Source organism: Chroicocephalus ridibundus, chromosome 5 (genome assembly GCF_963924245.1).
Source record: "Chroicocephalus ridibundus chromosome 5, bChrRid1.1, whole genome shotgun sequence".
NCBI classification, from domain to species: Eukaryota; Metazoa; Chordata; class Aves; order Charadriiformes; family Laridae; genus Chroicocephalus; species Chroicocephalus ridibundus.
Window position 1 is genome coordinate 43313792 of NC_086288.1, and position 60952 is coordinate 43374743.

Genomic DNA, 60952 nt, shown 5'->3' on the forward strand with positions numbered 1-60952 from the left:
CAAGATCCATTTTTATAGTTCCTTACCCACACCTTCTTACTAGAAGGAACTTCCTGAACCTCACAGCCCATCTACCTCTGAAACGCCTTTATGGCCACTTTATTCCTGACCAAAGCCTCCAAACTGATTTTGAGCACTGCAAAAAGACACTGCAAAAACCCAGTAAATGGCAATGAAAGGTGGGAGAAAGAGGTGTGTCATCTGGGACACAGTTTTCCCTTTGCTCCCATGAAAGAAGAAAGATAACTTCATTTTCTGGCCATCAGTCAGTGGCTGGAGTAGCTGGATAACAAGATCAGCGTTTCATCCTTTCTCTAGCCTCATCTCTATGGCATGGACATTACCCTCCTCCATTCCAAAGTGGGGCCAGACTCAGACAAGTATCTTATCCTCACATTCATCTTCAAAACGGGAGGATGCAATAACCTTGCCTGCAAGCAATAAACAGGTAGGTCAGTATGGTCTGTGAGATGTGTCTGTGCAAGAAAGAGACAAAGTTTCCTAGCATGAGCTAAAGAAAAAACCCACATTTTTACTCATTAGCACTCCTTGCTCTTTCAAAATTAGCAAGGAGCTCCACAGGAGCTCAAATACTTCTGATCCACTTCAGCAGATGGGAGATGAACAACATAGGCTTGGATACAGCACATGAAATTGGGTCCCCAACTGGGTAAGCGTGAAGGCTTTTTTCTTTTGGCAGCATCAGCTACCAAAGGGACCTGATGTTATCACACTGCCTTCTGCTTCACAGTTATGTCTTCAGTAGAAAAGGGATTTCAAGTGTTTCCCACTGTCTTGTAGCTAATTTTCATCCAAGCTTTCCTCTTTTTTAATCCTGCTCACTCAGCATTTCACAAGGACCAAGTTTCCACTAACTGGTCTTTACCCAGGAGCCAACTCCTTGGAGGCATGAGGAGATCAAAATAGAGATGAGATGTGCTACATGAGGCATAAGATATGCAACAAAGGAGAAATGCCTTGCTGAGTCAGGGCCTATGCAGCCTGCAAAATAAAATATGGAAAAAAGAAAGCTGATGTTTTTATATTTTTAGTAGAGTTCTTGTTTTCCTATTTTTAAAAGAGGCGGCTGTTTTCCTATTTTTAAAATAGGCTGGAGGAGCAAAATTAGAGGTTGTGTTCTAAATCTGAAGAGGAATTTTCTGATGGGTTGACCTACAGTAATCTGCAGTTTTGGTACAAAGAACTTTCAGCTACAGTAACCTCACCATGATTTAAAGCCATTCACTATTTGGTATTTGTATGAAATAAGCATAGGATTGCTGCAGAAAAATACAGTTTAGCTGTTAAGCTACATCAGGGACGGTCAATGCTTCAAGCCTCTGTCCACTCACAGCAGTGTGCAGGAAGGACGATCGTGCATTAAAATCATCACCTGCTATTTCAAGCAATTTGTATTCGGGTACAGCCTTGTCTCTGGACAAGATGTGAAGCACCCTACAACTTGCGGCATTACAAAAGTGCTTCAGCTGTGACTGAGCTCCTGAGAAAACCTGACCCAGCAGAGGAAGCTGAGCACGCTTTCTTCTCCTGCCTCACATTTCTGTTCCTTTATCATTAAAATGGAGGGGGAAAAAATTTCCTTCCTCCTCCTGACTTGTCTATTTTGATGGCATAGTCATTTTTTCCTACCAGTGTCACTAAATCTTCCGTCATCTTGTCTAAGGCAGCAGACAATGCTCTACTACAAATAACAGACGCCGACACTATAATGAATTTCAATCATGGCAGAGGATCTTGGATGTGAATAAGCAGTCTGGGACTTAGTTTTATGCCACAGGCAGAGGCAATAGCTGCATCACCACAGCATCTTCTCGTAACCTGATGGCACCTTGGGCTCTAATTAAGACTGAGACATTACTGCTATCCTGGGAGGAATTCAGAGCTTCAAACGAGACCTGACCCCTGCTCCAGTAAGCACTGGTTAAATCACTGCTTCCAGTTGCTTTTCTTTTCATTGCGAAGAGGATGAAGAGTTTGAGGGGCTCTGGAAAGGAGCAAGCCAGGCTCCACAGAGTGATAATCACTCCTTCAGGCTTAATTTACCCTACAAGGAGACAAAAGATTTGCAGTGGCCCAGGACCATTTGCATATGCTGCCAGCCCATTCTTCCTAAGCTCATGCTTCCTACTTTTTAAAAAAAGATTGGAGAATTTTTTTTTCTGGCCTGCATTACCAAACACATATCGACACCCAAAGAAAACAAGGTGAGCATCAGCCTTGGCTCAGGACAGATGGCAAACAGAAAGCAACTTCCTTACCTTCGTGTTTAGACAGAAAAAGGGACCTAAGGGAAATGGAAGAGGTACTCTGGGCTTTTTCTTTATCATGACATGACCTTGGCATGGACAGGCTGTGGCATTCGATAGCAAGATCTTTCCGTGCGTTTATCACTACATTTCACTGGGCCAGCCCTTCCTCCTTGTGTCCTTCCAACACTGCCACAGTAGATTACAATGAAATGAATGAAAATAACGCAGCAGGACATTGCTTCTCGGCTGTTCCCAGTGGCTGCTTTGAATGGAATATTTGAATGAAATTGGCAGCTTTTCTCCAGCCAGGTCTCAGGGGTAGCACCAAAACCCTGTTTCCGCCCCATGACAAAGAAGATGGCTGTAGGGATTTTCTCATAAACAAGGTTTTCTCTGTCAACCTCCTCCTTGGTCTGAGGTCACTGGGTACTTGATTTGCTTCTGGGCACCTCCACAGCACCGGAATACTTCAAGCTGGAGAGAAGTCACAGTGGGACAACATGGATGATTAAGTGGCTGGAAGGACTGACTTATGAGGAAAAAAAATGAAGGAGCTAAATATGTGTAGTTTGGCTGGAGGACAGCAAAGGAGGACAACTGTCTGCTGACTAGCTGAAAGGCATAAATGTCGAGGAGGGGGAGGAATTGTTTAGGTTAGCCCAACAGGGGAATAACCAGGAATCACAAGATGGGATTAAGAAATGGAAAATGAACTCTGAATATCAGGGGAAACATTCTTAGCAATGAGATCTAACCTACTGGATTGTGGAACATCCTCCTCAGGGACTGTGGTGGAAACCCTGCTCTTTAAGACATTTAAAAATGGACTAAAGCACGCTCCGTTGGGAATAATCCTTTGACTAGATCTGAGCAGGGTGTTCCCTGCAAGAAGCACATCATGTGATGCTGAGTACACATGCACCATGGGAAGGTGCTCAGAGAGCACAGGCAAGCCCTTTGCCCGAATCCGAGAACATCCAGGCATGGACTAGGCGTTAAAGTCTGCTCTTCATGGTTGGGAGTGGCCCCAGTGTGAGAGTCTGCAAGAGTTGCTCACCTTCATCTTTCTCTCCCAGGCATCTGAAAGTAAGGAAAAGTCAAGATATAAGGCTGGGCACCTTGTCTGGGGAACATTTTTAGGAGTTCACTCTAACAGGGCTTTTATATGCTGTGCCCAGAGTTTGGACACACACCTCTTCCAGATTCCTGACGAACTGGAAATAGCACCATAGATCTTCATTATCAGGGAGGCTCTAACATCTGTGATTCACAGCAGATTATCACACATGTTGGATTGGCATGAGCTTCAAACTGGCCATAAAAGTTATTTATGACTTAAAAGTCCATGCCAAGGAACTGTTACATCTCTGATCTCATTAGCAAAAAAAAAAAAAACAAAACAAAAAAAACCCCAAAAAACGCCAAACCACCAAACAACAAAAACAAACAAACAAACAAAAATCAAAAAAGGCAACAACAACAAACCCAAAAAAAAAGGACATAAAACAAAAATCAGAACTCCATTCAGAAGGAGCTGGAGTAAAATTGAAACGCACCAACACGATGCTAAATAATAGCAGCAATCTTAATCTTTACTAACCTGGAATAACCTCAGCTGTTCCAAAGGTTTAAACAGCCCAGAACACGTAAGACAGCACAGAGGCAGGGGTACTTAACACTAATGCAGACTGGTGCACTGAGCATGGAGCACAGAGGACCTTGAGAAGGTGACAAGTAGGATCCACGAAGTGGATAGCCATGTTACAGCAGCATTGTGCTTGAGTTCATAAACTTTTCCTCTTGTGCCACACTGATGTGAGTCTGAATCCAGTTCCAGTCCCAGTTTGGTCCACATTTGCTTGGGGATCTCTCTATGATCCCTCCTGGTGAGAGCAAAGCAGACTGGAGCTCATGGCTGTCATCTTCCTGCCAATAGAGAAGGGGAGAGAAGGTTGAGAACACGAGGTAAAGAGCAGTGGTTTCAGAGACATCTGAGGACATTTAGACATGTTTGTCATCTGCATAAAAATTAATATGAAAATGTGGTGGTTAATTAAGGCAGAGGTACTGGCACCAACAATGTAGTGCGATGCTTTTGTTGCCACTTGGCAGCAGACACAGAGAGCGTCTTTGCCCTCAATAGCAGCACCAGGTTTTGACAGATACAGAAAGGTAATTTTAGAATCACAGAAACATGGAATAATCTAGGTTGGAAGGGACCTCCAAAGGTCTCTAGTCCATACTCCTGCTCAAAGCAGCATCAGGTAGGAGATCCAACCAGGTTGCTTAGGGCTTTACCCAGTCTAATCTTGAAAACGTTCAATGGTGAACAAACCCCATTATGACCTCTCCCTACACAGCAAGTGGTCCAGCCCCCAACCATCTTGGTTGCCTCTGCTGAACTCACTTCAGTTTATGAATGTCTTTCCTGTACTGGAAGATCCCCTAAACTGGACACATTCTCTAGATGAAGTCTAACAAATGCTGATTAAAGGGGCAGGATTCACATCTATGAGGGCACACACCAGAGCAGGAAAATGAGGATCAGAATCCAAACAACTTCAAATATCCACCAAAAAAAAACCAAAAAACAAACCCACCCCAAAACAGAACTAGAAGAGATTTTGCTAGGTCATCTGGTCCATTCTTCTTCGCCCTCATACAATCAGTTCTACCAAAAGACATTAGTAATGTCACCCTTGCAAACACTCTCCTCCTGTCCAACCCAAATGTCTTGCTCCTGATTTAGATGAAAATGTGTTGTCTGTTCTCCTGCAGTGGACTCAAGGAACAGGTTCTTCTCTTCCTTTCCACAGTACCCTTTTACATACTTGCAGTCTCCCAGCAAATCTCTCTGCAGTCATCTCTCCTCTAGACTAAACAATCCCAATTCTTTCAGTCCTTCCTTGGAGGTCATGTTTTCTGGACCTCTGATCATTCTTGCTGCTCTCCTCTGGATCTTATCCAGTTGGCCTTCATCTCTCTGAAAATGCCTTGTACCGGACACATGGGCTCCAGCTGAAGCCTTTGGGGACTTCTCAGATCAGAGATCTCAGTTCAGCCCATCAGAGAGGAAGACTTAAGTTACTAAGTCTGGATATGGTTCCGAATCCACATTTCCTCCGTGCTTAGGATGGCTCTGCTGTTCCCACAAGGGACCATGTCTGGAATGCAAATATCTGAAACACTACAATATTTGAGAGTCAGTCCTTGACACTGAAGAAAGATGGAGTAGAAACTTCCTGAATACAGGTCCTCAAAGCACAGCACATCTGATGACTTTCCAGATCCATGTTGTGGTGCAGGACTTGTTGGGGTGGAAAGAAAAGAATACTACTGTACCCAGATATATCTCTTTCGTTCACAAATGGCTTAACACATGTCCTTTTCGCTGCCTAGCACTGCAGCTGCAGAAGCTGATCCGCATGCTAGATGAGAAAAGAAGTTAAAATAAAATCAATGCAACCAAAAAAAAATGTTTCTACTTCCCTTAATCAATAACAAGAATTGTTCTTTCAGAAAAGAAACTAATTCCCCAAAAGGAACCCATCTATTAAAGACAACAAAATTGCTCCAATTGACGCTAATTGATGATTAACCACATTAAAGCAATCTAGCCTGCCCTTCACAGAATCAATGAAATGCAAAAATGAACAAAGAGCTTAAAGGATGAAACATGAGATTTCTGTAATCCTTTCAGCTTCACTCACTGAAAGTGCTTAACAGGAGAAGAATTACACTCACATGCAGACACACACATTTTTTGCCTTGGCATTCTTTTTAGGCATATTTATTATTAGAGCAAAGTAAACAATTTGCTGCAAACAACAGTTTGATTTGTTTTGCTTTTCTCTCTCCACTTACAAATTATCTGGTCATGAAATGTACTCATTTGTTTTATTTGTAATTATTAATAGCTTCTAAATCCGTGTCTGGTTTCAACACTTCATTGTTGCAGCTGTACATATGTGCACTTCCAGCACTATTCCAGTATCCTTGGAGGGATGCACACTGAAAATGGAGGAATCTAGGGATAACCAGGATTGAAATGCAATTTTTGATGCATATATTTTCATTAACAAAACCCCCCACTCCACATGTCATTCCTTGGGCATGTTTTTGGTGAGCTGGTAAATGCTGCAGTAACTGATACAACATGTGACATGACTGTCACCCCACTCTAGCAGGTCCTGGAAGCATGGGCTGTAATCCTGGTACTCCTCACTGGGACAAAAGCTGCACTATCAAGGGTGATACTGATCTCACTAAGAGCTGGCTTGAGGCATCGCTACATGATGCTGCACGGACAAGCACTGCTTCCTTTTTGATTGAGGGGAAATAATCCTCTCCACTTCCTTCCCCTTCCCTTAGGCCACCTTCTGCTCATCTCTTTTGCATCCATTTCTGAGGACTCCTTGGGTGCAGAAAGCAATGAGTCCCCTCCTTACCCCAGCTGGGGCCTTCAAAGAGTGTTATGACACTGTAAGACAGTGCATAGCTGTCTGGCAGGAGCTGTTAATGAGCCATCTCATTTATCCAAGCATAGGTTAATCTCCGATTCCCACACATCTGGAATGAGACCTCGGTGCCGAGAGACCACATCTAGCCCATCTTTAAGAGTCTGCAGCAGGTCAATGTTTCCTGGCCCCGCTCTGCTGAAAAAAGGCCCTCCGCTCCTGTGCTCAGTAGCTGTCCTGCATTGGTAGAACTCACAGGAGCACTTACACCAGTTCTGACCATCCAGCCCAGCCTGGCCATGCCCTCTTCCCCTAAGGCAGGGTCAAGGCATCACACGTGCACTGCCATCCTCACCCCATATAACTTTCTCTCGAATTTACCACTTGCTTCCAAGGCATTCGCTGGGGGAAACGCAAGACTTTCATTTCCAGCTGGGATGATGCACAGAGCTCAAGGATCAAAGCCTGTGGCTAGCTGGCAAACGGGAAGTTGTCTAGCAAATGCTGCCCCATTAACATCTTAGACAAAGCCTAACCATCTTTCTGGATAAAGAGAAAGGGCAGGGAGGGGATCTTGGACTTGTGTGTTGAGGATTCATCCTATGATTTACCTGAAACTCCCTAGACTATGAGTCATGAGAGTCCTGAAGGGGAACAATGCATTTCCCAACATTTGGAGAAAGGCATGGTAAGGCTGTGCCAATGTTTTAAAAGGAGAAGTGATTTCACTGAGGTAGCTATACACAGGCTAGCTCAAAATTAATCCTTGCTCCTTTTCTTCAGTCAATGGAGACAGGCAGGCACTTCCAAACAGCAATCATCCTACTGTAAGACAGATGTCTAACATAGATTAGATGATTCAGCTGCTGGAGGGCTGATCTCGCTCCGTTGACTGCAGAACGAACCTTGGCAGCTAGTTTGGATCAGACAGCAAACTGTTATTTGGTTAAAATTAGGCCAGGTGACACCACTCCACCTTACAAAATAATTACATTTGCAACAAATGTCAGTCAATGTTTTTCATGGGAAATAGGCCTGATCTCATTTTCTGACAAAATTATGAGTTCTTTTCATCAAAGAGTCTCTTACAGGCATAATACAAACTTTCATGTGGTGCATGACTTAACATTGCACAACCTTCTGTTTGAAAAGTTTCTGCTACACTATAGAAATAAAGCATACATTCAATAGATTGGGACTGGCTAGCTTGCAGAAGCTGGGAGGTATTATTCAGTGAGAAAGTATCACCGACGGTTGTCAGGATCTACTGCCTTGCCCAGAGGTAGTCAACATTGTCATCAGCTTTCATGAAAGTAAATATATTACTTGCAGCTGACGTAAGTCGTTTAGGTCACAGAAGCTGGCAAAGGCGTAAGTAATGAGGGCAGGGCACTCAGCTCCATCAGGACTATCAAGTTGCTGGCATGCTTCAGCTCAAATATATGTTACAGGTACCAAAATGCAATGTTATATGCAGATGACAAGGAGCATCCACCATACTCGTAGAGCAGAGAACCATGACCTGAAGGACAGTGATTTTTTGAGGAGGACTTGAATGTTAGAATGGGCAAGAAAGTCAACTTGATTTCCCTAAAAGGTGATGGTGAATAGGAGAAAGGAAGAGTTTCCATATCTGCAGAAACCACAGACAAGACAGATTCTGAAATACTGCGTACAGTTTGCAATACATATGGTAGAAAAGATGTTTAAAAGCTGGACAGAGATAAGGAAAAAGCGAGAGAAATTATCCAACAGCAAGAGAAAATGCTGTGGTGGAAGACCTTGAAAGCGCAACCTAATAATAATGATTAAGATATTAAGAGTGGGAGTCATCCCACCTGCATTTAGGAGTTTAAAAGGCAGTTGTTTGGGTTTTTTTAAAAGGAGTTTAAAAGGCAGGCCAAACTGGACATTTGGCATCCTTAAGAGTCAATGGAGAGTGAATGCCATTTCCAAAAACGTGTGTCATCTTTGGAGGAGATTAATCACTTTGTGGAAGAGCCAATTGTCTGAGGGGATCAGTTAACCATTTCTGACCTCAACTTCACTGAATTTATGGCAGAAAACAGCAGCTTTAGGACTATCTTAGCATATACAAGTCCTTTATAACAAACAGTTAACGCAGTTCAACCTACGCTGTCTCCCTTCTGCAGCCAGAGGAGCACCAGACATCCCACAAGAACCCCTGAATGGTTCAGTCACCACCAAAAGCACAGGTTACAGAAAAGGATGTGTCTGTTTGGGGAAAAGGAGAGAGAGAGAGAGAGAGAGATTCATGTATATATGTTAAAGTAGGAAGCCCACATCTATCTTGTGTCATCCTTACAGTATCTTTGGCTCTAACTCATCTGACTGCCCTCCCAGACATCAGTGGGAAATACTCCTCCTTCACCACAAGATGCTGTTGTTTCATCACCTCACCCATTCACCCAAAATCTTGCTCACCAGGAGGTCAATGAGCAGCAGCAGCCCAAGTGTCACTTTGCAGGCTGGTTTCCAGTCCCCAGGCAGATGTCTACTGGATCTTCTCTGAAGGGATCTCAGCCTGACCCAGCTCAGCAGTTTGGTTTCATTGACAAATTCAGCCCATTTCTACAAGAAAGTCCCCTGCAACAGTCTTCCAACAGAGCTCTTAGCTGTATCTCACAGACAAGATTTCATCTTCAAAAGCAGAGCTCTGGGTCAGCAGTGCTTCTCACAACAGAGTCCTTGGTGAAGAAAAACAGATTGTGTAGATCTACTTAAAACATGATGAAATGGTCTTCCCTCTACAAGCCCCTCCAAGGGGCCACCAGCTCCCACAAACACAAATTCTCTTTACTTATAGTGACTCCCCAAGAGAAACAAAGACTTGTGAGTGGACCATCTGTGTAAGCAAAACCCCCCATCAATGTATAGACCTTTTTCACTACTGGAGGAAAAAGGAACTATTTTATTTTTCATCCTCTATCCTACAGGCACTTCTGCATTATCTGCATTGACCGGGAAGACCCTTCTCCCAGAAAGCTCAGAGTTCATCCAACTTTGGGCAAAGCTGTCAGATAACGAGAGGCTCTGGTCTGTCTCGACAAGGCTGGCTTTTAAGCAGAGATCTCCAATAATGGAGACCACATGGTCCATCTCCAAGTCCAAACCACCACACTTCAGAGTATCGTGGTTGACCTGAGTGAGAACCCAGCAAAATAGAGCGCTGTGAAAGCTCTGCCATGGGAACGCTTTTTAGCAAGCACGTATGCACACGTACCCTTGCTGGAACAAGGGATCCACATTTCAGGAGAAACAGGGAGGGCTCTGGAGCCAAACTGATAACTTGGCTTGTCTCTTTTTTTTCTTTTTTTTTCTGCCAAGCTGAGACAACCCAGTGCTTTTCAGTCTGGAGCAAAGAGGGGAGGGAGAGTAGGAGGTGCTCTTACCCACCATGTGGTATCAATAGGTTGGTGGTAAAAAGCCTCTTGCTGCCAAGGAACACCAGAAATAACAGTGTCAAACATGTCTTTGTGAGCAATTACGGTAAATATAAATACACACACACTCTTACTGAAGATGAGAAACATTAAAATATATATATATTGGGCTCCTGCTTCTCATCCACTCTTCCCTAGGCCAGGATTAGAAACAGATTGAAGTAGCCTGAGAAAAAACATCCATGTGTCCTAATTCTCTCATTAAACAGTAGGTGGTTCATCTTGCCATGTGTTTGATATCACGGGGTTTGCTTCTCCCCAACTCTTTTGATGTGTCATCACTCTCCACCCATCGCAAGAGAATTTCCCAGTGAACTTCACGCCTGCACGGTCCTTTCCTCTCCCTGCCCGCCCCGGTTCCCCTTGCTAGAGTAACGCAGGGCCTCCTTATGCAAACTTTGCTATGTGTACACACAAAACTGCAGGAAAAGACCTATGTCTGGTCCCGCTCATAAAATATGGGCAAACTATGGGACCACTTAGCTAAAGGAAGGTGAGGCAGCTCCAGCTGAAGAGGCAGGAAAATCTGCCGAGCCTGTTGCAGAAAGAGGTGTTTGGAATCAATAACCATTTTTCTCATCTGTACGAGGCAACACCAGAATTTTATTAGTATAACTTGGAATTAGAGATAATTTTTAACTGAGGAAAGAGTTGAAAACAGTCTTTCAAAGAAATCTATTTCTGCTTTCAGTTTTTCACCAAGGTCCAAATAAAACTCCGAAGTACAAAAGAGGAATGAAAGAAAATTAGCACAAGTTTAACAATTACTAACCATGACAAAAAAATACAAAACACCATGCCTTCAATAAGAACATTTTTTTGCACGTCTCTGCCAATGTTTTCAACAAAACCAAACAAATAGATGATTTCTGATGCACAGAGAGAAAACGACCTTTTTAATTTCTGCACGCAAAACCTTGTCCTTCCTCTGACCAGCTCAAACCACAATGTTTTACAGGCATCCCACAGAACTTTACGTAGCACATAGACTGCCCTGTGCTAACCTCATCCCTCCCAGCGGCATATTCCAGGGTAAATCCTCTCATGTGTGCATTCAGAGGAGCGAAGCCATGTCTTGTGGGGACCAGTGCAAGGGAAACCAGCAGCTTCTAAGCACCCAGTGCTCCTCCTCCCACTCTAGTGGGCAGGAAGCGGCTGGAGCTGCGGCTCTGCTCCCCACAAAGCACCGGCTGAGCCAGTCAAGGAATCGAGCAGAGATGACTTCTCTCCTGGACCTACACCAGGGTCAAGTCTCACTCTCAGTGAATCAGTGAGATTTGTCCAGATCATCTCCAGAGGGGCGAGCACCAAACAGGGCAAGCTCTGCACCCTACATGCCCTCACTAAAATCCAAAAGCCATGCCAGCCCCCCGCCCCCAGTCATCCTTTTGCAAACATGGCACACAAAAATGCACTAGCTGTTTAGAAAAAAAAAACGTAAAGCAGTGTTTCCTGCTTTAAAGTCCCTCTCCCAAGCTAATCACAGTGGAACAGTTAGGAGGAGCTAGGTATTTCCAGAGGGTCATTAGCCAACTAATTAGGCTATCCTCTTCCCAGCTATCCCTTGGTTACATGCTTGCCCCAATGTGCTGCCCTCCCATCACACGGGCCGAGGACATTGGCCAGTCCCGCACGCTCTGCAGAGCTAACCTGGCACACAAGGGGAAGCAGAATCCCCACGGAGCTCATTTAAGAGCGTCTGAGACCATTTCTTGTGATACAATTTGGGAAATCAGGCTTGAATGAATGGCTCCTAATGGCTCCTCTTCCAGTCCTGGCCAAGACTGTGGTTTTCCAGTGAGTAGGGAGGAGGGGACACATACCTTCAGAATTGTCTCTGCGGATGGGAATTCATCATGCTTTATTTTCTCAAGGCTCATGGCTTGTCACAAATCCTTTTAAAGTCATGAGGCCTGGGAGGGGGGGAAGAAAAGAGAATGTTTTGGTGTTATTTTTGTTCAGATAGGAATGGTTAGTAAGTCATTCCGATCCCGTTAAGTGAGTGGTTATAAAGCCATACCCCCTTGGACTTTTTCGCTTGGTGTGGTTTTGAAGAAGCAGAGTGCAGCAAAAGGTGTCCCCTGCTACAGATATCCCCCCCAGCCCACTGCTGTGACTCCTGCCCAGGTACCCTCATGCAGCCTGCAGCATTTTGGAAAATCTGGGTGAATCTGCCCTTTTTTTTTTTAGCCTGCGTGAACCTCTCTCTCACTCTTTGACACTGGGCAAGGTGCTACAGCATCCCGTGGCCTTTGCATTGCCTCTTGCACCCAAGAGAAGCACCAAAGACAGGAGTCCTCCATTGCAGTTCTGAGCAGTACCGTTTTGCACTCATTTCCAGTGCGCTGCCCTGGCTGCACAAACAGCAACGCAGAGGAAACTCAGAGCTCTGTGCTATCGCTCGGGACCTCCAGCTCCAAGCGCACAATGTAATGGTAGAAAGTCTGCAATTTCCTGCACTAGGGGAAGGAAAGATGCTAGGAGAGCAATTAACGCCCTGCCTCCCTGAAGGGCAAATGCAATAAGCAGCATAACGTAGCCCCTCAGCTGGGAATCCTCTCACCTCCCTCCAACTGTCTCAGAGCCAGGTGTTAGTCCGACCCACTCAGCCAGCCGGTCCCGACAGCCAGCGGAGGGGGAGCATCACCTCCCAAGGTGTGACATGCTCCAGGGATGTGTAAAAGTGGGCAGGGTCTGATCTGGCTTTAAACATTTACCTTGCAGACACCAGCCACAGTGTCAAATCTTACCACCTTCCTCATGTCAAGCCTCAGGGACGCTTCTCCTGAGAAAGAGCCTGCTCATATGAGGATACTTACAACGGACTGATCCAGGCTCTGGCTGCTCCATTAGCTGGCGTCCCGTGATGTACACTATACCACCGTCTCTTCATGTAATATTACTCAGCATTATGGTTCCTGAGAGGATAGGCTTCCATGACCACACTAATAAATCGTGACTCAATTGAAGACCATCTCCCCATGGGTGTATCCTGTAGCTTACTGAACTCGGCAGAGCAGCACCCATTGACCTTGTAGACAGCCTGACAGAGACTTAATGAGCAGCTCTCAGACCTCAGCAAGCAGGAGCTGGGACATCTTTCTCCCAATCCACAGCAGCATCTGTCTACTGGTGAGCGCTCAGCAGCCGGAGCTGGTGACTCTCCGAATATTTACCTGCATAAATGCTTCTCCACGGACAACACAGGATGACTTTGTACCTCAGCCTTTTTCCTCCTGCAGTAAAACAAGGCCATGAAAAACACAGGTTATGTCAGAGGGATGCAGTATGTATGCAGCCAGAAAAGCAGACAATCATTTGACCCTCTTGAGTTTGCAAAACTGCTCTAGTGTAAGACATCTGCTCAGAGATTAGGGGGCCTTCTATAGAGCAGAAATAGTGGAGATGAAGAGAAATAATGGAAAAAAGAAAAAGCACAAGCCAGAATATCCAGCCTCAGAAGTGTTTTTTTTTACCCATCTTTCTTTAGGGTTTATGCATGAAAGTAAACAGGAGAGTATTTTTACAACACATCCTCACTCTCCATACCATGTGAAGAGGCTGATGTAAATTGGAGGAATGCGTCGCCACAAAAGGGAAGAACAAGGTGCATTACCATGATCACAGGAGCATGAAGAACTGCATATATTCAAACAGTCCGACCTCCTACAAAAGCTAGGCAAGAAAATCTCACCCAGATATTCCTGCTTCAGCCATAACTTTCATATGATTTATGGCATATCCTTAACATAGTCTCCTAAACCTGTTTTAAAGACCTGAAGCAGCTATGGACCCACCATGACCTTAGGCTTATTGCCTCGACAATTCAACAGACAAAAGCTCCTCAAGAGAAAATGCAGAAGACACGACTCATAGACAGTCTAATGGATGTACCAGCAAGGAAAGCTGAATGAGAGGTAGAGGTCCTGGCCTCTCTTTTCCTTTTTTTTTTTTTTCCAAAGCCGTGGCACTAAGCCTGAGGCAAAGCCCTCTGAACTCAACGGGAGTCTTTCCATGGTCAACGGTAGGTCCATTTATCCCACCTCCCGTCACCTACCATCCAGAGCTTACTCTAATTCTCTGTGCCAGCACTTCCCATCACGCTGGGAAAGCTCCTTGCAGCCCCACTTAGCTCCTGAAGGTTGATTCCCGTTTTTAACAGGCCAAAACCGCAGGATGCCAACTAATTGCTTCGTGAATGACCCCAGTGTTAGGGGCTCCGCCGCCATGGCTGGGAGGCCCTTCCACACGTTTGTGGTGCCTCGCACTTCCTGACATCTGGTTCCAATTGGCGCTCCCTTTAGCTGCTGCCAGAGCTCAAATGACCTCTTACCTGTGCTAAGGTACCAGTAAGCCACGGGGCAGGCATTGTCCACAGCATTCTCACCACATCTGCTCCCTCCTCTGCCTCTCGTGCCAAGCCCATAGTTCATCCCAGATCCACCACTTCAGATCTGGCATTTCAGCCACCATGAGATCCTTTCTTGTGCTGTCCTTCCTTTCTGCAGCCTTTATGCTCTCTTTTATCGGTGGAGGTTTTATAATTTTTAGGTCCTTGTTTTCTTCCCCATCTATAGCACCTCACTATGATACCTAGGTGCTCAGCTTCACAGGATCTTCATGAGTTAGAGCAGGGCTCTAATATCCCTCATGCAGAGGCAGCCATTCCCAGCATGAGCCTCAGGCACCAGCCTGAACATTGCAAAGCCTCAAATGTAACTGCAAGATGATTCAGGGAATGGATGACTTAAAACATAGCCATCAGCTGAAAACAGGCACTTGCAGGCCTAGGAAGTGTGCAGATGCAGGTTTCCTCAACCACCAGCTTGGAGGCTCAAATACAACTACACGTGCCCAAGTATGCAGCCTGCCCCTTGCCCCAAACCAAAGGCAGCACGTACAAGAACACAAGGAAGGGAACCCAACCACAGCTCCTAGCCCTCTAACTGCAAGGATGTCCTCTGCCCTGTATTTTTGTTGCCTTGACCCAATATGCAACAGCTGTTCCCTCACCCCATTAGCTCCATTTTATAAGCCATCACCTAAAATGCAGATATTCTCTGCTGTTCTTGGTCTGTGAATGAATAGCAAACCAATTCACCATCCTGCTTCTCCTTCTGACCCGTCTGTTCCTCCTGTTTAGCCTCTTTACCATGAAGGTAATCCTGCCACCTCCCACATTGCCAGTGAAAACTACTACAGAGCAGGGTCCATGTCGCACTGAGCAGAGCTTTGATACTCAGCCACATAAAGCACCATATATATGAAAATCTGGTGCACGCAACCCCTGTAACAAATGCTGAACTCCAGGTCCTGGAACGTGGAGGTCCTGAAGCCTACAAGGTGGGACCTTCTCATCCTGCTGGAGACCAAAACTGCTTTCAGCTCCCAGGTACCTCGCAAGATTATGTGCTCATTATAAAGGGCTGTGGGGTCCAGTGGTGAGAGTAAGGTACCATCAATCAGGACTCCCGAGCTCCATTTTCAACCACAAATTAACCCACTATCATATTACTCAGCTGCTGTAGGGTTTTCCAACAGTTATGGAGTGTCAGGCTGAGTACGGGGTCCGGGAAACAGGGTTGGAGCTGGGCTTGCTCATGGAAAGCTCAGCAGTGATCCTGTCTTGTTCTTTTCCTTTAACTTGGATTTTCTGTGAACAGGAAAGTGCCTTTACCACCTCATTTGCACCTCTGCCACTGACTGTCTGGGTAGCCTTGGTGAAATCACATAGCCTAGCTCAATTTTTCCATCTGGACACTTAGGATAATTGCAAAGCCCGTTTTCCTAACAAGGTGTTTTAAAATTCCCAGGTAAAAAGCCCTGTGGAGTTGCAAAACTGCGTGATTTTTGTGTGTTTTGAGATTAATTAGATGCCAAATATAAATCCTGCCCAGAAACTGAAAAATGAAGTGCTGCAGAACAGGGGTGGTTTCAAGTTCTTCCCCCTTTTTTTATGTTTTGATTTCCTCAGTGCATGCAGAACCCAATCTGCCCAAGGAGTTTTGTTTGGGGCTCCTCTGGATCCCATCAGATCACAGCTTCTGGAGCCAGCGCTAATAAATATCCTGGTGCTACAGGTCCAGGTTCCCGACACATGGCTGCTTCAGGTCAGAGACAGACTTGCAGACATCCTCATCCCAACCTGGGCTGAGATCAGGTTGAAGGCCAGATATTCCAGATCAGCCCAATGCCCAGCTCTGAATCCTGGGACAGAAGTGACCAAAGAGGGAGAGTGAGTGTGGTCCATGCAGGCCTGCGGCATGGCAGCAGGAGGCAGCTCCTGCAAACAGGATGCAGCCTTGATTTACCTAGCGGAGAAAGGGCAAAGGGAAGGAAAGAGAAAGCTCCAGGTCCAGCCATAGCACAGAAGTCCAGTCTGAGCATGCAAAAGCAGCTTCCCAAAGCAGCCCTCTGAATTGCCTGCAGCTTTAGAAAGAAAGCAGTGACAAATATAGTGACAACTGTGTTTCCCCATGAGCTCTCCCCATTGGAGGGCATCTTTGCAGCTGGGTCGATACACCCAAGCGCCTGCATCCCTCCACGCTCACCCACCACGCACATAGCCCCCCCTCTGGGAGCGGCTGCCAAGCACCTCTGGGCGGCCGCTCGCATGCAAGGCTCCGGGGGCTGACTCACATTTCTCCATCCTACGCACTCCTCCGGCAGCGGCTGCAGCCAAAGCCATCGGAGAGCTGCCCGGCTGGGCGGCCGGCCCGCTGTGCTGGGGGAGGCTGCGGGTGCCCTTTGGCATAGCTGGCTCTGGTCACCCCGGGCAAGCACGGCGGCCCCTCCGGCGCCCAGCAGCCCTCGGACTCCGGCTGCATTTGCAATGGAGCATGGCTGTTTTGGGGTACCGGGAGGGAGGAAAGCGTGGCGAGCCAGGCCAAGGCTGTTTCTCCGCTGTTGCAGGATGGGCTGCGTCCGCTCTGCGGAGCCATGGACGAGAGATGGTTGCCTGCAGAGGGCAGCAAGGGAGCACAGCCAAGTGCGGCCCGGAGTCCGATGTCCGGCACCAGAGTCCAGCTGCAAGAGCTCTTGGATGGGTCGGATCAGGATTAGGGTGCATGTAATCCCTGTCCCATTCAATAATTCCCCCAAAGAGCCATGCATGCTCAACTACACACACACACACCCCCACTGCGGGGCACGCACAAGCATGTTCAGCCTCACGTGCTCCCTAGCACACGCCAGCACGTGCACACATGTGCTCCCAACAGCACCCTCAGCTACCAACACACACCCTCAGCCACATGTGCAATCGTGCTGGGCAGCCCTTGGTCCCTCGCACATGGATTTGCACCAGCACCAACTGGCATCACCCAGAGAGGCATCATTAAAATACCACCCCCCTGCACATTGGTACCTGGGGAAGGCCTCACCCCAGGCGCGGCAGGTACAAGCATGCCTGTACACCCCAGCAAACCTGGCCTGTGTGCATGCGAGGTGTGCCAGGACACAGCTCCCAGCACGGCCACGCTGCTGCCCACACCAAACTGCTGAGCAGACCCACGTGCAAACGCACAACCAGCAGTGGAAAGTTCATGCAACCACAGGCTGCACTGGTGAAGCATGAAATGAGCTCATAGCTCTCAGCAGCAGCAGCAGCAGTGTGGTCTGTCATCTCCCGTCCACCCGGGGTCACAGAGAGGGGATAGGGCAACAACTTGAGCCGGGATCAGGCTCCTCTCCCTGCATGCCCCCACCTGCCCCACCACCCCAAAGCAGCAGCCACCATGACACACCAGCCTGGCAGAAGCACTCCCAAAGCAGGCATTTAACAGAATGAAACTCCCTTTTAGTCACCGCCTCAGGGTATATCAGCACATGGCTTGCTGCTGAGTGCTGTTATCCCCTCCAGACCCCAGGTAATGCTCAGTGCCATTGCACTGAGCTGCTGCTCAGCCCCTGACAAACAGCTTTTTGGGAAGAAGAGGCAAGGGACCACCCATTCAAGGGAGGCTGATTTAGTTATTCATCCAGACACAGAGAGCGATCACAGCCTGCGTAAACAAGCATGCACGCAGACAGTTGCCTTCACAGGTCCCACTGTGCATCGTCCTGCTGCAAATACACTGATGTAACCATTGCTGGCACAGCCCACCCGGGATTTCTGCAGAGAGCAGCATTATCTCCTCCCTGCGCTGCACTGAGGGCATGTAGGACCCCAGCAGAGAGCTGCAGCCCCTGCGAACCCCTGAACTCAATCCGGACACATGCATGCCTGCACTCTGCACTTCCAGCTGCAGGAAGGGGGGAGCCTGATCCAGGGAAGGTGCTGGCACACAAGAGAGACCAGATCCAACACGGCCTTTTCATGCACTTAAATCCAAGCATGTGAGCAAGTGCTCGGGCTAGAGTGGGACCTCAGAGCATGGGACTTGCAACGTCTGCCTCAAGATGGGAAAAATAAAGAGGCCGGGGGGTGGGGGGGGGGAAGGGAGGAAAAATAACCGTGGCAAGGAACTCAACATTTAAGGACAGACAAGGGGAGCCTCACTCCCTGCTAACCCCAGCCCCTGGGGTTGGGAATCAGAGTTCAGCTGATTATAAAACTTTGAGAGAGGCTGTAAGGCAGAGGGTGGTGGGTTTGGCACAGGCTTCCCTGAGCCTGAAGCCCCAAAGCCGGGCAGCTGTGTGATGGTGAAGCGTGTGCATGGGGAGAGAGGGGACAGAGGAGAGAGGAGGGCATGGGCTGGGCAAAAGGATTGAATGCAAAGTAGCCATAGTCCTCGGGGAGATCCCAACCGCGGTGCAGGAGCATGCCCAGGGATGCCAACCCGCTGGCTGCATTGTCTCCCTTTCCACCTACCTGCAGGACTGATCAGGAATCACCGGCATCTCTCACACCCGAGACGACCACACACAGGGCAAGCATGAGGGAAGGAAGATCCCAGCTTGGAGCCGAGAGCTATATTGGGTGTCAGCTTGTCAGGGCTTGTGTGCTCAGCTGCGAGCGGGTAAACACTGCCCCACGCGCCTGACCACAGCCCCAGGTAGGGAAGCAGGTGGCTGGAGAGGAGGAAAGATCCTGAACGGGGCTGCTGTGCTGCGTGAGACCACAAGCGCTGAGCTAACAAACAGCTTCCCAAGGATGCCGGCACTGCCCAAGCATCTCTGTAGCACTGAAGCACGATGAGGTTTTTGTCAGCGCTGGCTCCCAGCATCACACAGGGGCAAGTAGGCCCTCAGCCATCTAGGTCTGCTGTGAAAAAATTTCATGCACATCTTATTGACTAGGTAACATGCAAGCGCTGCTCCAGGAAGACCTGCAGGCACCTTGCTTCTGCCAGAAAGAGAGGTGTTCAGACATCTGTTCTCTTCCTGCATCTGTGTCGATGGAGCAGGAACATCACCAAGGGTGCCTGTGGGAGCCATGCTGCTGCCTGCCTGGTGCTGACTTCCCCAGTCCAGCTCCCTCCTGGGTGCTGGAATATCCCTCAAAGTCCTCATGCAAAACTTCAGCCATGCAAAACATGGATACACACAGGGTTTGGCAGCCTCTACATGGGCAGATGGTGGCCTGACACATTCTCTAATGCCTCAAGCTCACCCTTGCATGGCCAGAGTGACGTGGGACTGGGCTGCCCACAGAGGAAGTGTGACAGCAGGTCCTGCAAATGCCCTGGACTTGGGGTCACATCCATAATCACCCACTTCAGGCATAGGTTGACATGCCAACTGCACCTCTGTTTCCCCTCTGAAAAACACTGCTGGCTCCTGGAGCTATGGTGAGGAGTTTGTGCAAATTTGGACAATCTCTGTGGGTCCGGGTCACTTGTGGAGCCCCAGATGGACAGAGCTGGGACCAAACAGTGGCCCAAAACCAGTAACCCACAAGTGCTCGTGATCAACAAGAAGAAAACCAGTTATTAAAGAGCTGCTCTTGAAGTGAACATCATCCCTTTGATCCACAAAGTGCAGCAATGCTACCGCACCTGTGACCATGTCATTTAAGACAGGAGCATCATTTACACACCAAAAGGAATAAAATCAAAGCCACACAACCACAGTTCATCTTGGGATTTCCCAGCTTTTGCAGCCTGGACTTTGCGGCCACACTAATACCTTATTTTAACATGTGTTTGAGAGGTCTGTTTTCCTAAAAAACAAACAATTTGGAGAATGTTGGGGCACCATAATATTCCCCAGGTTCATGGGCAGGACTTGGGGCCATCGCTTGGCTCATGGACTTGAGCTGCAATAGGCAGGGGACAATCAGAAGACCCACACCAGAGGGGAGCGAGGTGGGTTCATGTCCATGGGATGCTCAGCAGCTGCAAGAGAGGACAAAGCTTAGGACTTTCAAGGTGAAGGGCTGCCTGCAGTCTCCGTGGGGACTGGTGAGAGGGGCAAAAGGTGTTTGGACAAGAATAATAGCAGCAGGGCTGACCCAGAGAAAACCTTGCTGGAAAGAGCATAACAAGAAAATCACAAGTTTATGCATTTTTTTTCCAGATGCTGCATCTGTTCATACTGTCTTTGCATCTTCATACTTAAAATCAGCCTATGATATTTCAATCTAGAGCCAAGCTCCTAAGCAGAGCATTTCATTTAGCACTTAAACCGAGGAACACTGAAGCCAGGCTGGCTAGCTGGGTTTCAGGTTTACTTACAAGAGCATAAAATGCAATTAATGGTGTTGTTCCACCAAAGGAGAGCCTCTGCACGTGCATGCTGTCAGGCACAGGAGAAGTCTCCACTGTATTATCACCTCTCTGTCATGTAAAGAAAGAAACTGGATTCAGGCTCTCCCCTTCCATTTTCAATGTCCGGATAGGAATGGCTGCTGCATCAGTGCTCTTCATAAACACAGATACTTGGCTTCACCACTTGCACTAACTCCTGAGGCTGACCCTATTCCATAGCTGGAAATCCGTAAAAATACAGACAGAGACGGTGTGGCCTTCTTTACGCGGTTCAGCCAGCCCGGGAATATTTTCCCAGCTCAACGGTAGCACCCAGACAGTAAATAAACCACAAACTGAAAAGTGAGAGCAAGTGTTGGAGTCATACTGGAGGGACGATTGGCACTTCCGAACTGAGCAGCTGGGAGAGCTCAACTGGTATTTTGGGGTCATGGAAACCCCACTGCACTTTCACTCCATTTAGGTGTCTGCACCACAGGCCTGACCACATTTAATGTCCAGTTTCCCCTCTCTTTTAATAGACAGAGAAACCACCTGGCCATGTGAACCTGCCCAGGTTATCAGACCCACCTCAGATCTCTGTTTGGCCACCACTGTCTCCAGCTGTCTGCTCCTTTTCCACTCTCCGAGCTGGACATGAAGAGCTGGGAACGTGTACCCAGGGCTCAGCACCTTCCCTGGCCACATCGGGCTCATGTGACAACCAGACCCCACTGCGCATGTTGCATTTGGCCAAGTCACCCTCAGGCAACCACAACATAAAGATTTAGCCATTAAATCATTGTTTGGTCCAAGTAGATTAATGCATTTAATCTATCCTGTTGTAATCCTTCCCAAGCACAGGAGCAGGTCCTCAGCATGGGTAAGTCTGCAGAGATTTCCTAAGGGAAAAAATAGGAATTTACAGCCTGCTGGAAAGCCATTTCTGATGGGTTTGTGCAAGTTCTGGTGACTAAATTGTGGGGTGCAGGGGGAGATAAATAGACTATCAGGGCAGCCAACAGGAGCTGGGGCACCAGCACACAACTTGCCTACTGGGAGCATCCAGCAGCTGAGTTGGTTTGCAGCTGCTGGTGGAGAAGCTCTGGAGCATCTAGCTGATCCCGCTACCTCGGGAAACATGACATGGGAGTGAGCATCTCTAGTGCCACTAAGCACCATTTTCTGCTCAGCTACTGACTGCCCCAGCAGCTCTGGCTCAGCAGCACCATCATCTTCCCACTCATCTTGTCCTGGATTTCCATCAGCCCATGTGAATCAAGCCCAGTCTCTCCCCACTTTTCCTCTCTTCTGATAACTCAGAGATAAATAAACCAGGTTTGGCAAAGCCACCTTTTCCCATAACATTAAAAAAACAGCTCAAAACTCAAAAGCCTGGAAGAAGTATAAATTGCAACAAGAACAAGGCAGTACAAGGAGCAAGCTGGAGCCCTTGGTAACCTGAGTTCATACAAATAATGTGTCTTTTTGCCTGGCTCCCACGCCTCTTCCCCACAAAGCAGGGGTGTTGGACACATCTCCCCAAAACAGCCAGGCACTCCACAGAAGATTTAAGGTCCAAAGGGGTCAAGCTACCTGATGATGGGTCCCAGACTCAAAGCTGTGAAAGAAAGGGAAAAATTGAGTATGATCTATGAATTCAGACATTTCTGAGGAAGATGAGCTCTCCTTGGCGATTTCTCCACTGACAAGATGGGTAAGGGAAATCTGAGCAGAGGTTTTGTATCCCATATTTTTAAAAGGATGGTGCATTGATGAATAATTGTCAGCAAAACATACAGAGAAATGATTCAGAGGCTGAAGCAGCAGGAGGCTTCATGAGCTCAATAATTTTTGCTGAGCTTATCAAAAAAAGAAGATGAGAGCTGATTTGGTTACATGGCGTAAGCCTCTTCACAAGGAGCAAAATCTGGGTCCTAAAGGGCTCTTTAGCCTGGTGGTGAAAGGCAGAACAAGAATTAATAGCTGAGAGTCAGACAAATTACAAGTGGAAATAAACAGTGAGGGTGATTAACCAGACGAACAGCTGAGGGAAGCGGTGGATTCTCCGCCGCCTGATTTCTTCAAGATGGGATGCTTTCCTGGAAGACGTGCTTTTGCTGGATTCACATGGCAGGGCGCGATGCACAGGTAAAAGGATGAAATTTAAGGCCTATATTCAGGACATGAGACAGGATGATCTAATGTCCCTTCTTGGCCATAAACGTGATGGATCTAGAAGCCTGTGAAAGTTGGCAGAAACACATTTTCCCTGTCTGCCCCTGCACATGTAACGCTTGCTCAATTTAATAAAACCTCCTATTAAAAACATCTCACTAATTTTCTGTGACAACAATTCTTTCAAGAGCAGACATTGACCAAATGGTAACAAATCCCTTTTTCATATCCCATCACCCCCCAAAAATCAGTGTGATGTCTCAGATGAGACTGGCCCAGGGAACCCACTTGAGACTCCAAATGACTTATTCCTCTTTCCACTAAGAAAAACAAAACAGGAAATGAAGCAAAGTAAAAATAAATTTAAAAAAGAGAGAAACCTCACCACTGGGCATTTGCAGAGTGCCATCCCAACTAGTTTAACCCAAACACAAATTTCTGCTATTCGAGGTTAAACTGGTGGCTGTTTCGGGAACTAGCGCCATTGAAGATGGGGACTGACAGCCCCATAAACACCAAGAGAGAACAGCTAAACCGCAGAAGTAAATGAGGCCACTTCCCTTTCCACAGACAGTGAACAGCAATTCCTGAACACAGCTTTTTTAATACATATATATATTATACTACATTAGTTTTGGTTTATCTCAGGCTGGTTCAGCATCGTGAATGTCAGAGGATTTGCATCGCTGTGGGAGGAATTTAAGGCTGGAGGGGTTTTCCGGAGGGAGGATACAGAGCCAAAGGTGGCAGTTGCTTGCCGTAATGTAACCTTCAGACCGAAACCGGGCAAGAACAAGTCAGATTTACTGAGTGTGACTGAGATTTAAGTGAGCACAACGCCACCATGGAGTTGTGCCATCTATAAACCGGAGGCAATGAATCATCTCTGCTGAACACAGGAACTCACTTTGACAAAACTTTCTATCCCCCCACCCGTCAGATCACCAGATTATTTTCTCTTACCTTCATGTTACTCAATAAAAAGTTTTTCAGTGAGTTTTAACTCACTAAGGGTGAAATTCCCATAACTTGTGCTTTGTAAAAACTCCTCTGAAAACCTTATGTTAGGTCTTAGCAAGCCATGCCCTCTTGTGTGCCTGCAGCACAGGGATGATTCCTTCTAAGAAGTGAGACAAGATGAGCATGTCTCTAAGGTGACTTGCTAGTACCATATTAAAAGAAGGAAATCAATGTTAGCCCCCAGTAATCCTGGAATTATGCATTGAGAGCAAGACTCTCTGGTTTCTCCTGTGCTGCCCATCATCAGAAGGACTGAGGGATAGTCTGGAAACCAACTGTGGGTTCTTCTGCATCTACTTGAAATATGTTGGTCTGATTTTTTTAATATTTTTTCATGGAAAACTCTGCAATGGCAATTAAAATGAAAATTGACAACAGGTCAATATAAATATAACATTTGTTTATACAGAGCTCATGGAGCAGGTCTGGAAGGGCTTCAAACACAGGTTCCCGTCCCTTCCCAATTTTATTATCTTAAAAGTAGAAACAGATCCCAAGAGGCCTTACGGATTTCAAGTTCATTTGTGGGTTCAGGGTCAAACATCTACATTTCGCTCTATTTACGTCCAGAGTCAGAAGTTACCAGAGGGGAATGTTAATCCGCTTAACACAAGGCAAGAGAAGGAAGGCTCGATACCAAACTACTGCCAGGGAGTCATCAGTCACACTTTCCCCCTTCCAAGTCCTGCTCCATGCCCTGCAAAAGAGCACCTACAGGAGCAGGAACTGCTGGGCTATCCCACGGGGCAAAGTGGGAAACTGAGGCACAAAGCAGCTCAGCAGGCACCGAGGCAAACCCTGATAGGTGGGATGCAGTTCCTGTGCCTGCCCCGTGTGCAGGTGTGTAGAAGGCACGTGCAGTTCTTTGCACATAAGTGCACATTTGTGTCCTCCTGCCTTGTGATGGCTAAACCAGATCCACCCATGGTCATGAGATAATAGCCTGTGGAGGTTATCTGCACAAAACTAGAGACAGTTTAAAAGAAACTGAGAGGGAGAGATAGAGGAAAGTGCAGCAGTTAGCAATTCAAACTTAGTTTTGAAGGAATCATAGAATAACTCAGAGTAGAAGTGACCTGTGGTGGTCACCTCATCCCACCACCTGTCCCAAGCAGAAGGGACAATGGCCCGGCAACCTGACATAGAAGATGGTGAACTTGGGGAGCTGGGGAAAAAGACTCATAGGATTCACTGATTAATTACTCCTTGGGGTCTCTTACCTGCCTTATCAGCACTATCAGATAACAGCAAGTTTTCTGAAACTCTGCTGGGTGACTCAGACAAGTCCAACATTTCAAGTCCTGTAAACCTTAATGAATTGATCTTGAGGGGACTTACCTATAAATTGACCTTACCCAGTAGGTCAGCTTTAACAGGAGGATGGATGGCTCTGTGGTTTCTCTAGGTCCATTTTTTCTAGCTTTCTGTGGCCAAACATTGGTTAATTTTATGAGAGTAATCTGACGCGTTAATTTACTCAATCCAGATTTGCCCATGAGGCCCCTTCACTGCCCCATTGAGTGTATCCACCCAGTGATTAATATCCAGCCTGGAAATGTTCTGCTTTATTAATAGATGCAATAATGTCTGTCTTAATGGGACTCCTGCAAAAGCAATTCTAGTACTCATGGGCTTCTGTTTCTAAATGAACTTCTGCAAGAAGAAGCTGGCGGCTGAGACCAGCCGGAGACCAGACTTTGGGCTCATCACTTCTGGTGTGTGAAGTGCTGTCATAGTGTCCAGCCCCACGACATGATGGGAACCTGGGACACTCATGACATCCACTACTGAGCTTGGGATAAGGCTCTGTGTTTTGGTGGTCTGCAGCCCAACCCTTGGAGTCACCCAAGCTTAACCAGCAGTGCTGCTGGCTGTACATCATCAGTGCCTCACCTTTTCAACCCATATCTCTCCTTCCCTAAATGCTTCACAAGCCACAACACCAAGAGAGAGAGAGAGATCTATTTCAAAAGCTTCAGAAGAGGACAAGACAAGCTGATGTAGAGCATCTCCATTGGTGACTATAAAATAATCCTGGTGCTCCAGCAGGCCAGAACGTCCCAAATCAACCCATAGACCTAACCCAAGGTTTAGCCAGAAAAAAGGTTCAGTCTCCACCTACCCCATTTCTTTCAACCTTTCCCTCAATATTTGTTACTGGCCATGGTCAGGGACAGGTACATGGTACAGCAGGGCGCAACAGCTGCTCTTACATTTCATGAGCATCCAAGGAGCACATCTGTGGTTGTTTGGAGTTGCTCGATGCAATCCACCACCATCACACACAAGCACGTCCAAAAAACAACCTTTCCCTACCGAGCAAAATGAATCTGTGTAGCCATAATTAGACAAATATTGTTAAAGGAAAAGCTATATGTGAATGTAGACTAAACACAGCTCTTATGCCAGATAAAACTGTGTTCATTACACTGAAAGAGGAACTGTTCATGCCATAACAAACGGTCAAACACGATACTTCAGAACAAATATACATATATACTCCATCTATATTTATAATATTGAAAAAGCGAATAAAAGCCTGATCCAGCTTCCAACACAGTCAAAAGAAAGACAACCATTGACTTTACTGAGTGCTGGAGGAGGACATGAAGTAGTAACATGAACTGGAGGACGCAGGTAAGGTCATTTGGATGCTGGTCTTAGACCATTAAAAAGAAATTTTCTTAGTGTGAGTGAATTGATTGTTCAAGTTGCTGCCTGAAATACTTAGGAAACATTTGGTTTTGGAGTCCATACTCCTTAGCATTAGTATGACATTCAAGTCTGTGTTCAACGCTACCTTAATTTAATTTCATATCGCCTAATGGTGACTTTGGTAAGTTGTTTGAGAAAATTCTACCTTGATAGAGACATTTCTCAACATCTCCATCGTGGAGCCCTCACCCTGTGCACTGCAGCCTGCCCTTTCTGATCTTCACTGTCCCTCGGAAGCTCAAGCCACTGTGTGAGGACCATCTCTTGATGTTGATAAACTCAGCAATCCACTCATTAAACCACCCAGAGGGAAGAGGCGTGAAGCCTTGCAGGGATGTGTCAGCTAAAATCACTCTCCAGCCCCCAGTTTTGTGACTCTGTATTGTAGATTATTTGTTTACGTGGAAAGTACACGCATGTCCACTGGAGACTTGAGACACAGCCTCGGAGCTTCCCTGCCCCTCTCTTTCTCACATTTTTTCATGCAAACCTTTATCATTTGTATTTTATCATATCAGAATCACACATCCGCAGTAAAATCAATAATCAGGAAGACTCTGTAAGTTAGGATTTGAGTGTAATCACTTACTGTAGAGGAAAATTTTTATTTCCAGCTGGGATAAATTGGAAGTCTCTCATGTGCAAGTGATGAGGGAGACCTTCAAAAAGAAATATTTGCCAAAAAGCCATTTCCCATTCTACCACATTACATCCTTATTGCTGTCACAGTCAATCTTTTTTAAATGTATGGATTGGACATTTATAAGATATCAAGGCTATCCAAGTACTATAATTTATTATCACAACATTTGGGAAGATGTAGCAGAATTTATTTTGCGGGGTTTGCAGCCTGTTTCTGTTAGGAGGCCAGCAGGGGACTGGATGTACACAGCATACCAACCTCGCTATTTCATTGCAAGAGTCTCAAACTGGTGTGTGAGGCCTCCAGCACAAGAGGAACACGGACAGAAGAAGGCATGAGCAACCCCCAAGCCATGTGCTGTAGCAGCATCCCCCAGCAGGTATGATGATCTCTGTAGGTCACTTCCAACTCAAATATACTGTTCTATTCACGGGGCAGTGTGTGTCAGGCACTGACGGAGTTTAAATACCAGCTGAGACCAGAGCTGGGAGTCTCCCAGGGCTCCTGAAATTATCTGGGAGAAAGCGATGCCAAGAAGTCACCCACACCACCTAGAAATCCATCGTTTTCTCCCACATCTCTCTCGTCTTTAATAGTTCCTAAATGGTATTTTAGTGACACTTCAACATTTTAGCTCAGCACTGCCTCACCATCCCCCTGGAAGGGCCTGGGCCTTGAGCCTTGCAGATTAAAGCCGTGCTTCAGCCAGACTGAGGGGATGCAAGCCCGCTCCAGCAGCCTGTTTCATTTTGCAAGAGGCACCGGGTTGTGTTCAGAAGGGGAAAAAGAAAAAGAAGAAAAGAAGTCCATGTATATGTACCCACACGCTCACACACCTTTTCTATGCTCTCACACACGACCTTTAAAAAGAAACTTTCCGAGAGTTCAGCTAAAGTTAAAACAAAGCGAGTAACGTGAGACTCGGTGCCGGAGCAGAATGGAAAGTACACAGAGTCCGACTGACCTGCGCTGCCGTCCAGCGGCTCCCGCGAGACCACCCGAAAAAAGCTCCCTGCTTCTGTTGGAGCCGAGCGAGCCACATCATCTCCCTTCAGGGGTGGTGCAGCTTCTCGCTAAAAGCCATAAATTAAAAATAAATAAATAAATAGAGGCACGGGGAGGGGAGCTGGGGGACGGGGGGGCGGGGGGTGGACAGAAAAGAAATCCCAAAGAGAAAAGGCCAAAAGGAAATTACCTTCCCTGCTATTAAATAGGTGACAGACGGGTATTACAAACGCATCGCAGGTTGGAAGGAAAAGGAAGGGCGAGGAGGTGACACATCAGCCACTTCGGCTCAAGGAGAGGCCAGGAAGGGGACAGGACCATGGACGAGCACAACCGCACGGTGGTTTTCTGGCAACAGCCAGGACATACACGGCAAGACTGCTGTTGGCAGGACACGTCCAGAGTAGCAACTAGGAAAAGAGAGCGGCCGCAAAGCACTAAAGGGAGGGAAAGGAGCCTCAGATCCTCTGGCTGCACCGAAGGGACACAGGCTTGGGTTGTATGGTCATATTTTCCAGCCAACTGCAAAGTGCTATATTAATTCCTCCAGTCCTCGCTTGCCTTTGAATGTGATCATAGGAAGGGTTTGCAGAGCAGCAACATCCTGTTCTCCAACACTCCCACCACAGCCAGGATACTATCAGAGCTTTTTTTTTTATGGGGAGAAGACCAAGGAGACAGAAGCTAATTACTTAAATAATTACCTAATTACTCTAAGCATTCCCAACCACCTCATCTCCACTCTGGGATGGGCGCAGCTGAAACTCCCACCAGTAGCTTGTCCTGTCACATCTCATGCAAAGCACTTCATCCCATCACTCAGGGCCAAAAGTTCCTGAAACGTTTTGAATTTAGGAAGCTCAAAGCAAGCCCTGCTTACAGAAGACTCTGGTACACAGGTTTGCTGAGGAGCTCATTAATGGAGCAGTCAATCTTTCAATAGCCCAAATGGGAGATGACGGGAGGGCTAGGGACAACCTCTATTCTCCCACCTGACCTGTAGCACTCCTGCTGCCCATCACAGGGTCCTTCCCACCTGGGCTACCCTTGGGAAGTGTGTCATGCCTCATCTGGTCCACAACACACATCCTGCCCACCATCCAGCCTCCCAATGCAATCAGTATTTGGGTGTATGTATGTTCTTCAACCCATGGTGGTCTCCCATGCTGTCTCTGTATGGTGTGAGCTCCTGAAAGACCCAGCAGCAAAGGCCAATGCACACAAGCAACTTTCCTTCCCTCTTGCTTCTTTTGTCCAGCCTCTGTCTCTTGCTGGGGAGAGGTAAAAGCTTTGGCCAGAACCCTCAGGGTGGGATGGACCTCAAGAGTGGGGGAACTTTCGTAGGTTGCTCAGGACCATGTCCAGTCAGGCTCTGAATATCTCCAGGGATGGAGACTCTACAACATCTCTGGGCAACTTGGTTCAATGTTTGGACATCCTCCCCATAAAAAGGTGTTTTCTTACTTTTAAGAGGAATTTCCTATATTTCAAGCCGTGCCAGAGAGTAAGGCCTCACCCTGGCCATGGAAACTGATAGGTCCCAGGTGGGTGCAAAAATCCCACTTATGGGGTGCCCAGGTTCCCAGGGTGGGAGTGTTATCCCGAGACCCCAAACCAGGAGGCCACAAGCCCTTTGAAAGGAGATGCAGAAGGATATGAAACAAAAAGTTTGGAGATTCAACTCTTTTTATTATGGAAGTCTATAAAATAGCCACATGGATTATTTTTTTTTAAGATCACAAAATACACAACATTCATTTTAATATGCAACACATAATATTATATACATATTATAAACCACATGACTGAAACACATGTTCACACGGCACCAATTTCATAACGAAAAACCCCACAAGTGCTTTTTTCTTTTTTTTAATATTAAAAACAACTGTGATAAAACATATTAATATTTTTCCAGACAATGTTTACAATAAAGAGAAAAAAAATCATATTTTACTAAATAACAAATATTTAACAGCAAAACTTTATACTAAATATCTATTTTGAATTATAACAAAAATAGTACTTATAATAGTTTATAAAGACAGACAAAAAAAATTTGTGTATAAAATAATATTATAGCAAATTGGACTGTGCTAAGAAAAAAAAACAACAAACAATTCTGAGATTCAAAGTGCTTTATTCTGCAAACCCACTGCAGCAACTTTTTTAGTCAAGTTATATTAGTTAGGAATGGAAAAACAAAAGCATGACTTACTTATGCCTAGATTAACTACTCACACACACAAACATTATATATACACATGATGTAAGCATATATATATAATGGATGTATGCATCTTACATTACCGCTCTCCAATCAACCACTCACTCAAAAGCATGTTTGGTTTTCACTTTGTAATGACATTGGAAGTTAAAATAAAAATTTCAGCAAAACCCTTCACTGATTTCCCGTAAGCACAAGCGGGACCGAGCCCTTTCAGAAAAGTCTGCCCAAGAGCTTTTGCTCGCCAAAGTGTGGCGCGAAGCCACCTGTGAGCTTTAACCAGACCTTTTAACTTTGTTGTCTGTTCCCCTCTCCATCTCTCCCCTTTTTCAGCCTCCTCTCCCCCGAGCAGTTTTATTCCCCTGAGAAGTCTCAGAGGGAAATGCAGGCTCCTGGAGAGCACCCTGGCGGTGGGTCTCTGATGGGTTTTCACCCTGCAGCTCCCCCCTGCAGATCATCCACCTCCTGCCCCTGTCCCCATGTCCTACAAGGGCTTATCACCCACAAAGGTCGTGGACACCCTCACGTGCCACTTACCTTTCCCCAAATGTTGGCCCCTGGGCGACTCACCCGTTCCCACCGCGCTCAGCTCCATGTTCTCCTTTGCCCTTTGAGATTTTGATTGTGATTAAGCTCCTTTTGTCACCAGGGAAGTTGTCTCTCCATCAGGGCCAAGGAAAATACCTGAAATCTCAACAGTGCCTGAGCTAGCGTTGTATCACTCAAAATTTCCAAGCTGTCAAACTAGGTGAACCTCTGCTTCAGGGACATGGTACACGTAATTAAAGGCTCCTGAGACCTTGCTTTTGGGTTTGGCACGTTGTTTACCAACCAGAAGGCAAGGTCTGGATTTGAATGGCATCTCCTAGCAGATTGGGAGTTTTATTTCAGGTTAAATCAACCTGAAAATCAAGCTGTGAACCCTGGCATGAGTGGAGACCATCCGCCGGGATGATCCTGGGGGGTTTCTGGCAGCTTGGCTGACGGCAATCCGACCTCAAGTGCTTCCCCTGGCTAAAAAACTGCCTCCCTCCTCCTTGCCCCCACCAGACGATGGGCTGGCAAAGGCAGCCATCACCATCGCTTGCTTCACACTTCCTTCGACCTTCCAAAGAGGCACCCACTCGTCAAAAGCACAACCTGCAAAGCAACCTGGTAAGCCACATCTGCCCCTTAGCCTTTCTTATTTCAACCCCTCTGACTTATCTGGACACCTTTAAAGCAGAAAGCCAAGCTGACCACCCAAGCATGAGATCTTTTCCCATCACGGTTAGGAGAGGTCTCGGCCATGGTCCTTGTCTTGTTCTTTCCACCTCGAAGAGAAGGAGATGGGAGAGGAGTGGGGCTGGGCAGAGATGTCTCAAGTCAGAGAGGAATCTCCCAACCTGCTACTTGGCTCTGGTCTGAACCAAATGCCTGCCGGGGTGCTCAGGAAGCTTTTGCTCTGCACCCATGTGCGAGGCAATGTCCACTTTCAACACAACCCACCCATCGCACACTCAACCCAGAAGCCTCTTGCATGCAAAAACAAAACAAACAAAAAAAATAGGCCCACCCAGCAAATTGAATGCAAGATACCTTGGTGGCTGCTTGTTTGTGCTGGAGAAGTTTTTGGCAGGGCCCCTCTCCCAGCTTAGTGGTGGGACAGGGTGGATAGCTTGCCAGGAAACCATCGCTCAGTCTCCTTCCTGCCAAGTTCTCCCATCACCAAACAAAACCCAATCACGAGACAAACAATGCGTACGTTGGCTTATTTATAGAGATCACCTTTAATGCAAATGCCTCCCATGGAAGAGGGTGCACTGAAATGAGCAGCTCTGAGCGGGTGGCTTTGCTCAGCCCCCTGGTGCCTGGAGAGCTGTGGTGGGTCGGCAGGGCTATGCAGTTCGGAGGCTGGTGCCTGCACCTTGAAGGAGAGCAAAGGCACCGAAATGCCCCCAAAACAGGTGCCTTTGCACGGGAAAGTGAGGGGCTGCGGCAGGGGAATGGGTGCACACAGGCTGTGTAGCAGCAGCAGGAAACTCAACGAGAAAAAAAGGGCACCCCCCCACCCCAGAGCCCCAAACGCAAACTGCATTTTGCAAAATGCAAATACGCACTTGTCTGAGGCCTCGGAGGGACGTCTCACCGTCTGTTCGGCCCTGGACAAGATACCACAGGGTTTTTCAGTCCCGCAGCAGAGGTGAAACGGCAGCTCCCCCTCCCCAGCCTGCCCCAGCGGGAGAAGGAATGGGAATGGGAACAGGCATCGCTTGCCTCCCCTTCACCCAGGAAAGCCTCCAACGCCCCAAAACCAAAAACACAACCAAACAAATGAACAAAAAAAAAATCCCAAAACCCAACAACAAAAAACAAAACACTGTTATCACCAGCTAATTTAACACTGTTAAAAAAAAAAGATCAGAGGCCACCCGAGAGCCGCCCCGGGACACCAGACCTCTGATCACCAGCTGATTTCCAAAGCCTTTCCTGCAGTCGGGCCTTTGCAGCGCTCCTCCTCGCAGCAGAAGTGTTTTATAGATATTTTTTTATATATATATATATATATTTATAATATTTAGATACTGTGTATGGTCAGACATCCCAGCTCGACTCGGGCTTTGCAACTCCTTCCTCCTTTCAAATGAAACAAGACGCATGACGACACCCCAACCTTCTCAACACCCCGCAGATAGAGCAAAACAGTTTTGGCAGCTTCACCAGTGGAGAAAGCAGTCCCGACCCAGAGGCTCCGCGAAGCGAGCGTCATGGAGAAGCTTCTCATCCCTCTCTCCTCCCCTCCTGTTCGTCCCCTTGCCCCCACCCCACCCCTCCGTCCCCCGGCCGCCCGTCCCTCGCGCCGCCACCATGGGCTTTACACCGTCGCCCCCAGCATGGCATCTGTCCCTGTCAGGATCTCGTTCTGGTTGGAATCCAGTCCGAAAAATTTGACCTTGAGTCCGTCAACTGGGTGGACCACGGGCACCAGAGTGATTTTGGGAAAAGTCCTGGTGGCGAGCTCGAAGCGGCTGGTGCTGGCCAACTCGATGGCCAGTGCCTTGAGGAAAAGCTTGGCCAGGTGCTTGCCCAGACAGGTCCGTACGCCTCCTCCGAAGGGGAGGTAGTGGAACCTGCCGTCCTTGTCTTCGCTTCGACCCTGCCCGAAGCGGTCAGGATCGAAGACATCCACGTCCTTGAAGACGGGGGCGGTGTCGTGGGTGTCCCGGATGCTGTACATGACACTCCAGCCTTTGGGGATTTGGAAACCCTGCAGAGAAGAGGGAAAGGGTGGAGAGAAAACCAGAGTGAGTCAACCCTACTGCAAAGAGAGAGGGAGCGGGAGGATGAGGTAAAGCCATTTCACTTTGTCTGCTTTTTCCCATTTTCTTTGGGTTTATTACTCAAGCATGATGCAGATTTAAAAGAAAATCAGAGAGAACGGCGCACAAGGCAGGGAGATGGGTATCCTGGGTTTATTCCTGCTTCTATCCCAGGGACCCGCCGGATGATCCATTGCTATTTGTTTGCTTTGCGGTCGCTGGCAGGAGTCTCCTACCAGGAACCCCGCGGTGCTTGACTGCCGCCAGGGAAATAGAAGCAGCTTTTCTCGCGCCCGTGCCGTGCCCCACGTGCCAGCCAGCCCTCCCCAGAGCATCCCAGGGTTTTGCTCACACCCCGCCGTCTGTCAGCCCCACACACCCAACGCACATGTCAGGGCCTGGGCGATGAGAAACGAAGCGGATTTATCATCCCCTGAGCACTTTAAAAGGTTTCCGACTCAAATCATTACATTAGTAGGATTTACAGTGACAAGCCAGGTCTCAAGATTTTGTTTTGCTAGTAGGAAATTCCAGCCATTGTGGTGAGTAATCTGCCTGTCATCCAGCAGCCTAGAGATGCCCTTTGCAGTAAACCTTTCCCTTGTCACACCCCAGTTTAATTTTTGGCGTCAAACATCGTCACGAGTTGCTCTTTGAAGCACCACGCCTGTCTCCTCTTTGACAGCTCGAATGCATCCCTTCCCTGCCGTGGGCCAGATCCCATCACCCTCCTCTGAATCCAGAGCAATTCCAGCTCCCATCACCAGCAGGACCTAATTTGTCCTCCCTAGGGTCTCATCTAAGCCAGGCTTAAGCAAGCTTTGCAACAAGACGCACAAGGCTGTTTTGGGGAGCTCACAGTGCAGCCGCACCCTGAGGAGATGGCAATACTCACGTCCAGCTCGAAGGTTTGCAGCACCGTCCGGTACCCCCCGGAGATGGGGGTGAAGAGGCGAAGCACCTCCTTGATGACACAGTCCAGGTAGTGGAGGCTGTTGATGTTGTCGAGCCGGAGGGAGCCCTCGCAGATGCAGCCGTTGTGGAGGATGCCCTTGCTGCGCAGCTCCTCTCGCAGCTTCTCCAGGACCCGGGGGTGTTTGAGGAGCTGCATGATCAGAGAGGTGCTGGCGCTGGCGGTGGTGGCGTAGGCAGCGAAGATGAGCTCTAGGGTGCCATCCTGAAAGACAAGAGGGAAGCCAGGGTAAGACACGAGGGATGGGCAGATAGACAGACCAGCAGCCATGGCACATCAAGGGACAGGCACACAGGCTGCCATGGGGCACTTTTTTTCCCCAACAACTCTTCAGCCTGGTCATGTCTAACCGCAAGGTCTCTCCTTGTGCAGGCACAGGTCCTGGATGCGCACCCTGGGGAGCTTGCCGCAGAGCCTTGGAGGATACTGAGGGCCAGACAGGCTGGAAAAAAAGCCCTGAGGATGGCTCTTGATAGCATATGAAGGACAAGTTATGCCATGACCCTGCTGCAGATAACAACCTGACAAGGGCTCATTTGCCCTGCAAAGAAGGCACCATAAGGTGGATGGGTCAAGGGGTAAAGCTGATTAAGGCTGCAAGCGTCAGCGAACTTGTACAGTCTTTTGATATTCCCTGGAAATGCTTTTTAGAAAAGATTGAGCATGATCTGCAAATAAACATAGCCCATAAGAAAGCAACTGGCTTGTTGGCACCATAGTCCACCAGACCAGGATTCACCTGCAGCTCCAACAACGCACTGTGGTCTCCCAGCTCTCACTGACCATCTCAGGTCTGCCACAAAAAATCCTACTTACACTATCTCACGCTTTGCTCTTTGGGGAGCCCTTGCCCTGAGCACAGCAAGGATAAAGTGACCATGGGGAAGATCTTTACCTTCAGCTCCTGCATGGTTAGCTCCTTGCCATGCTCTTTGCCGCTCTCTATCAGGATGTCCAGCGCATCGGCGTAGTCCTTGCCCTGTGTGTTCTGCAGTTTCTCCTGGATGGCTTTCTCCAACCCCTTCTGCAGCGTCTCGCGTGCCCGGATGCCCTGTGGAGCAGTAAGCCATCAGATCATGCAGGACACAATGCTAGTTGGGCTAGCAGTTGGACTAGACAATCATTGTAAATCCCTTCATACTGAAATATTCCGTTCTGTTCTGTTCTATTCTATTCTATTCCATTCCATACCATTCCAGCACCACTATCCCCAGCGCAGCGTCCTCAGGAGCTGGAGACGTGCTCAGGACATGTCTAAGTAATACGACTGCAATTGCAGATGCTCAAAGAGAAGCACAAAGATGCTGAAGTTGTTCCCTGGGCAGCAGGAACAAGCCCCGAGCGGGTGAGATTACAGGCAAGAGTAATCAGCACCTACATGTAAATGATAGGTCTGATGTGGGAGCCCCAGTACCGCACCAGTTCACAGGCCTCCGGCTCACCCTGGGATGTACGGCAGTCCCTGGGAAAATTGTCTCTCAAAGGAAAGTCAATTAATCTGAAAGGATCCTCTTCCTGGGAGCATAATGGGCTTCCCGAGCAATTTTATCACCTGGTCTCAGTAAAGTAATTCCTATCTGAGTGCGGCTGCACTGGGCTAACCTGCTGCTGCAAATGCTCCAGGGCTGCAAATGGTTGGGCTCATTCATGTGGTGAAATAACAGTAACAAAATTTGCAGTGAGAATCACAAAAATAAATTTTAGACTCCTGAATTTCTGCTACCAAAATTCCCCATGAAAAAAATACAAATTTTTGCCTGTGTTTTTTTATTACGTTTTTGGTGTGCATCATTCATTGAAAAATGAGAACAGTTCATGAAATTAGAACGTCCACTGATGTATTTTTCCCTGGGGACAGGAGGGAATTAACAGAAGAAGGATCCCACAAACAAAAAAATACAGCAAACCTGCCAGTTACAAGAGAGGAAAAAATACCCATCAAATCAGGGCAAATCCTGACTACGTTCTCTCTAGCATCAAACTGCATGGTTCCTAGCACTCTAAAAACATATGAATGGATCTCCCTCTCCACGCTACCGAAACAAGATTTTGTACCCCCAAAATGGACCTGCTTCTAGAGGTCAGAAGGTGAGAAGAAATTCCACCAAGAACCTGTAGAGATGGGTATTAGCCACCGCCCCATTAATCCCAATAATTTGGTGTTATAGGCTGGGGGAAGACTCATCCCAAATCTCTTACCCTCCTGTAGCCGCTGAAGGGCAGATCCACAGGCAAGGAGAAAACATTCTCCACAAACTGCTGGTAGACATCAAAGAGACGGTTGAGCTCCTCATCAGGGATGCGGAAGCCCAGCAGGACACGGATGGCCATGCGGAAGGTGAGCTTCTGGGTCTCATGGTAGACATTGATGGACTCAGGGTTGCTGCTCCAGGCCCGAAGGGTGTCTTTGATCACCACCTGGATCTTGGGGAGATAGCTCTCCAGTGCCTCATGGCTGAAGATTTTGGAGAAAACCTACAAAACAGAGTGAGCAGAGATTTCTACACAGTCCCAACAGTCCCCTCCTCTTTGCGTTCTCTAGTAACTAGCTCCTGTCCATGAAAATGGACATCACAGGCCCACTTAGCAGAAGACTCATCATCATCCGGCATCACCAATTTCTAAAATCGCTGCCAAAAAAGGTCAATGGAGAAATATCAGCTAACAGATCTTCCGCAGGGTGATCCCTGCCACAACCATCACAAATGACAGGCCATAACACAATGCAAAAGAGAGACGGGAGGTAACGCTTCACCCCACACGTGGCAGGACGGATGGAGCCAGCTTTCCCACAGCTCCACGTCTCATGGCTCACAGTTACATTCAGCCCCAGGTTTGGATGCCACTAATACATCTCTTCCACGGGAATTCTCTAGTGTCTAACATTACGGTTGCGCACACACGCAGACACAGGCAAGCTTTTCTCTCAATGGGAAGCTGTTGCAGTTTCTCCTGCATATCAACCACCCTTTTTTAATATATGTAAAAAATTAAGTAAAATAATTATTTTTGAGGTGTTTAGGATCTATGTGAAATCTGGCTGAACTTAGACAGAGGTTCAAGTTGGGAAGAGAGGCGCACACGTACGCAGAGGCTGCAATCACACACGGCTCATTTCCTTGGGAAACCGGGCGAAAAAACTGATGTCAGCAGACAGTATTAATTTAAGCTCTGCGAGTAAACACTGTGCGGGAGTGGGCCTCCCCAAGTCCCCGATGCTAAGGGCTCCTTACTCCAATTTGGGCCAGGGCCCTTGCGTTGCACGAGGAGCTCAGCAATGCCAGGAATGTCCCTTCAGCCCTCCCCGACGCGGCCCACAGCACATGCTTTCATTCGGCATCCCCGCCGCATCCCTCCCAGAGTGTACCGGAGGAAAAAGTGCTGTTTGTTTATTTTTTATTAACCTCCACACACACACATGGGGCGGCGTGCACACACGCACCGCCGCATGCCAGGCCTCCGGGAAAACCAAATTAAAACAGGCTCTCAAGGCAGGAGCTGCAAGCCTGTGCAGCCTCCACCGGTGGCCAGTTCCCGGGGGGCTCAATGCACGGTGGGGGGGCTGCAAAGTTATCAAACCAACAAGAGGAGAGAAGTCAAAGCCGCCCCCTCTTTCCATGAGCCCCGGACTCACTGGAGCTGTAAATGTGAGAATTTCCTTCGCAGTCAGCACTCAAAGGGAAAGGTAACATTTTCCTGGCTGCGACCCCTCATTGCTAATGCACATCATTTGCTGGGAGTTTGTTTGGTGAAATAACACCTCTGTCCCCTCGCAGCCCTGGGCAGGAGGCTCGACAAGAGCCGCTTCATAACAAGCTGCACTCAGGCTGAGCCCCGAGTAAAACTCATCACACGATACACAGTGGGGCAGAGCTCAGAGGTTCCTCGTGGAAATACTAGCGTGCAAACGGGATGGCAGGAGGAGGGCTGGGAGAGGAAAATGCAAGCAGAACAACAGACAGATCTGCCTGCAGACAGACAGCCATCCCCGGATGGCTATGCAGAGCGGAGGCATGAATGAACAGAGGGGAGGAGTGAATGAATGAACAGCGGGGCCACAGCTAGATCACTGTGAGGGCACGAGATGGTGCAGCTGCTGCTTTCTGCTGCCTTTCCATGCTTCAAAAGCTATTTTTAAGCCTGGAAAGGGCAGCGATGCTCAGGCAGACCTGCCTGTGTGACGGGGTGAAAAAGCAGCCACTCATAAAAGAAAAGCTGGAGGTGCTAAAGCTGAGTGCCTCAGCTGCCTGGAGAAGATATGAAGGGAGCTGGGAAAGGGCCAGTTCCTGGTGGCCATGAGCAGGACATCAGGCTTTGATGCACTCCTGGCTGAAGGAGAGCTGGCAGCCACGAGCTGCTCGACAGGGATGGGACAGGACCTCCTGAGTGGGGCCAGCAAAGGGACACCAATGTCTTCCCCATCTGGCTCGCATCTGCCCTTCATCCATGATAAGGGGCCTGGGATAAGGACAGAGGCTCCCAGTGAATCACCCTGCTCTCCCCAAATCCTTATCGTGACTCAGTTTCTCCAGCTGAAAGCAGAGCCAATAAGGAGACAGCCTTTGCTTAAGGAGTGCGAAGGCTTGAAGCCACCATCCTGATGGAGGTGGCTCCCAACCTGGGGCAAACCCCATCCTCCCCAAGTTCTGCCCAGCATCTCCAACAAAACAAAGTGCTTGGGGACGCCCTGCACCCTGCAAAAAGCTCAGCAGCCCAAGAAATGCCTTTGGTCCCGCTGTGCAAAACTGCTGCTGTGGTGAAGAGAACCAGCTCAGGGCCGGATCCACACCCCGCAGACAAAGCCAGACCCTGAAGAGGAGAGTGCCTGTCCCAAGGAGTAATGTGCAGCGAGGGGACCCTCAGGAAGGCAAGACTGAGCCTTTATGAAGGTCAACACACCACCTGCCCAGCCTGAAAAAGAGGGAGCATTTAGCACTGGACTGAGGAGGATTCTTTTCTTTTTTTTCACCCTTTTTTGAGTTGTCCACCCTTTTTTGAGTTGAGCTACCAGGCTCCTACAGCCCCAGCCGTCTGCACCCTCCATCTGCCACAGCCTGCAGTTCACAGCCATGGGGCTGACCGACATTGCGAGCCCTGGCCACGCTGCTGGCTCACTGCAACGTCCCGTCCACTCGCCGCCGCTGTGCTCCACGCCGCCTAATCCCAGATGTCAGCGGATCCTTCCCCAGCCAGACACAAGTCTGGATCCCCTTCCAGTCACCTCCAGTTCAACCCTGCATCTTTCCAGTTGATTAAAAAGGAGGAAAAGGCAGCCAACTTTCCCCGACAAACCTCCGCACGTTTCTAGCCTAAAATTCCTGCGCCCTCTAGTGAAGACGAGCCGAATGTCTCAGCCACTCGCCGGAGCAAGACCAGGCAAAGCCAAGGAGCATCAGTGCAAAAAAAGTTGCTCCAGAGCTGCCAAGAGGCAAAACCAGCTCTAAGGGGGTGCCCAGCTCTGCCTACACCGAGATGCAATAGCCCAGCCGTGGTGGGGGTCCGGTCGGGTGGCCTTGGCAGCAGTGCCGGGGCAGTGGCCAGGATTTTTGGGGGGTGCTGGAAAGAGCCCCCATTTTTTTCACATTTTGGTATGTCCCAAAAGAGCCAAGGCTGGGGATTTGCTCCATCCAGGGGCATTCATTCACACCTGCACACATGCACTCACCCTGCACCGAGGGAGACACCACCACCCAGCGAGCCTGGCTGGAAACTTCTGAGTCTGTCTCATAGTGGAAACAGGATATTTAAAGATTTATGGTCTTCCTAAGGCAGAAAATTCATTCCCAGTGTCTCAGCTCCAGCATCTCCTGGAGAGGTCCAGCTCCGTGTGACAACGAACTTCCCCCAGTCCTGGCTGGAGGATACCCTAGCCCTGTCCTTAAACCACACCGAAGAGGAGAGGGCATTCAAGAGAAGAGCCCTGAGCTTCAACCCACAGCATTTTCATGCGTAGCAAAGACTTCATTTAGCGGCTGGGGTGGAGAGGATTCATCAGGGACAATGCTTTTCATTGTGCTACCATCCCTTGGTGCCAGCTCCAAACACCAGCTTCAGCCCTCGCCTTTTGCCATCCGTGATCTGCAGGTCCCCTGCTCCCACCGGCACATCAGCATGGCAAAGAGGGAATGGAGCTTTTCCTGCCTCCCCTCCAGGAGGAAAACTTATGTTTTGGGATCAGACACCTGCGTCTCATCCAGCCCGCGCCAGCCAGAGCTGTTGGCCCGACCAAACGAAGGCGTGATTAGCATGGAGATGTTTTCACGAACCAATTTGGCACCCACCAGCAGCTTGGCCGGCAGGACGTGTCAGGAAGCATCCAAAGCGGTGTCTCAACCTGGAGACGTACTGTTTCTTCTACGTTTCAAAGGTCAGGCGGTGTTTGTCCCAACCCTGTCCTGTCGCCACATTATAATGGATGTCTGCCTCTCTCTGGCATCAGACATGGGTCTGCCAGACATAGAGCCCACTGCCATGCTCCAGCGGGCTTGTAAACCATGATATTTTTGGAGCGGGATGAGAAGGCTTATGGGCAAGAGGCTGCCCTGGCATCAGGAGCACAAGCAAAGAGAAAACACAGCAAAGAAGTTGTGAAGACTATGCAAGGCACTGCAAAGAGAAGAGGGCCTCCACAAAACCCCACCGCTGCCCTGACATTCTGCCATCTATTTTTAAAGGGCTTTGCCTTTCACAGGCACATAGCAAAGAGCTGATGCCTTTTCTCCCCGTGCCATAATTGGAAAATGGCGCACATGGACCACTTCAGCGTCTTCTGCCATGCTCCATCATGGGAGCAATCCAGGCCAATTGAGAGGGAAAAGCCAAGAGTTTCAGCTCCCAACTACCCAAAATGAGCAACGCTGGGTTTGCTTATCAAAGCACAGTGCTGCACGCAGAGTGCAGGTGAGGAGCACGGGTGTCTCAGGGGACCTGAAGGCAGCAACCTCTCCCAGGAAGAAGTGCAAGAGCCCCACGAATGCTGTGACTTGTCTCCAAAGGAAGTCTGCTTACTGTAGGTGGAGTCTCCAAACTCAGCCCAAGTGAAGAAAAGAAATGGAGTGCCTTTGTGAAAGGCAGTTTTATTGAAATCTGAATGATTCTCAAAAAAATGTGCTGTGAAAAAAATGTAAAGATCATTTCGGCATCCTTGGGCCACATTGTGATGATCATGCTCCTTTCAGGGTTGCACATACCCGTAATTCTTTAATTTTTTTTTTAAACATCTAGGGTTGTGAGAAAGTTTAGCATTTCATATTTCCACTTGAGTTCAGAATAAAAATGAGCCCAAGCACCCCATGTCCCAGCGTCTCAAAAATCTCCACGTCTGAGCATCTCTCCTACAAACCCTCCACATGGCATGGGAGACTTCGCTTTTGATCCAAAAACCCTTTAACAGGCTATCAGGTTAAAGGGGCTGTGATGCACACACGGGGTGGTGGGGGGAGAGCCGGGAACAAGCAGGACACCCTACATCTGCCTCAGCACCCCCCTCTGCAAAGCTGCCATTTGTCTCAAAAAAAAACCAAACATTGCCAACAAAAGCAAAATTCAACCAGCTACGTTCAGGGATTTAGGCTTCTTAGCCCACTTTATGGGATACCTAAACACATTGTGGTTTTTCAACATCTGTGTGCCTACACTACCTCTGAATTGCTGCTCCAAGCGCCCTCCCCCCATTTATTGACAAGGAAACCAGTGCATTTGAGAACAGCAAAATTCTCCTTACATATTGTCACCACTTTTCAAGGAGGGGATCACATCACACAGAAGGAAAGAAAAAGAAGATATCACATCAAAGAACAGTGTGGCAAAGAAACAGGAGCTGGGTCCAGCCAGAAGGGATTAGAAAGGTGGTATCAGCTGGCCAAGAAGATGTCTAACAGGGCACGTACCCACTGCCTGTGTTTGGTGTCTTTGGCTGGAGCCATGGAGAAGGAGCATCCTGCAAACCCACCAGGCACAAGGCTTCATGGTCAGAGCAGCCATTCATCAGCGTCAGAAGGCTGGGTTGAGCTGGAATGGGCTATCCCATTTGGTTTTGGACCACAGTGTTAAAGCCCAGATCTGTGGTGTGGAGATGAGAGTTTACCCAAAGCGAAAGAGGAGGAGAGCAGCTTGCCCAGGCAGCAGGGACAGTGCCCTGCCCACCGCTGCGGAGCCAATGGAGGAGAAATATTAGAAGAAAAGTCCCCTTTTTGCTGATCCCCTGCATCTTCTGGGAGAACAGAGCGGGGAGCAAAGGGAAGGGACCCCATGCGTTTAAATAACCCAGAGCATGGACTCTCCCTAGAGACAGAGCTGGACTTCGCAAAGAAACCAGCCTCAAGTGCTCTTCCACAGGAGCACTTAGACCTCGGTCCTGCCAAGTGCTCCATGGGCTGGGAGCTGCGCAGAGCACAAGGGGCAGCTGTGCTGGCAGAGGGCATGAGAGGGAAACCGTCGCCCCATGATGCAGCCTGCTCCATCCCAAAGGTGAAATAAATACACCTTTCTGAGGACGTATCTGTCTCTTGGCAGAAACAGGGGAAGACGCTTGGAAAAGCACTCCCTCCAGCAGCTCTGCAACCAAAATCCTGAGTAAGGTCTTGTAAGACCTCTGTGCATCATATGGGGATGAGCACACATCTGATGGTGCAGATGTCCCTCCTTCTGAACATATGAGCTCCTGCCAACTATCAGAGGCCTCTTCTGAGCTTTAAACTAAACCCAGGGAGGAGATGACAAGGGCTGAGATGACCCAAGGCCACCCTACAAAATTAAGGAAAAGAAAGTTTAAGAGCAAGCTGACTGACAGAGAGATATATTTAGTGGTAGAAGTGCCACCTGAGAAGTAATGGAGAGCATCATTAATCTAAAACAAAGCACTCAGTCCCCAGGGGGATGAGCGGGATATTACAAACCACAACTCAGCAGGTAGCTTGAGCTGCTTGGAAGGATGGAGTATGATGCAGTAGAAAAACAAAGCTACACAAAGACAATGTCAGATGGATCCTGAGTCTGAAAAGCTCTCTCCTATGTCTGGGATTAGCTTTTGGCATCCCCCATTCCTGACCAAAAGCGGAGCCTGGACCCATGCAGAGCTATGGGGCTGCAGATTGCAGTTCCACCCAGCACAGAGCACTGAAGCCTGAGGAGGGCTTTCATCTTCTCCGTGCCTCACAGGACAACAGCTTCCATCCCAGATGACACAAAAAGGTAGAGAGGTTCAGCTCCCAGGGTTATCCGTACAGCTCCTGAGCTGGAACCATGCTCTGACACAGCACAGTTTCTCAAAGCAGGGTCTGAGCTTGCAGGTCATTTTGGGGTGGAAGGCGCTATGAAAACGCATGAAATCTGTCTTTCAGCCAGGAGTGCCTGTGCTTTGCTTTTTTTTTTTAATCCATTGGAATTACTCTGGATTTACACCACTGTAGATGACAGCACTATTTGGTCTAAAGTCAATGAGCCAACCTAGCTGACAAATTCTTCCCCAAGACCGCGAGCGGGAGCCCTCCTCCATCAATGAAAGCCTTTTCTCCGGCTTCAGTGGCTTTTGCCCATGGGTTAAATAAAGCTCACGGGGCAATAGCCCGACACGGACATGCTGAGAAGGGGCTGGAGCCGGGCCAGCCGATGGCAGCTGGAATCCAGCCCGCTCAAGCTGATTGATATGATTTGGGGGGGGCTCGGATGGTTTCTTTTCCACCGTGGGATTTACAAGTCACACAGAGGAGGGCAGCGAGGCTGGGTGGAAATGAAAAAAAAAAAAAAAACCACACAAAAAAACCAACTAAAAAACGCTCTTAAAAACTTGGGTCAGGGATTTTTGCAGTATGAAAGGTACATTCCCGCCGCCTCCCATCCCTCCTTCCTCCTCCCGCCCTTCTCCCCCATCTCCCTCCTCCCCTCCCTCCCTCCCCCCCAGTCCAGCCCACAGCAGCTGGTTTATATTTGGCTGTAAATTTATGGCCCCTTTTGTGTTCTTAATCCTCTTGCAAACTATATTAAAGCCTCAGACCTTTCTACTTGGTGCTAATAAGCTCAACACTTGTATGCCTCCAAGGCAGAACATTAATTGTGGTGTGTTAATGAATGATGTAGTTTTGGACAGTGAGACAAAACAGGCCGTTTCGCTGCACCACTGTCTGCTTCCTCCTCGAGTCTCCGGGTCTAGGATGTCTACCCAGCCCACGGACTGCTTTTATTTTATTCTTTCTTTTCCTTTTTTAAGCCAGCTGTGCCTATTTTGGGATTACTATGCTGGAACAGAGCATGGGCCCGGCAAGTCCAGTGCTCTCCTGCCAAGGCTGGATGCTTCCGAGGAAAGTCTGAGTCCCACCTTCCCCGTGCACCGTAGCACACCCACGCTGGCAGCACGTATCCTGCATGGGGAAACTCCTTCCTGGCCTCGGGCACTGCTCAGTCTTGACCTAAAACCTAAGGGCCGTGCATCCTGGCCATTTCCAGTTCCCATTTCCTTCTCCACCGAGATGCTGGGGTCCCTCACAGGCAGAGGCACAGGATTGCCTCCCTCTCTGTTTGCTGAACTTCAACTTTCCAATGGCCTTACATCCCATAAAACCAGAGCCCACACTATCACCATGCCTAAGAGCAGATTTGATTTGCCTTCATTACAGCTCGTATTGACCCAGGGATCGGCACTTTCAAAAGAAACACGTGGTAAATCTGGAGCGACTGCACTGATTTCACTGTGGTTTCACAGGTATAAATGGGAGCTCACAGGTAAAAATGGGTGTCTACAAGGACAGATCTAGGGTAAGATATGAAAAGGACTGAGTGAACAGCCAGGCTGGGACAGGGTACGGCACCGGTGGCGTGGCTTTGACACCAAAACAAGTACAGGATGGGGAGAGCACCAGAGACAGAAGTGTGGAGCAAGGAGCACCCTCAGCCAGGCACCGTCCCACCACCCCATCCCCATGAGTTACTGTAGGAGAGCACAAGCTCCCCTCCATTGCGATGTCACGTCTGACCCCAAGGGACAACATGTGATGGAAAGAGGCAGAGATCTGCCAGCAAAAAGCCAGAGCAAAGACATGTCCATGCTCAGCCAGACACAAGAGCAATGTGGCTGTTCATCCCAGTAACCTGCAAGGTGATTTTGAAACAAAAATGCCACCACAGAGAAGCAAGTCACCTTCACTGCAGCATGGGTGGCCCAGGTTCTCTGACATCCACATAAACTCCGTGACCCAACAGCAGTAACAGCCTCTCAGTAGATATTTATCTCAGGAGGGAGGTTGAGGAGTTTTGGGTTGCTTTTGTTTACTACTTGTAAACTGTTCTTATCAACCAGCTTCATCTCAGGCCAAGGACAGAGCCAACGCTGATGACATCTACAATAAAGCGATACCCCTGACGCAGGCAAGCCCTGCTCCCAGCCCCATTCTCACCTTCCGTCCCACCCCACAAGCTGTCACGTCCCTGGGCAAAGTTGACTTTATACCCAGAGACCCCCTTCCTAATAATTGGAGAGTTCATTTCCCAAAAGGGGGAAGTTTTCTCCACTTTATATTAACTTTGACAGCTTCCTGCAGGGGAGCTTTAATAAATACGGGATGAGAAAGCAGAGAGCTGACATAGCTACCAGCTTGTTAATACAGCTTTGTTCCTCCTGAGCACCTTTCACACGTGCATCTCAGAGTCCTTTATCAATATCTAGGGGATTAAAGTCTCTGGGATGGAGAAGAGGATATTCATCTGCTTTATGGAAGGGGATATTGAATGTGTACAAGATCCTGAAAAGGAGCTGAGATAAGGACATACCAAACCTGAGATAAGAGCTCCAGAGCCTGAGTTGTCTGATCCAGCTCTGATCCCATCACTGCCATGGGCCAAGTGTCCTACAGCAGATTCAGTAGTGACAGCTGTGGTTTGCTCATCTTGAAGTTACATTGAAGAGCTAAATCTCTTTGGAAGGCTCTGCAATATGCATCCAGCAAAACAGCCAATTTCAATGGCAAGCTACCAGAAACATCATGCAAGAACATGTTGGGGTTAAAGCTCTTTGCTAGAGCTTGTCTTCACGTCTCAGTGGCAATCTGCCCCATCAAGAGGAGACCACGGCTCAATTGCCAGGGAATGATGAAAGAGTATCTGCCATTGCTGCTGCTGCAAATAAATGCAACTCCACTGGCTTTTAGAAAGATGATGCGGGCTTATCGCAGGTGGTGACCACGTAAGGGTTGGTGGAACAAGAGCTAGAGATGACCCCCAATGGTTGGAGTCACAGCAGAGGGTGACTCCCACAGCATGGGGTTTCACCCTCCACCTTTCGTCGTGTTGACTAGCACCCTACACCACAAGCAGCCTCACGAGAAATTATACCTCATGTACAATTTCTGGCAAGACCAGAGAATGAGAAGCCACTTCAGAGCAAGTGAAGGCTCAAGCTCAGAGCTGAGGCAGAAGACAGAATTTGAGAGGTGGATGGAGCTACTGCTCCAGAAAGCCCCACAATGCTTTAAACTGAATTATCAACAACTTAAAAGGTTTCCCAGGAAATTCTACTGCTTTTTTTCCATGGAGCTTTCAGACTGCTCTGATTCTTTTAATATTTCTATTAATACTAGCATCCTTACTATGAAAGTTGGTGAAGTCTGTGAAAAACACAGTCTTCTGCCAACAGATTATTTGTTCAGTTCCCCAGAGGGTCAAGAGAAAGGTATGGACTAGGTACCCGAGAGAGGTACCTGAGAGAAAAACTTCTACTGAGAAGGAACAAGTTTAAATGCTTCCACAACAAGCTTTAAGTGCTTCCACCTCAGACCTCTCACAGTCTCAGCAGCAGGGTGGGGAGAGTTCAAAGTCAACGCCATTTAACAGCAACAAAAGCTCAGGGCTAATGAACTCAAAAGACGCCGGCAATTTCTGACGGTAGAAGGCACCTGGCCTGGTAATAGCTTTAATCTGGTCATCGCAATCTCGCCAAGAACAAAATGATCTATTTTCTTCCTCTTAGAAGCAGTTTCACCCTATCTCCACGTGCGCAACTCACTCAGTCCAGGGCGAGGGATGGTTTGCGTAGGGGAGAAGGCAATTCAGGAGGCAGCCGGGCTCGGGGAGCACCCAAGGGTGCGTGACACATGAGATGCTCAGCCCCGCAGGAACAGTAACTGAGAGGAGACCAAGCGAAGGAGTCAGAATAACCTCCCGCTTTCAAAGGGAAGGGAAACAGCTGCGGCTGGCGTACCTAACCCGTGCTGCTGAAAGAGAAAGCTTTAAAAACAATTAGCTACTGTAGCATCCCCAGTCCCGATGATACGGGGAAAGCGTTTGCTTTCAGGAATGACAGAGCTCACAGCAGAGGCAAAGTGTGTGAGCAGGAGCAGACATGGCTGTCAAGGGTCATCCCAGGACAGTGTTTTGCCAAAGTACCTGTTCTCAGGAGGCTTTAGCCATCCCTTAAGCAAGAATTAGGATCCTTGCCAGCTTGGGATCACACCTGATGCCAAAATCAGGAACGCAAAAGGGATTTGAGGGGGACAATAGAGATCCAGACCAGACTTCGGGCTCAGAAAAATCGGAAAGCATTGGGATTCACAGTTTAGGGTGGGACACATTTTTCCCACTAGGTAAAAACACAAAAGTGAGAAAAGCAGGTATAAGTACCGAGGGAGAGAGGCTCTCCCCTTTCTGTGCTGCTGGTATTGCTCCTTGCTGGTGCTGGCACTCCCCATCCGAGCTGTGGTACAAATTATAAGTCCATCAGGATACCACAGAGGTCAGGCCTCCCTTTTCCATGACCCCATTCCCATAACCCACGCTCTCCTCGCCTCCCCCAGCATCTGTTCCTGAGGTCTGAATTCCGCGGTTTCATTAAGGCGATTGCAACCAAAGGCCTTCAGCTACCCACTTTTCAGTAGCAAAAAATTATCTTGCTGTGCAGAAGATAAAAGAAGCAGCAAAGGAGCGTAGAAGACCTTCAAATCACCAGCTGCCACTGGTAAAACCTCCCTTAATAGGAAATAAATAGGAGCCAAAGCTGCTGCCTTGCTCCTGCTGCCAGAGGAAACAGCATTGCTCCCCGTTTCCTTGCACCTCTCCTGCCGCAAATTATGTTCCATGATGGAAGGAGCCCCGTGAACTATCGCCCTTTCTCTTTGACAGCAAGGTTGGAAAAAATATCTCCCTCCTTAAGAAAAAAAAGAAGTAGCCCAAGCAAAGGGGGGTGTAATTGCAGACATCGAGTTTTCCCAGGTCCCGGGTAGGGATTGACACCACGTTTCTTGTGGTAGCACTTGAGGCTCGGCTGCCAGCACATTAAAAAATGTGACTAATGGGTGTCATGGGGTGTTTGTTTTCTCATCTTCTCCCCCAGGAGAAAAGAGTGAGGGATTGGGTTTGATAGGAATTTTATAGAAATATATATGCCAAAATAGGAAATCCTGCTGGAGCAGAGAGAGGAGAGCAGACCTTGCCTCAGGCAGGGACTGGGACAGACTCTTGGCGCTGGCTACCACACTCCCCTTGCAGGGAACGATGTCTGGGCACCGCAGAGAGGGGGGCAGACACATTACCTTCACCTCAAATCCACTGCCTGCCCTGACCCAGCTGGGAAAGAGCCTGTCCCGGGGAGGACGGGATGCGAAAGCCATCACCCATGCCGCCATGCCAGCCTGCGCAGGCTTGTCACCTTTGCCACCGCCTTTGCTGATGGGGAGACATGAGGGTGATCCCCTACATCTGCTTGGGCTCAACACCCCCTGAAACCGGGGTGCCCTACGCTACCTGCCTGCCCTCGGGTCTGTAAGGAGGGTCTCACCCCAGGACCCCCGAGGGGGTGAGGTGAGGCAAGGCCCCGCAGGGTCTCAGCACCCACCCCGCCCCCCCCCCCGCCCCCCAGCTCAGTTTTCCCCCCGCACTTCACCCCAGGACCCTCATCAGTGCCCCAATTTCCCTGAAATCCAATGGAACACCCAGCGCCATGAGACACACACCCCCCCCGCCACCCAACAAACACAAACCCCGCGGGGTCTGCCCACGACACCTCTCGGCGGAGCCTGGAAATGGGAGGGGGCCCCCCGATTCGTTGCCCCCCACACTCGTTGCCCCCCCTCCGCCCCACGCCGCGCGGTGCCCGCCGGTTGCATCGCCCTTTTAAGAGCCTCTGGGACCGCGCTCGGCGCTCGGCTCACGGCAGCGCCCGCCACGCGTGACACCGGTTGCGGGGGGCTGGTGGGGCGCTGATGGCGGGGGGGGGCGGGGAGAGGGGCAGCACCTCCGTCCTCAGCAGCGACCTGCGGGGCAGCCCCGCGTGTGACACTCTCCCCCCGCTCACCCTCTCTCCTCCCCATCGCCCTTTTAAATTCCTCAAAGGCATCGAGCGGGGACACGGCGTGGAGGAGGAGGGGGGGGGGACACGGAGGGGGCACGCGGGACCTCCCACGCACGAGGGCTCCGCGGGGAGAGGGATGGGGGGAAAAGGAGAGGAGGGCGAGAGGGGAAGGAGGGAGGGAGGGAAGGAAGGGGGTTCCCCCGCCCCACGCACCCCCCCACCACCATGCACCCCCCCCCTCCCCGTCTCGCGTGGGTACCTCACCTTCCTCTTGTGGCGGTGGATGTCGCCGATGGAGTTGGCCACGGTGTTGGGCCCCAGCAGCATGCGGGTGCTGCGCGGCCACTCGGTGCTCACCAGGTGGTGCTCCCCCATCAAGATCTTCCGCACGTTCTCCGCCCCCGTCACCCGCACCAGCGGCCGCCCCAGCAAGTGCGTCTTGAACACGTTCCCGTACTTCTCCCGCCGCGAAGACTGGAAGCAGGAGCCCTGCGGGAAGGGGGGGGAGGTGGGGGACAAAACACGAGTGGGGGGGGGGGGGGGGGCTGTGTTACCGCACGGCCTCTACGCGCCCGCGCAGCTTGCACCCCACGGCGCAGCGGGGAGACGCTTTGGGGGGCGGGAGACGGGGGGGGGCGGAGGAGGGGTGTCCTCGCGCCTGCAGGTTTGGGGGTGAACCCGGCCGGGGTAGGGGGCAGAAATGGGGGAGAGTGGGGTAACCCCGACATCCCACTCCCGCACAACCCGGCTCCCACCGACGGGGCGCCCGGCGCTGCCGGCGGCGTGCCCGCTCCTCCCGCCGCCCCGGCGGGGGTCGGTGCCCTCCACCCCCTTTCCCTCTCCTCCTTTTAACTTCTACCGTTACCTCCTCTGGCACTTTTTAACCTTTTTTTTTTCCCTTTCTCTTTTTTTTTTTTTTTTCGCTCAGGCTGAATTTACTCGAAAGGCTGCAATTTGCCTAAGTAAATCTCCAGATTTGAGAGGGTTTAATAACTTTCCCACATGCTCCGGGGGCTTTTGTCAGCGAGGAGGCGGATGGAGCCGCCGGGAGGGGGGAAGGCGGGGGGATGTCCCCCCAAAAACCCCATCCCGAGCGGGGAGAATAGCTGCGAGCGCCGCAGCCCCGCGCCCCGGCGCTGAGTTGTGAGTGCGTGTGTTTATTTTGAAACAAAAGCGCGGTTGTGAATTTCAGATGTTCAGGTGACCCTGTTTCTTGATCTGCGTAAATATAATTAAAGTCCTTTTTGTGGCATTAATAAAGAGTTATTTGTACACCATTTCCAGGGCAGCACAAAGAGGACCTTTATGTGGGAGAAGTTTCGAATGGAGTCCAATTTATACAAAATTTTGTATTTTTAGCCCTGGACTCTGTTTGGACGGAGCCTGTGGAAAAGCGAGAACCCTTTTCTGGTCCCCCTGTAAAAATCTGATAAATTTCTTTAAAAAATAAAGCCCTATTGAGAGCGTGCGGTTAACCCCTTCGGCGCCGCTGGCGGGGAGGGGGCCGGCCGGGGAGCGGGGCTGCCGCGCCGGGCTCCCACGTCGGGGCTTCCCCGGCGGCGGGGGCGGGGGGGGAAACCGGGGGACGCCGCAGCCCTCGCAGCCGGGACCGGGCTGCCCTGCCCCGCCGCGGGCTCTGCCGTCCCCTCGGCGCTCCCGTCAATGAAACGCGACCTTCGCTGGCGGGAGCATCCTCGCCAGGCTTCCATTTGCTTATTATTATTTCTATTTTGCCCCGCGAGGAGGGAGCGGGAAACCCTCGGGCTAATTTTCCTCGGGGGTTCCCTCCTGGGATGCTGCGAACCGCGGGGTGCCCCCAGCCCGGCCCGCGGCTCCCCCCGCAGCGGGGCACTCCTCGGCCGCCTCCTGCCTCCTCTCCACCTCCCTTTTCTTTTTTTTTTTTTCTTCTCCCCCCCCCCTCTTTTTTTGGCAGTCACCCTCTCGCAACGCGGTCCGAGGGGATCCCGCTCCGCCCGCCGCTGTTCAACATTTAGCAAGGTTAATCCCGGGTTAATCTACCGATTACCTCCGCGGGCTTCCCCCAAGACCGGACCCGAGCCGGGCGGGTTGCGAACCCGGCGGGAGCAGCCCCGGGGACGGGGATGGGACGGCTCGGGGAGCGGGGGGAGCCCATTGCAGGGGCGTGGGGTGGCGAGCGGGGGGATGCGACCCGGGGAGCCCCGCGCCGTGCCCGGCGACATCCACCCTCGCTCCGGGGCTAACTCGCACCCCCGGGCTACCTCTCACCCCCGGCTTTATTATCCTTAATTTTTTTTTTTGCAAGTATTTAGGCGCGGGGGGGGGGCGGGAGGGGGAGAAGATTTTGGCAGCGCAGGGGAGACCCCGAGCCTCCTTTCCGGCCCCGAACAGCCCCCGCCGGGGGGAACCCCGCACCGCCCGGCCGGGGAGCGCAGCGCGGCGGCCGCCCCGGGGCGAGACCGGCCGGGCCCGGCTCCCTCCGTTCCGCCCCCCCCGCGCCAGCCGCCACCAGCCCCCGGCCCCAGCTACCTCCCCAGCTCGCCGGGAACCCGCATGATGCAATCGAAAGGAAAAGAAAAAAAAAAAAAAAAAAAAGAAGAAAAAAAAAGCCCTAAAAAAAAAAAAAAGCCGGTCCCAGCCCACCTTCCAGGGAGGGAAGGGAAGGGAATCCTCCTTACCTGCAGGAGCCAGTGGAAGGTTTCTCCGATTAAAGGGAATCCCATAGAGCCTTTAGGGATTGGTAGCTTGCAGGTTTTGTCGCGGGTGGCAGCCCAGCGGAGCTGCCACAGCTGTTGGGACACGGCCAGCAGCAAAGTCAGTGACACCAAGCACGCCGCGAGGGTAGCCAGTGCCGAGACGAGATCAAAACTTGCAAAAAGCATATTTGGAAGAAGGAGGAGGAGGAGGGTGGGGAGAGAAACAGCCCCTTGACAGGCACCACACTCGCACCCACACACACGCACGCACGAAAAGAGGGCGATTGCGGAGCGCACGCTAAACCCTGCCTGGGGGGTCCTGGGGCGGGGGGGGCCGGGCTCGCCCCCCTCTCCGCTGGCAGGTTAGAAAAACAACAGGAAAAAAAAGGGGGGAGCGGGAGGGGGAGGAAAAAAAGAGGGGGGGGAAAAGGGCAAAAAGCAGTTTCTCCTCTGTCCCTCTCTGAAAACTTTGTTCTTGTTTGGAATAAACTTGACAGAGTGACACAGGGGGGAAAAAAAAAAAAGCAACCCACACAACACAAAAAGAGAGGGGTAAAAAGAAAAGTTTTAAAAATAACCCCCAAAAACAAGAGAGACCCCAAAAGAAGGGGTTGGGGGAGTAGTCAAAAACTCGAGAAAAAAAAATGAAAAAGAAAAACCCTGGAGTGAAAAAAAAAGACCCCAAAAAGTCCAAATGCAGATGCTCTGGCTTTCGCTCGCTTTCAAGGCAAAGTCACACACACCAGAGGGGAAAAAAAAGTAAAAAAAAAAAGAAAGGGAAAAAAAGGAGCGAGATTTTAAAAAATGTTAAAAAATCATAAAATAATTCAGCCACGACCTGGAGAGATGGAAGAATTAAATAGCTATATATATGTATCTACACACACGGAGCGAGACGGATCGGTTTATATCTCTATCTATCTATATAAATATATCTCTATAAATATATCTATATATCTATATGCCGGTTATTTGTTAGCCCCAGACTTTTCACCAGACTTCAGTAAAAAGGGCTGCTCGCCCCTCTCAATCTTAAATAGGAGTAAAAAAGAAAGTCAAATGTGTGTTTATATAGAGGCGGGGAAGCCGGGGCTGGGCTGGCCGCCAGCACGGCTGCTCCCCCCCGCACACCCACCCTCACTTCAGAGGGCTCCGGGGGAGGCGGGACGAGCCGGGCGGACGCGGCGCTGGAGCGTGCGAGCCCTGGCCCGCCGCCCGCCGCACGGTCACGCCGCGCTCCTCGGCCTCATCCTCCTCCTCCTCCTCCTTCTCCTCCTTCGCCGTCCGTACCTTCGGCCTGCGGAGAGACAAGCGCGGCTCAGCCCCGGCTCCTCCGAAAGGATTCCCCCTCCCCAAATTATCTCCCCCCCGCCCCCCCCCCAATATTTAACCCTTAATCATGCCCTCCTTGCAATGATTCCCCCCCAACATTTTCGCCTCGCAGTGACTCCCGCCACCCCGTAATGTTCAGTCGTGTGATGAACCCCCCCAATATTTAATCCTTGATTATTTCACCCTTGCAATGATCCCCACGCTATATTTAACCCTTAATGATTTTCCCTTACAATAATCCCCCCAATATTTAACCCCTAATGATTCCCCCTTGCAATGACTCCCTCCCAAGATCTACCCCCCCAATGATTTCCCCCTTACAATGACACCCCCCCAATGTTTAACCCTTTAACGATTCCCCCTTGCGATAATTCTTCCCTGAAATAATTACCCTCAGTGATTTCCCCCCTTGCAATGATTCCCTTCACACACAAGATTTATCCCTCGATGATTTTCCCCTTTCAGTAATTTACCCCCCAGAATAATTTGCCCCGGTCAATGATTTACACCCGTGCCCTACACTAATTTGCCCCAGGCAATGATTCTCTCCCTCCCCAATAATTTACCCCCTCTATTGATTTGCCCCTCTTTCATTACTTGCTTCTTGCCATGATTTACCCTCCCCATAAAGATTCAGACCCCTCCATTTCCCCAATTGCAACTCCTTGCTCCCCTGCCCTTCCCTGCTTGTAATGATTTATCCACTGCAATGATTTGCCCCTTCAGTGATTTACCCCCACAAGGATTTACCCCCTGCAATGATTTGGCCTCTCCCCCCCTCCCCCCCCAATTATTTGCCTTCTTTCATTGATTTGCCCCCTCCAATTATTTGCTCCCAGTGATTTGCCCCTTGCAATGATTTACTCTCTGCACCCCCCTCTCCCCCATTATTTGTTTCGGGTTTGTTATATTCCACACACACCAACATTTTATTTTATTTTATTTTTTTTGGGGGGGGGGCGATTTTCCTGACCCCCCCTCCCCGGTGCTTTCCAGAACAGGGGTATCAGGGCTGGGGGATCCCCGCTTTATCCGAGGTGTGTTTCCAACCCAGACGCTGCCTTGCACAGACGGCTGCAATACCGCTTCCCTCCCCCCCACCCCCCCCAGCCCCCTCAGCCCAGCCACAGCAGCGATGGAGGCAAAGGCAGGTATCCGGGCTGCCTGGTTACAGACAGTTTTGCAAAGCATTTGCTTCAGATTACAGGAAAAACAAAAGTTCATTGAGTTCCCCCCTTCTCCTTCGCAACCCCCCCCACCATTCTCCCCCCTCGGCCGGCGTCCCCCTTTAGCCTCCCCAGCTGGTTTGAGTCTGGTGCCCGGTGGGACTGCGGAGCGCCGAGAGGAGCTGCCCCCCCCACCTCCCCCCGCCGCTGCGTCTCCCGAGGATTCGGGGGGCGTCCCCTCCTTCCTTTGGGGTGACCCCGGGGGGAGCTAGGCCTGGAGCCGCTTTCCTGCGTCTCCCCCTCCGTCCCGGTGCGGGGATGGACCTGGGGTGCGGGGATCCCCCCGGAGCATCGCGGAGCGGGTGCAACGATCCCCTCCCCCCGCATCCTTGGGTACGCCCAGGGCAGGGATCCCTGCCACCCCGGATCCCCCACCCCCGTGCATCCCCATGGACTCCTTGCTGACCCCCACTCCCGGTGTATCCCGGTGCGGAGACCCACACGCGCACCCATTGCATCCCCGTGTTTCCCGGCGATGGGAGTTTCCACCATCACCAGCCCACCGGTGCGTGCCGGTGGACGGAGACCTCCCCCCCCACCCCCGCCCCGACTCCCACCCCCCCCGCGCATCGCCAGAGCCCCCCCGTGCCTCCCGGTGCGCCCCGCCGCAGGGACACCCCCCCGTGCGCCCCGCCGCAGGCAGCTCCCCACGGTGCGGAGAGGGTCCCTCCCTCCCGGCGCATCCCGGTGCAGGAGTCCCCCCCTCCCCCGCTGCGGAGCGATAGCCGCCCCCCCCTCGCCGCCGCCGCCGCGCTCACTCTTTGCCCTGCCGCCCCACCCGGTGGCGGCCGGCGGCACTGCAGGCGGCGGCCCGGCCCGCAGGTGCCCGCCGGGACCGCCCCGCACCGCCGAGGCTCCCTCCTCCCTGCAGGGTGCCCCTCCGGCTCGGCCCGCCGCGCCTTCCCCAAAGCGTCTTCCCCAAACACCTCCCCAGCGCATCTTCCCCGAAGCACCTTCCCAAAGCGTCTTCCTAACACACTTTCCTCAAAGTGCCTCCCTAAAGCGCCTCCCCAAAGTGCCTCACGCCGTCCCGAAGCGCTTCCCCAAAATGCCTTCCCTAAATACCTTCCCAAAACACCTTCCTCAGATTCCTCCTGCCGTGCTCCCCAGTGATCCCTGCCTGCCTGCTACCCTGCTAGCCTCCACTGCCGCCCCTGGATCCCGCCAGCCAGCCTAGCTGAACGACCCCTGCCTGCCCAGCCAGCCCACACGCCTCATCAGGCTCAGACACCCCCCGCCAAGCAGGGAAAATGGGCGAAGGGGGGCTCAGCTCTCCCCTTGTCCCCCCAGATCAGTGAGGAGGGGGACGCCGTGCATCTCCTGGGACAGTAACAGCCGGCGCTACACCGGGCTCAGCATCAGACCTGGGCTGGGCTGGGGGCTGAGAGTCACTAAGAGGTTTAAGAGAAGCACATCCATCGCCAACAGCGTGGCTTCGGCCCCTGATGGCAGCACCTGCCACAGACAACACTCCAAGACCCCTCAAGGTCCAGGAGCATGACCACAGAAATGCCCAGCAAAGAGGGAGGCCTTGTCTGCCTTACCCTCCTCCTCCCTTTCCCAAGGGAAACACCACCCCCAACATGCTCTCGGCGCCCCCAAAGCAGCGACGTGTATGAGCAGAGCTCGTGTCCCGAAATGTCTCCCACTGCTTTGTAAATGTGTGCAAATGCCCCTTTGAGGGGCTGGGAGAGGGACAGAAATAAGCCACCAGCACGTATTTTCCATAAGAATCTGTTTCTTTTCCCACTGCTGGAAAATTCAGAGGTAAATGGGAAAAGCCTACAAAATACTTGGGTTTTTTAGGAGTTTCTCTTTTTTTGCAGAATTCCCCCCCTCTAGAGATAAAGCCGTGAGAGTTCAGAGGGGAAAATGGCTTTTCCAAGGTCAATGGCAGAGCTGAAACCAGGTCACCAGGGTGCAGCCACGGCTCTGCCCAGGTGCTCCCAGCTTTGCCCCAACTTTTACCGTAATCTGGGTAATTTTATCATTGTCTGCAAATAAAGCCAAAAGCCCATGAAATTGCAAACGGGGTGGAGAAGTTAATGGAGGAGCAATTATTCATGAGGTGGAGAGGGGTGATGGCACCATCAGGCAACAGGTTTGGCAAAACCAGCCCCAAGGAACGTTTTGGTGGTGCTAGATGCTGCTCCCACCAGGAATGGGTGAACTGGAGGAACTCACCACTCTGGGATGCGGCCGAGCCTGAAAGCAGCAGTGAGTTTGGGGCTCAACGCTACCGGCTCCCACATCCTGGGGCTCAATCCCGCATCAAATTTCTCCCTTTTCCAAATTTAATGGGTTTTCACTTCCCCAGAGCGGGCAATGCTCTCCCTTCAGCTCCTGAAAAACTCCAGCGCTGTTAAATTCCGGCTGGAGAGAGCAGCGGAGAGTCCCGTAGGTTAAAAGCGATGCTGCATTACTTGGATATCCTCATTATTAGCGAATGTAGGGTTTTTTTGCCTTTCCAGGTCACCCCTGGCTCCTCCATTACGGGAGGGTAAAAAGAGGTGCTTGATTTGCTCCCTGCACACATAACCTCCCTACGTGCATTTTCCTTTCCCTCTTTCACGGCCGCCGCCGTCCCCGGCAGAGCGAGCTGCATCCGTCTCGGCCGCACAGACGGAGTGGATGCCCTGAAATAATCCCGGAGGCACATCTAGGTAACATTTTATTTTAAATTTTTGTTTTTAAAGGGACTAGTTGCTTCTGAAATTGCCTTTTCTTGTTCTCGCTGTTGAATGCTTGCTCGCGTCCCATCCCTGTTTTTTAACACACTGATTCTTTCTCTCCGTATCTCAGCCAGTGCCGGCAAAACCCACCGAAAGGGGAATTGGGAGGAACTGGAAATGCACAAGTGCAATTTTTGATTTTCGCGTCCCATTCAAAGACTGGTTTTAGCACGCACAGTGTGTGATGCTGTTTCTATTTGATTTTTTAAAAAATCACCTTCACCCACATAACTAATTTTTGAGCCAGGACTCCCTGCTAGCGGTCTGCTACGGATGTTGCTACTTTTTTTTTCAGTTTGATGGTGTGTTTTATTTCTTGCGGGCATTAATACTCTGTCTTGGACAACACTTTTATAGCTGTTTTGGTAACTTTTCTGAGAGGGATCGCAATGTATTTTCTAGCCGCTCAACCACCTGTATGGCAAATGACGCGTGGGGGCTGCTGTGCTGCTCCCACGGACACTGCAGGACAGCCAGAATGTATGGGAACTTTACATTTCAGAGAAAACCCATCTCCAGCTCCTTTGTAATTTGACCACTGTCCCTGCCAGGATATTAATGGGGAAAAAACCACCCTCATTTGCAATTTATTTTTTTGCAATCAAGTCTGCAATGTCATTTTTGCCACCAAATCTGCAATGTATTTTTTGCAACCGAATCTCCAATTTGATTTTTTGCTTCTCGATCAGTTTTGGTATTTTTTTCCCCCCAAAGCGTGACGGAGTCCCGGGGGGTCCCAGCAGCCAGTGCCCAGCAGCCAGCGTGTCCTGCTCGGAGTGGAGTTACACCACTTCCCCCACCTGGGAATAGGCCCCCGGTTCTGGTTTAGGGCTTTGTTTTGCTTTGCTTTCTTTTTTTTTTTTTTTTTTTTTTTCAAACCAGGCGCCTTTAAAGCCCTGCAATGAAATTTCGAAGTTGTCATCACTGGTTTTTTCACCCCTCACATGAAAGAAAACAACAACAAACCCCTTGGGCAGAAGCGGTTCCATAAAAACCGAGGCGACCGAAGGAAGGGGAACAGATATTTCATGAGCGATTGGGTGCAGCTCCCCGGCACTGAAACCCCTGCTCAGCAACCAGCTCTCACCAGGGAGGAGGGGGAAATAAAATAAAATCTGTATTATTTTTGCCACTTACCCAACCTTGAAGTCCAAGTTGACTTCAGCCACCCTGAAGCCGTAGGTCCCGCGGACCGCTCCCCACGCCAGGGAAACCCGGAGCATTTTATAGCGTGAAAGCTGGGGTGGTCCCCGCCCACAGGGTGCTGCTTGAAAATGAGTATTCATAAGCATTTAGGGACGATGACAATGTAAAGCTTCCTCTGTGCTCCCCCAAGCCCCGGCTGCCGCCCGCCCGCCCGCATCGTCAGCCAGGCCCCCTCCGTCCCGCTTCTTCCTCTCCTCCATCACCCTGCCGCAAAAACCCTTGGTTCTATTTAAAATGCTCAAACAGGCTCCGAAATATCATCTCCCCCACTTGCACCCTTTGCAGGAGCAGCTCAGGGGGGAGGATTCTTTTTATTTTTCTTTTTTCCTTCTTTTTTTTCCTTCTTTTTTTTTTCCCCTTTTTTTTTTTTTTTTTTTTTTTGAAAAGCCTCGGAAACCAGAATGTTTCTGCAAAGAGTTTATCAAATTACATTTGGGGACAAAGAGCTAAAGTGCATTTTCTTGAAGGCTTGACAATTGGGGAGCCATCAAGGAAATGAAAAGAATGACAGAAAACCAAAGGCTTTTGTCAGATGGAGAAACGCCATCGAGAAAAGCCAGGGTTGGGGGCCTTTATTTTTGTTTTGGTTGGATTTCCTTTCGACTTTCTTTTCCCAGGTGTTAAAGTTGGGGCTGTGGGGAGGGCAGGGAAAGGCAAGGAAAAGCCATTCGGTTTGGGGGGGACTTAAATAGGGGATTTCTTCTCTTGTTTTTTTAGCAAGATGCCAGTGTTTAAAAGAAAAATGAAGCCCCTTTAGAAATGTGAAGCTGCTGAGATAATGACTGCGATCTCTCTAAGACTGGATGGGAACAGGTGATATTTTTTTCTTCCTTTCTTGTTCCCATCTGTCCTTTGTTCAATATGAGACCGAAGAGAGACAGAAACGAGATCATTTTGATATTCCCCTTTTTGTGCATATGCCTTCTCCCAAGGAAAAGAAACGCAGCTTGGTCCCACTCCAGGCGTTATTATAGAGGGTGGTTACAGAGACACACACAAATAAAATAAAAATCCCTCAGTTCACGTTTTACATCTTATAAAGCGAGAAGCAGGGTGTGTGGGTCCGCTCGTAAAGGGCTGTCGGCGCTAAGCTCCGGACGGTCCTTCGGGAAGATGATCCAGGGACCCCCATGCAGCCCCTAGGGATTATCCTACCCGCAGCCTTATTGCCATCCGCACTCAATTTTCTTTCCCCGGGTGCCACTCCGCATTGCAACAGCATTTTCTGGTCGCTCTCAGCCCCTTTCTGCCTCCCCAAAAGCCGTCCTGTCCCTCCATGCCTGCTTCAAAACCAAATGCCAGGGCAATAATCCAGTGGCCAAATGCTTCTTTGCCCCTTTGGAGCATCCCAAATTCCAGGCACGCATCCCCATGGGAGCCCTGCTCAGGGGCATCGGTGGGGGCTGCGCACAGCAAGTTTTGTGCTTCTGTCACTTTTTTTTGCCTCAATTAGGAACATTTTGCGTGTTTTCTCTCCCCCATTTCTGAAAATAGGAAGATTTAAGCTCCTTGCTGGGTCAGATAAGCAGGGATGCAACTGTTTTGCCCAGCAAGCTGGCAATATTTTCTGTACATTCGGAATAATCTCAGGTATCCAGAGTCTTTTCTTTAATGTCTCCTGGTTTGGA

At 49.8% G+C, this 60952-nt stretch overlaps 1 protein-coding gene across 2 annotated transcripts; it reads right to left on the reverse strand.

The window, feature by feature from the left end:
• Positions 1 to 30086: 30086 nt before the first annotated feature.
• On the reverse strand, positions 30087 to 60615 carry LOC134516730 (cytochrome P450 26B1). Of its 2 annotated transcripts, none has more exons than XM_063337244.1 (8): positions 60480 to 60615; positions 59256 to 59382; positions 52811 to 54125; positions 50418 to 50642; positions 37079 to 37354; positions 35775 to 35930; positions 34802 to 35083; positions 30087 to 33854 (listed from the first exon to the last, which is right to left on the reverse strand). In XM_063337244.1, the coding sequence occupies exons 3-8, from the start codon at positions 53012 to 53014 to the stop codon at positions 33462 to 33464; spliced, it is 1536 nt and encodes a 511-aa protein (XP_063193314.1). In that variant the 5' UTR covers positions 53015 to 54125; positions 59256 to 59382; positions 60480 to 60615; the 3' UTR covers positions 30087 to 33461. The 2 variants fall into 2 exon arrangements, with proteins under 2 accessions (XP_063193314.1, XP_063193315.1); XM_063337245.1 differs by lacking the exon at positions 60480 to 60615 and having other exon boundaries at positions 52811 to 52921; positions 53964 to 54125; positions 59256 to 59446.
• Positions 60616 to 60952: the final 337 nt, after the last annotated feature.

Bases quoted from the DNA above. Each gene is read 5' to 3' on its own strand.
- LOC134516730 (XM_063337244.1), bottom strand. From the start codon at position 53,014: ATGCTTTTTGCAAGTTTTGATCTCGTCTCGGCACTGGCTACCCTCGCG. The intron at 50,643-52,810 runs GTAAGGAGGATT...CCCTTCCCGCAG, and splicing joins CCTTCCACTGGCTCCTGCAG to GGCTCCTGCTTCCAGTCTTC. The intron at 33,855-34,801 runs GTGAGTATTGCC...TCTTCTCTGCAG, and splicing joins TGCAAACCTTCGAGCTGGAC to GGTTTCCAAATCCCCAAAGG.